Below are 72,089 nucleotides of genomic sequence, written 5' to 3'. Positions count from 1 at the left end.
ATTGACTCACATTGATTTCCTGTGTGTGGGACACCTCCAGCCCTTTCTGCTTTAGTTTATTTTTCAAGTCTGGTACTTTTTTTCTGGGATGGGCCTCTCACCTTGATCCTTTTACCTCTGCTTCCTATATAGCTGAGATTACAGGCGTATACCACCACTTCTAACCCTATAGTCATTTTTGAGTAATCCCTCATGCTTCCTATCCACATATGATCAGTCACTAAGATCTGTTGATTTCCCTCCTTTATTTCTCAATCGTTACCTTCTCTCCACCAGCTTTGCCTCTTAGTTTGGACTTGCGTCATTTCTTGACAATGTTATGGAAACACCCATTTACCTGACTTCTTTTCTCTGATTCTTACTCCTCCAAACTCTCCCTTAGCACCCAGTGCTTTTACTTCTGTCTCAATTGTCACACTACAATTATCAGTTCACTAACCTTTCTCTCTGTTAGGCTATGAGATATTTGAGAACAGGGACTAGATCTTTCACTCCTGTATCTCTAGTCCTAGAAGAGTACATACAGTAGGAGTTTAAGAAAAATAAACCGTTAAATGAGTTACCTCCTCCTATATATTACCTCGTACTCCAGGATCAGTCTTACAGCAGGGAATGAAAGTTACAAAATCCGTGTCTTCATGGACTTTAGACTCATATAAATGTATATACAAATGAACAGTTGACCTCAAAAACTCCCTTGCTTGAGTGGGTGCTGTGTGAAATGTTTAGGTTTTGTTCTAGCATGAAAATGCCATGGAAGATACACAAAGAAACCTGAAAGGCTGAGAAATCTTCAAATCCCCAAATTGAAGAATGAATTTACATTGGGTCAAGGGGATGTGGTAGCTTGTTGTAGTAATGGCCTCCAATTTGTTCATGGTTTCTTTGTACCCATGTCCCCAGGCAGTCCCCTCTTATATTGACTCTGAACTTAACACTATGACTTGCTCTGGCCAGTGATTTAGTAGTAAATGTGAGACAGTCAGTGGTGTGAAAAGTGCACAAACACTGGGGCTTACCCTCTTGCTGCACATAGGGTTGTGACTAAGGTCACCAAGTGAAGAAACTTGGGCCAGGGTAGTGGGAGACACAAGATTTGATCACCCTCATGGCTTCAGTTACTTTTGTGTTGCTGGTACCAAATACTTGACAGAAATAACTTAAAGGAGGAAGGAATTATTTTGGCTCATGGTTTCAGAGAGTTCAGTCCATGGCTACCCATGTTTTGGGGCTCAGTGTGAGGCAGAACATCATGGCAAGTGGGGATGTGCAGTGGAAAAGAATCTTTATCTCATTGTGAACAATAAGCAGAGAAAAAGGAACATAAGAAGGGTCCAGGGCAACATATAACCCCCAAGAGCATTCCCCATTGGCGTACTTCCATCAGCTAGGCCATTACTGACATACCCTGAGGTGTGTTTTACTAAACCCTTAGGCGTTTCTCAGTCCAATCAAGTTGACAAGGTAACCATCAACCATCATTGTTCACCCATTGTGAACTTCACTAGACACCAAAACACATCACTTTAAACTGTACATACCACTTCTGGCCCGGAAAGGCTCATGTCCATCTCATAATTCAAAATGTGTTTAGTCCAATATCAAGAGTCCCCATAGTCTTAACAGTTAAAACACTGTTCAAAAGTCTAAGCCCAAATTATCCTCTGAGAGTCAAGACAACTCTTAGCCGTGATATCCTGTAAAAATAAAAACGAAGTTATGTACTTCCACAATACAGTGGCACACAGCAAACATTCTGATTCCAAAGGGAGGAATAGATGCATAGAAAGGAGGAATAAGACCAAATCAAGACCAACACCCAGTAGAGCAAACATTAAATCTTGTAGCATATGACCAGCATCTGGGGCACATGGTGGTATGATTTGAGCTCCAACACTCTTTGAAAGTCCTGCCCCTATAGCCTTGACCTTTGCAGCCTGTATAGCCTCTCTGTAGGCTGGCTCCACTCATCTCCTGTAGTTTTCCTTGGCAGATGTTCCACTTTCCTGGCATCTCCAACATCTCAAAGTCTCCATTGCAACTTTGGTTTCACTCACATAGCTTCATGCATCACCCTCTCAGTGGCTCCCTGCAGAGAATCTGACCCTGCCACATATTGCCTGGCTTCCCAGACCTTCCTTGGAAATCTGCGTGGAAGCCTCCATAACCCCATAATTCTTGTATTCTGCATGCCTGCAAAACCAGCATCATGTGGATGTCACTAAGGTCTGCCACCAGTTCCAGCAATAGCTGGGACCTCCTGGACCATGGCTACAGCAGCCTTTGAGTGCCTAGGCAACTGAAAAATACTTCCCTACCAGCCCCAAGTGTGCAGGTTGCCCTGGGTATCTCTCCTCAAAGCAAAGTCAAATTAGTTAAAACCTTTATACCCTGGAGCCTTGTTATGGGTAGTGTCTGTCCAGTTCCCGAGATGTCCTTGAAGTATCTTTTGTCCTGTAAAAAGTGCTTGGCTTCTTTTTAATGGCATTACTCTCTTTAAGAACCATACACTCCTTGTCCACAACTTTCTACTTGCTCCTTTTCTAGCCAGAATGCACAATTTTAAAATCCTTCTGTTCTGCTTTTTGCTCCCAAGTCTCACTGTAAAATAAACCTGGCCAAAAGGAGCCAGCAATATCCATGACACAATTTGAATGCTGTGGTGACTTGAAATTTCTCCTGCCAAATTAATTAGTGCATTGTTTGTAAATTCAGCCTCAGGACACAGATAAAATGTAGACAAATTCTTTGTCAGAATGCATCAAGAATGGCCTCTAGTTCAGTCCTCGAAACTTTGTGAGCAGTCTTTACTGTCTATTTCTATCAGAATTCTGCTTTTTTAGCTTCCACCTAAATCACTCATTAAGCTGCGTTTACAGAATCCTAGCCTTTCTCTAGCCTGCTTCTCCAAACCTTTCCAAATTCTTCCTGCAAACCACTTACAAAGGCATAAGAGCAACTTTGTCAGGTTTCGTCATACACAGTAACAACCCCACTTCTCTGGTACCAATTTTCTGTGTTAGACTTTGTGTTGCTTAAACAAATATCTGAGAAAAACAATTTAAAGGAGGAAAGATTTATTTTGCCTCAGGGATCGGTCATGGTCACTTGGTTTGAAGTTTTTCAGGCTCATTGTGAGTCAGGATCTCATGGCAGGGGGTATGTGTGGTGGAGGAGCGTCTTCATTGGGTTTTACTTTCATTGCTTGCCTTCATTCCTGTCTGTTTTCCATGTCTGGATCTCTAGCCCTCTAGGTAATTCTAGGAGCTGCCCAATATCCTTTCAACAATTTTTTCCTACCAAATGAGGTAGTTACTTACAACTGAAGATGCCAGCTGATATACTCCATTATTACACTTTTGAAAGAGAAATTAGGGGTCAAGACTTGGCAAATCAGGCTGACTTATCACATTTGCTGTGATTCAGTTGCTGAAAAAAAGAATCCACTCTGGCTAGTCTTAGCAGGATAAGGAATTAATTGACTCATAAAATTATTGTGCGGGGTGGTTGAAGAAATAGATCTGGGTTGAGTTTTATGAAAACCCTCCCAATTATTTATTTATTTATTGTTGATTACTTCTTGTCAATGTCCTCTACTAGAATGCAAGCCTCCTGAAGGCAGCAACCTTTGCTTTATTCTCTTATATACTTCAAAATACTCAATAATACAGAAACAGTACAAAGTAATAATGTACAGAGGGAGAACTTTTGAATGAAAGAAGCCAGACATAAAGTCTTTTAGCTTATCCCTAAAGAGATCATAAGTTATGGGTGACTTTTCTGAGTTGGGAGATATTTTGTGTCATGTCAGGAAACTTGTAGGAATACAGCCAAATTGGAACTTGCTGTCCACTAAAGGGAGTTTTTTTTTTTTCCAAGAGGATGAATTAATACATCAATATTTAATGTGTACAATTTAGGCTATCTCCCATGAGGAGGGTGACATGGTTTGTATTGCTTGAAAAATTTTGATTTGGGGTTTCATAAGTAGAGTAAATTCTTGAATTATGGAGCTCGAGATAAGTCTGGGCTGATTTAAACATTTGGATCACTTTGGACCAAGTAAGTCTCAATAATAGCAACAAAGATTTGTCAATGATGAATTTCTTGCTTGTTTTGGGAAGAGTTGGACAGATTTGACGGGTAGGGAAACCAGAAAAAAAGGGCAGGAAATCTGGGCATAATAGGCAATCCCAATTTAAAAGCTTTGACCCCTAAATCACTAATTTAATTTTGATTTTTAAATTTTGGGATAGAGCATAAACTTATTCTTGGTATGCTCTAGCATCTATTGTAATTCTCATTATCAAGGTTTTTTTCAAGATGATATACAACTTTTCTTTTATTAGCATATCACAGCAGTAATCAGCCCTATGGGAACCAGGCTATATATAGTGTATAGTGCATGTTTTACATAAACACCACTGTCATTTTGGAAATACTGGTAAAACAATAGCAGCATTTTCAGGACCCTTGAAGATATCAGCAGAATGTCAAGTTCTTTGGTCTTTCTTTCCTTCTATTTGTTCTTCCTTCTCTTCTTCCCTTCCTTTCTTTTATTTTTGGTTCTATCCTTTTAAAAATATTTTCAAAAGCCATATGTATGTATATATAAAAAATATAATCAGTATATCTCAGCCAGTATATCTTAAAACCCAATTAAATTCATTCACAAAAAATTCCATTAAGAGAACATTAAAAAAAAATCTACTCTTAATTCAGTAGGAGCCAGGGGACTTGGAACAAGCCTGACACTTCTGTTTTTAATCACTAAATTTTATTGATAGACTTTACAACAATAAATTTTATTTAAATAACTACATTTACACCCCAATAATTTCCATGCTACTGTCAGTTTCTCCTCATGTCCAAATAAAAACAGAAACAGAATGCTTCCAGGCTGTCATCATTTTCACAAAGGAACATTGCTAAAACAAATGCCTTACCAGTTATAGAAATTAACCATGTAATGAATCCCACCCAAATTAGCAAGTTGTGTATTCACAATGTATCTTAGGCTAAAAATTGACTATTTTCATCCATTAGTAATACAAATGCAGAAAGAGATGAATTATTTTGTGTAGGCAAAATATCTCCCTGTGGTTGGATAGTTGGAATCTGCTGGCTAACCAATCCAGATCCATCAGTACCCTGGGTTTCATCAAGCAGGATGGTCTTCTCTTCCCAGAGACCTCACTACTTTGTTACATAAATAACAAAACAAAAATGTATGCAAACATCTTGATAAACAGAATTTCAGAGCAGATCAATTGTGTCCAACAAAGTTATTTTCAACTTGGAGATGGTTCTCTTCATTACACTATTTCACTACTTGGTTACAAATTTTCTGAGTTTGAGAGATTGAAAATTTTGAACTTTTTTTTTAAGCTGTTGGCTTTTTTTTTTTTTTTTTTTTTGATGGCACTGGGGATTGAACTCTACCACTTGAGCCACCCCCACTCCTTTCTTTTCTAGTTTTATTTTCAGATAAGATCTCACATCCCCCCCAACCCCACCCCTTGACTGGCCCCAAACTGCAATCCTCTCTACCTCCCAAGTACCTGGAGTGACAGGCATGCACCACCATGCCCAACCCTGTTAACAATCTGTGTAAGAACTTTTTCTCCCAAGAGAAATTCTAAAGCTAATTGACCAAAGAGACATTTAGGAGTTGTCAGTGTTCTAGAAAAATCCTTAACTGAAGAGTCGTCTACAATGAGTTTTAATTGGGATGATGTTCCCATCTGACCATGTATTTTCCATTTCCTCTCTCACTTTTATCTTATTAATTGCTTGGAACCCCCTTTTTTGCATATAGATGCACTCAGATGCACAGCAGCACTGTGCTTAGGATACTGGATGCATGAATGCTTCACATGAGCATCTGCTCTATGCAAGGCACTCTGTGAGATTCAGCAAAGAATGCATTTCTTAAGTTGTTTTTTAATTTTTAATAACTGGTATCTGATTTATCTGCTTTGGAAGCTGGCTATTTTCACATACTTGGTTTTATTCAATATACATTATACAAACTAGAGTGTGCACGAAATGAAACTTTATTTCTACACAACAAACTTAATTTCTGTATCAAGAAATTCTTCCTGGTGAAGAAAATTCAGAGTAAACCCTGCCAACTCAGGGCGATTTTCAGTTAATTCAAGGTTTTCCCTCTTTACCTTCTGCATGGCAATTCCAAGGGCTTAGAGAGATAGGGTCCGGCAGCAAAGAGGCCAGCACATTTGCTGAAATGGAGTCATTTGTCCACCTAGGTGGCTCCTGTGGTATCCTTGGCCCTGTATGGTCTTCAACAACATTCACCACCATGTTCTGTCTAGTGACACAACCATAGCTGGCCTGCCTTCTCTTACCAGGGCTGCTCTGGTCTGCACTGAGACATTTCAGTACTTAGTGGGGGCTTTTCTCCTGGGTTCCCCATGCAAGTATATCCACCCTCCTGCTCTAGCCTCTCACTGGGCTGGGGGGAAACTCTGGCATTACAGTTCTCCTGTGCCCTATGGCAGTGAGGTCATGTTCTTCTCTGCCTTTATCTTCCCAACTTAATCTCTTTTGCTTACCCTGGAAGCAAGCTCTGAGTGATAGGGTGAGCATTGGGATGCCCAGGACCACTCATTGGAGCCTAGTGATCTTCCTTGCTCCCCAACTCTTTTACTTCTCCCATTCTGACTCTCTGCTTTCTTCAATGTTAAGAAAAACTGGCCTTTTTTCTGATCACATAGCCTGCAAGTTATTCTTGTTTTAAACTAGGACCACAGCTTTAAAGCATTGGATTCTTTTACTCCCTGATTCCTTTAGGTAATGATGACCATGTAGTCTATTTGCAAGAAGAAAGGGTTGAAGGGCAAAGTATCAAAATGTTATACTGGCTATGCTGGGTTTTCTTAAGTCCCACCAAAGGTACTCATTACTTTTATATCTCCAATTTAGTTTCAACATTTTCCTTATATTCCTTCTGCTACAAGATCTGATTCCTGAAGATCTGAAGTTCTGTTTTTAGCTGGTTTATGAGCTTGCTATGTGTAAGGGCTGATGGTTACCAATTTCCTTCCTAAATAACATTCAATACATTGAACTAATCCTACTCTTCCTCCTTTCTCAAGTCCAGTAATCATTTCCAGAGAAAAGGGTTGCTACAAAGTTATAGTGGAAAGAGATAGTCACATATGCAATTCAATGAGCTAGCTTAAAATACTGACCAGCATAATTCTACTGACAGAGCTCAATCTTGTTTGGTTATGGCTACAGACAAGATAACGTGAAGATGATTCTTGTAGTATGTTTTTGTTGCTGTAACAAAAATACATTACACTAGCTAATTTATAAATAATAGAGATCTATGTCTCACAGTTCTGGAGGCTGGGAAATCCAAAATCAAGGTGTCAGCCAAATTTGGCAAGTTCTCATACTCTCTTTCATACATGTCTCCTCTTGCTGCATCCTCACATGGTGGAAAGGGTGAACCAAGCAAGGTCACTCCTTTAAAACTCTTTTATGAGGGCAATAATCCCATACATGAGTGTGGAACTCTCATGACTTACTTCTCAAAAGTCTCTTGCTCTTAATACTATCACATTAGGGATCAAATTGCAACTTCTGAATTTGGGGGGGTAAATACCATGGCAGCAACTGACTCATGAACAAGATGAAATTGTAGTACTCAGGAAGGAGGAGGGGCATGTGGAGAGTGGGTGAGATAGCAAGGAGATTGGAAGTGTGGATGAAGCTTTCTTGGTGCTGAGCTTTGCAATGTCCAGTAAATTTTGTGCAGTATTTTTACTTGACCTTGACTTTTCTTTGATCATCATGGATGCTAGCATTTGTCTGCTTAAGGATACAATGGCATATGAACATTCTCATAGAAAATCCTTTCTACTTAGATTTCATCCATTCACCAGCAACTTATTATTTGGTACCTAGATGGATATTCAGGTATAGTAAGGAAACAAGCATTCAATGGCACTTGTTAAAGAGAGTAAGGCAGACTTTATTCAAGGAGAGGCCATGGTACAGGAACCACTTCAATGAGGTCCTAAGAGTTAAGAAAAAGATCAGGCTTGACTTCAATGGGGCAAGCGGGATTCACAACCAATGAGTATGGGAGTCAGTGGGCAGAAAATTACTAAGAGGAAATATCAGGAATAAGAGGGTTTTTTTTTCCCCCCTAAACCAACTTGATAGAATTCTTTCAACATTGATTTCTTTTCTGGAAGTCCTGGGGTTTGAAATCAGGGCTTTGCACTTTGGTAGGCAGGCACTCTACCACTTGATGCTCCCAGCTTTTTTTGGTTTAATTTATTTTTCAGATAGGATCTTACACTTTTGCCTGGGGCAGCCTTGAAGCATAATCCTCCTACCTCCCCAATAGCTGAGATTATAGGCATGAACAACAAAACTCAGTTTAATTAACTGAACTTAAAAAATACTCTGCAAGCTAGTTCCAGTGCCTCATGCCTGTAATCCTAGCTACTTGGGAGGGTGAGGTTAGGAGTATCATGGTTCAAGGTCACCCAGGCAAATACTTTGAGAGACGCCCATCTCCAAAAATAATCAGAGCAAAATGGACTGGATGTGTAGCTCAAGCTTTGCAAGCACAAAGCCCTCAGTTCAAACTCTCAGAAGCAAAAAATACTTCTATTTATACCTTCAGACTACCACTGAGCCTCTACTTAGTCTGAGGGATTTCTAGACACTGAGAATTGTCTTATTACTCTAAGCTTTGAAGCTGCTGCTTAAATCCTGGTGATGGGTAGTTCTTAGTGGTGGTCTTCTTCCATCTTTCTTATGTGTCTGTGGGAAGAGTGTGGTTGTAGAGCTAGATTTTGGAAGTAGAAACCTTGGTTTGATCCTGTCTACCAGTTATTAATTCTTTGACCTCGGAGAGATCCCTGAACCCAAAAGCCTCTAAGTTTTAATTTTCTCACTATAAAGTGGGTTAATGAGAGCATCACCTCATGGACTATTGTAAACATTCACTGGGATAATACATGCAAAGTTCATTGCACATTGTAAATATCCACAAGTGTAAATTATAATTATTAATAAATGATTGTGATTCTGGAAGATGCAGGGCTGCCCTTTGGAAAAGTCTAATCTTGTGTTCTCTTGGCTGTTAATATTTTATTATTATTACATTCTTAAGTTATGAGGTGATTTAGGAGGGAGAAATGCAGCTTCTCTGTAGAGGAGCAAAAGCTTACAAATCTAGAGTTAAACAAATAGTTTAATTTTTTTTAACCTCTTCAATAACTGTCTCTTGTATGGGTAATGTAATTACCAGTGGAAAAATGAATAAAAACTCAAATGCAATAAATTACATTTTCATTGAATTCCTTTGCTTATATTCTAAGAGAATAGGACTTTGAATTTGGAAATACATTTTGTCACTTTATTTTTTAAGTGCTAAGACATGACATAGTATGTGTTTTAATGTATTCATTCATGTCTAGTTTCAACAAAACTGGGTGGGAATTAGTACCCCATAATTCATGGTCTAGGGTGTCTTATTACAATTATAAAATTTTATTATAAAATGTTTTTTAATATTTATATTGTTAATTAAATGATGATGAATCCTCATAAATTCAGAACAGAGAATTATGGTCCATTAGTCCCTGCTCAGACTTCTTACTAGCCAATCAGAATATTTGATTTCTCTTTCCTACACACACAGGAGTTTCATGGTAAAACTTGATAGCATTGCCATTAATTTTCTGTCTCTGAAAGAAGAATGCTCTTAAAGCAGTTTATCTACATTGATGTCAATACATAGTGGTCATTTTCTTTGGATAATTTTTGAAGCACCTCGTAATTATTAAAAAATTTTTTTGAATTTCAGTTTCTAAGGAGATTTCTAGACTGGAGAAGGTAACTATAAAAATAGCAGTCATATCATAATATAAGAATTTCTGGCTATAAGTAATTATTCTTATGTGGGTAGTGAGAGTAAGGAACTGAATTTTAAAATTTATTTACTTTCAATTAATTAATATTTAAATGTCAATAGCCACTTGGATTTTAAAAATTGAGTTCCTCCAGCACAGTAGGTACATTTTGTTAAAAAAAAAAAAATTAATGGGGGAATCCAAAATGGTGACTGGGACATAGACGCAGACAGCGTGAGCTCCGTGAATCAGGGACCTTGCTGAGATGCTGGAAACATGCTTGGCTGAGGTAAAGCACAAGGGAGAGCTAAAACTTTGGCACCCTGAACCCCTAGCCCATGGAAGGCTTCTCCACGCCATGATACACTGAAAGAACAGGCAGGCTGCCACCCCCATGCTGCTAGCCGCTAGCTCCAAACGTGCGTGGGAGACCTTCAGGAGACCAAACAGAATACTTTCCTGCTGGAGCCACACTTGGAAAAAAAAAAAAAAAACCAAAAAGATGAAACAAAACTCCAAAACCCTGAACCCCCCAGCCTGTAAAAAGCTTCTCCATGCCATGTTACACTGAGAAAACAGGAGGGCTCCAGCACTGACAGGCGCTGGCTCCAAACCTGCCTAGGAGATGCAGACAAACAGGACTGGATGCTAAAGAAGTAACACCAGAACTACTAAGACTAAAATTCTACTGTTCCTGAAATGGGAATTTTTTTTCTCTCTTTTTTTTCTTTAAGTGTTTGATTGTCTTATTCACTGTTTGATTGTCCACCATCTCTCCCTGTTGATTTCTTTGGTTCTCCATTTTTATTCTTTCTTTTTCTTTTTTCTCTTTCTTTCTTGGTTTTGTTAGTTTTACTATTGTAAGTAGCTAATACTAAATTACACATAGACCAGGGACAGAAACAGTACCAAGTGGAATGATGGGAAGACGAAAAAGGGATGGAAACCATTCTCCCCCCAAAAATAAATTAGTACAGGATTCAGAGGGAAATGAAGAAAATGGATACCCAGAACCAGACTACAACAAAACAAAGATAAGCGATACCAAGGAACCCAACAAAGCCCACAAGTACTATCTGAAAGAAGAAATCCTGCAAGTAATCAATGAGAACTTCATAGAGATGTTACTAGACATGGTCAACCAAATCATACAGGAGGCACTCAAGAAATTCCAAGACAACAAAAATAATATGATAAAACACAAAAACAAATAAGTGAACTCATAGGAGCCCTAAATAAAAACCAAACTGAAACTGAGAACACCATAAATAGAGAGATAAATGAATTAAGGATGAAAATTCACAATATTAAAGAGGAAGTGACCCATGATATGGAAAACCTCAGAAAAAAGAATGAAACAGAAATACAAAACAAAATGGAAGACCACGCCAGCAGACTAGAACAAGCAGAAGACAGAATCTCAGAACTTGAAGATGAAATGGAAATTAAAGGAAAAACTGAAGAATTATTAGTCAGACAACTCAAGACCTGTGAAAGGAATATGCAAGAACTCACTGACTCCATCAAAAGACCAAACCTGAGAATCATGGGCATTGAAGAAGGAGAAGAGGTGCAAGCAAAAAGAATTCATAATATATTCAACAAAATAGTAACAGAAAATTTCCCGAATCTAGAGAAAACTATGCCCGTTCAGGCACAGGAAGCCTCCAGGACACCAAACAGACTTGACCAAATTAGAACTACCCCACAACATATTATCACTAAAACAACAAGAACAGAGAATAGAGAAAGAACAGTGAAGTCTGTAAGAGAGAAAAAACAATACAAAGGTAAACCCAGCAAAATCACAGCAGATTTCTCAATGGAAACCTTAAAAGCAAGAAGAACATGGAGTGAGCTCTTCTGGGCACTGAATAAAAATAACTTCAACCCTATGGTACTCCAGCCATCAAAACTATCATTCAAAATAGATGGAGCAATAAAAGTCTTCCATGATAAGCAGAAACTAAAACAATATATGACAACCAAGCCACCACTACAAAAGATTTTTCTAAGGAATTCTGCACACAGAAAGTGAAAGCAAACAAAACCATGAAAGGGCAGGCAGTACCAAACCACAGGAGAAGAAAAGGCAAGAAAGTAGAGAGTAACATTGATTCAGCTGCAAACAATCAAACCCTTAAACAACAAAGACAACTAAATGACAGGAATCACCACATACCTATGAAAACTAACACTGAATGTTAACGGACTTAATTCCCCCATCAAAAGACACCATTTGGCAAACTGCATTAAAAAGGAAGATCCAACAATCTGCTGCCTGTAGGAGATCCACCTCATCAACAGAAACAAGCACTGGCTGAGGGTGAAAGGCTAGAAGATTTATCAAGCCAATGACCCCCAAAAACAGGCAGGGATAGCAATACTTACCTCAGACAAAATAGACTTCAAACTTACATTGGTAAAATGACATAAAGAAGGACACTCCATACTAATAAAAGGGGAAGTACACCAAAAAGAAGTAACACCCAACGTCAATGTACCCATTTTCATCAAACATACTCTGAAGGACCTAAAAGCATACATAGACTTCAACACAGTGGTAGTGGGAGACTTTAATACCACCCATCACCAATAGATAGGTCATCCAAACAAAAAAATCAATAAAGAAATTCTAGAACTAAATCACACCACAGATCAAATGGACCTAGCTGACGTCTACAGAATATTTAATCCAACTTTTGCACAATATACATTCTTCTCAGCAACTCACGGAACCTCCTCCAAAATAGGTCATATCTTGGGGCACAAAGCAAGCCTCAGCAAATATAAGAAAACAGAAATAATTCCATGCATTCTATCTGATCACAATGCATTAAAACTAGAAATCAACAACAAAAGCAACAGTAAAAAACAGGCAAACAATTGGAAGCTGAAGAACACATTGCTCAATGATCAATGGATCATTGATGAAATAAAAGAGGAAATTAAAAGGTTCCTGGAAGTTAACGAAAATGAAAACATGACCTGCCAGAACCTATGGGACACAGCAAAGGCATTCCTAAGGGAAAGTTTATAGCCATGAGTGCATATATTAAAATGTCAGAAAGATCTCAAATCAGTGACCTAATGCTACATCTCAAACTCCTAGAAAAACAAGAACAAGCAAATCCCAAAACAAGCAGGAGAGAAATAATAAAAATAAAGGCCAAAATCAATGAAATAGAAACAAACAAGCAAAAAAAAAAAAAAAACCATACAAACAATCAATGAAACAAAAAGCTGTTTCTTTGAAAAAATAAGTAAGATTGACAAACCCCTGGCAAACCTGAATAAAATGAGGAGAGAAAAAAGTCAAATCAGTAAAATAAGAAATGCAAAAGGGGAGATAACAACAAACACCACAGAAATCCAAGAAATCATCAGAAACTACTGTACAGATTATACTTTTTCCTCTAAGCACAAAAATAACACATTTCTTTGCAACACATTCAGGCATTATGTCTGAATTTGAAAATCTTGAAGAAATGGACAGATTTCTAGATACTTACAACCATCTAATACTGAACCAAAAGGATATTAATCACCTGAATAGATCCATAACACAAAATGAAATTGAAGCAGCAATAAAGAGTCTCCCCCCCAAAAAAAAAGTCCAGGACCTGATGGATTCTCTGCTGAATTCTATCAGACATTTAAAGAAATAATATCAATCCTCCTTAAACTGTTCCACAAAATAGAAAAGGAAGGAACACTGCCTAACTCATTTTATGAAGCCAATATTACTCTCATCTCAAAACCAGACAAAGACACCTCCAAAAAGGAAAACTATAGGCCAATTTCCTTAATGAACATCGATGCAAAAATCCTCAATAAAATAATGGCAAACCAAATCCAACAGCACATCAGAAAGATTACCTACCATAACCAAGTTGGCTTCATTCCAGGGATGCAGGGATGGTTCAACATACGCAAATCTATAAATGTAATACAGCACATTAATAGAAGCAAAGACAAAAACCACTCAATTATCTCAATAGTGTATAAAAAGCCTTCAACAAGATCCAACACCACTTCATGATAAAAGCTCTAAGAAAACTAGGAATAAAAGGAATGTACCTCAACATTGTAAAGGCTATATATGACAAACCTACAGCCAACATCATACTTAATGCTAAAAAACTGAAACCATTTCCCCTAAAATCAGGAATGAGACAAGGGTGCCCATCATCCCCACTCCTATTCAACATAGTACTGGAATTCCTAGCCAGAGCAATTAGGCAAGAAGAAGAAATAAGAAGAATATAAATAGGTAAAGAAACTGTCAAAATATCCCTATTTGCAGATGGTATGATCCTATACCTTAAAGACCCAAAAAACTCTACCCAAAAACTCTTAGACACCATAAACAGGTATAGTAAGGTGGCAGGATACAAAATCAACTTACAAAAATCATTAGCTTTTTATACACCAACAATGAACAAACTGAGAAGGAATATATGGAAACAATTCCATTTATAATAGCCTCAAAAAAAAAATCGAATACCTAGGAGTAAACTTAACAAAGGATGTGATTGACCTCTACAAGGAGAAGTACAAACCCCTGAAGAAAGAGATAGAGGAAGACTACAGAAGATGGAAAGATCTCCCGTGCTCATGGATTGGTAGAATCATAGTAATCATAGTAAAAATGGCTATACTACCAAAAGCAATCTACATGTTTAATGCAATTCCCATCAAAATCCCAATGACTTTTATCACAGAGATTGAAAAATCTATCCTAAAGTTCACAAGAGACTGTGAATAGCCAAGGCAATACTCAGCAAAAAGAGCAATGCTGGAGGTATCAGAGTACCCAATTTCAAACTATATTACAGAGCAATAGCAATAAAAACAGCATGGTAGTGACACAAAAACAGACATGAAGACCAGTGGAACAGAATAGAGGACCAGATATGAATCCATACAACTATACCCACCTTATTTTTGACAAAGGTGCCAAAAATATACAATGGAGAAAAGACAGCCTCTTTAACAAATGTTGCTGGGAAAAGTGGTTATCCATCTGCAAGAAACTGAAACTAGATCGATTTTTTTTTTAGATCAATGTTTATCACCCTGTACTAGTTTCAACTCAAAGTGAATCAATGACCTTAATATCACATCCAAAACTGAAGTTAGTACAGGAAGGAGCAGGAAACACTCTGGAAGTAATAGGTATAGGCAAAGACTTCCTCAGTAGAACCCCAGCAGCTCAGCAACTAAGAGAAAAAATGGACAAATGGGACTTCATAAAATTAAAAACCTTTGCACAACAAAAGAAATGATCTCTAAACTGAAGAGACCACCCACAGAGTGGGAGAAAATATTTGCCAGCTACACATCAGACAAAGGACTGATAACCAGAATATATAGGGAACTTAAAAAACTAAATTCTCCCAAAACTAATGAACCAATAAAGAAATGGGCAAGGGAACTAAACAGAACTTTCTCAAAAGAAGAAATTCAAATGGCTAAAAAACACATGAAAAAATGCTCACTATTTCTAGCCATAAAGGAAATGCAAATCAAAACCACACTAATATTCCACCTCACCCCTGTTAGAATAGCCATCATCAAAAACACCAACAACAACAGGTGTTGGCAAGGATGTGGGGAAAAAGGAATTTTCATACACTGCTGGTAGGAATGCAAGCTGGTGCAACCACTCTGGAAAACAATATGGAGGGTTCTTAAAAAACTAAACATAGATTTGCCATATGATCCAGCAATCCCACAGGTTACTCCAAAGGTGCCTTCACACCCATGTTTATTGCAGCACTATTCACAATAGCCAAGTTATGGAAACAACCAAGATACCCCACTACTGATGAATGGATCAAGAAAATGTGTTATTTATACACAATGGAATTTTACTCAGCCGTGAAGAAGAATGAAATCTTAACATTCACAGGTAAATGGATGGAACTGGAGGTTAGCGAGGCTCAGAAGACCAAAAATCGTATGTTCTCCCTCATAGCAGACTTTAGATCTAGGGCAAATACAGCAATGTTGTTGGACTTGGGTCACATGATAAGGGAAGAGCACATATGGGAGGTATGGGGACAAGTAAGAAACCCAAAACATGAAAGTATTTGATGTCCCCACTGCAGAGGAACTAATACAGAAACCTTAAAGTGACAGAGGTCAACACGAGAAGAGGATCAGGAACCAGTGAAAAGGTCAGGTAGAAATGAGTCAACTTGGGTTGTAACATATTTGTACATGGAAGCAATGCTAGGAATCTCTCTGTATAGCTATCCTTAACTCGACTAGCAAAAATGCTTTGTCTTTCTTATTATGCTTATGTCTTCTCTTCAACAAAATTAGAGATAAGGGCAGAACAGTTTCTGCCTGGAAGCAAGGGGGGTGGGGAAAGAGTGTGGGGTGGGGACAGGGGGGAGAATGAACAATGAACAAATGAATTAAAAAAATTAATGGGAAAGCCATTTGCCTGAGTCAGCTCTAGTGCCTTGGAATCCTGCATGGGAAAATTGAAACCCAACTCAGTGTAAACACTAATAGTATTGGAAAACAAAACTTGAGCATAAGCAATCAGAAACTGTAAAGTACCTCAGCTAGGGCTTTCCTTGAAATGATCCATATAAGGCTACTGCTCTACTTTCACAGGTCAAATATTTTCTTTGCCTTGCTTCTGTGTTCACCTTACAAAGGTTTTCTCCTCATACCCTGAATTGCTAGTATGCTGGCATAGTCTGTTTCATGTATTGCTATTTGCTTAAACAAATTAGGAATTTGAACTCAGGGCCTTGTGCTTGTGAGGCAGGCATTCTACCACTTGAGCCACTCTGCCGGCTCTTTTTGCATTGATTATTTTTGAGATAGGGTATTGCTTTATGCCTGAGCTAGCCTGGGCCAAGATTCTCCTATTTGTTCTTCTGCAGCTAGGAATGGCAGGCATGTACCACTGTGTCCAGCTATCGATTGAGATGGGGGGGGGGTCTCATGAACTTTTTGCCCAGGCTGGCCTGGAACCATGATCCTCTTGATTACCACCTTTCAAGTACTTAGGATTACAGGTTTGAGTCACAGTGCCTGGCCAAACTCTTTAATTTTTAATGTGCCTCAGTTTACCTTTTAATGATCAAGAGTCATGTACCTGGCTAGTGGCTGTTAGGCTGAGCACACAGATGTAGAACATTCTAGAATGTTCTATTAGATTGCAGAATGTTCTATTAGATAGTTCTCATATTTACATCAAGGGGGATGTTCAGAAAATGTAAGTCTGTCCTCTCTTTGTTTCATTTTATCCTATGTCTAGATGCTCTCTATTCTGGAGAAACGGGATTCAAAAGAATGGAGAGGGGAATGTTAACATAACATTTAGAAATGAACTTTTCATGCCCAGAAGTGTAGCCAAAGCATTGGAGAAGAAGTCAAGAAGATTTCTGTCACAGGAGGATTGTACCATCTTCCAGGGGCCTGATTTGCTGATTGTTGGAGGTGTGGATTTAGTGAAAGACTTCAAGAGCAGCTGTTTTAAAGAAGAGAAGTCCTGTTGAAAATAACAGCCAGAGGTGCAAACATTTTCATGTTTTTCTCCCTCCCCATACTTTTGCCTGGGATGAATACCCAGGAACTCAAACATCATCTTATTTATGTTTTTCTCTCTCAAAATTTAATGCTGTACATACATACAACATTCTTGTGAAATTCTGGGATTCTTGTGAAAATGTGGATTTTTTACTCAGTAGGTCTGTAGTGTGATCTGAGAAGCTCTCACAGGTCAAAGACCACACTCTGAGTCACAAGGCCCAAGAATGTCTAGAAAGCACTTGCAACTCAGACCTTCTGTATAAACAGTGTCCTAATTGCTAGGTTAAGCACAGAAGGTTGCACCTTTAGAGAAATCAATATGCCTTTAGCTTTAAACTCAGGCTAGGAAAATTTATCTGGGAGCTGAGGGTAGAAGAAGTTTGTTGTTTTTAGAGAAAAGAGGTTCATCACTTTGAATTCCAAGATGGATAGAAATATGTTTTGATGGTTTCACACAAAGGTATAGGATATTTAAAAAAATTGAGGAGCACTACCCAAAGAAAAGAACTCAATTGAGTTTTTTGCAAAAAATAAAAACACAGTTGCATGTTCTGTGTCAGTATTCTTGTGATCATTTTTGTAGCACCAAGCCTTTGAACAGAAAGCAGTTTCTATCTGATACTGTGATATAGAGCTACTTGAAGAAAGAATTGATTGTAGATAGAAACCAGCTATTGATCAGAGAGGGAATGGGAAACTAATACCTCTCAAATAGAGAAAAATTCAGAATTAGAAGGCAGAAGGTAGGGAAATTGCTGTTTGAAAAAAAGTGGGGGGAGTTTTCATGATATCTAGATGCACTGATGGACATTTGGCTTCTGATAAAGGTGGAGGGACTGGGAATACTAACAGAGGGTTCAGAGGAATGGGATATCTGTACTTTGGTTAAGTCTTCCAGACAGTGTGGTTGGCAGAGCAAGTGAAGTTGAACAGATTGCTGACTTGCGTGAAGTCTAAGGTATCATTGTGAGTAAATATTTGTCAGAAAGACTTAAGTGGATGCTAATAGTCCCTGCTCTGTTGTTTCTGCTCATATCTAGACTTGAGCCAAGACCACAGTGAGTAGAAACCTAATGTTCTGGGTGTCCCCACAAGGCTCACACTTTGCTTGCTTTGTATTAACATCACATTCTAACCAATGGAGCTAACTGACCAGCAGGGGTTTACTTGCTTTATTTAAATAGGCTCAATGTCTATGGGAAAATGAAAATCCTCTAGAGTTCCCATTCATTCATTCTTAGAGGAAGCTGAGCTACTCATTGATTTTATTTGTTATTTAATTATCAGTCCATCAGCTTTTGTCTACTTGGTGGCAATTACCTGAAATGGCAGGATTATCTCTGGGATACAGCAAAATGTTTGATGAGAATGTCATAAAAACAAAAACAAACAAAAAAGAAGTGAAAGTCTTTATATCTGAAAAGTAATAACAAGCCACTCAAAGACTAGAACACTGTAGTAAAGTAATTTATTATTAGGGTAGTGGTGTGGTTAACAGGATGAAAACTCCACAGGCATTTAGGAGATGTATTGCCAAGCACACAAGAAAATCAACTGGAGATCAAGAGGGTTGATAGAATATATAAAGGATGGCCTTAGATTGTCACAGATTCTGACTCTGTCTACCCTCCTATATTGCAGGGGACTACTTGCTTAGATGTTGCTATTTGGTTCTACATGGTGCCAAGGTAGCTATATCCTCTCAAGGGGAGGTAAGGGAGGGTCTGCAACTGCTACTAGGTCTCCACTTTCCCTTGTCATCCATCTTCTTCTTCTTCTTCTTTCTTCCTTAAGGAATTCTCACATTTTCTATCTTCTCATATCCTTCCTTCCTTCCTTCCTTCCTTCCTTCCTTCCTTCCTTCCTTCCTTCCTTCCTTCCTTCCTTCCTTTCTTCCTTCCTTCCTTCCTTCCATCTTTCTTTCCTTCATGCAAACACCAAACAACAAATTTGTAAGGTTTTGTTTTCACAGTGCTTTTTTGTTATTTTTAAATTTATTTTTACTTTAAAAATTCTAGCCGGGCATGGTGGTACATGCCTATAAATCCAGCTACTTGGGAGGCAAAGGCAAGAGGACTGCAAGCTTGAGGCCAGTTGCGGGCAAAGTTAGTGAGACCCTACCTCAAAATTAAAAATAAAACAAAAAAATAAGCATAGAAAGGCTGGGGAGATAGCTGAAGGGGTAGAGAACTTGCCTACCACGCTTCAGGCCCTGAGTTCAATTCCCAATTGATACTGTGGATCAAATACAATGCCTTGTGCATGCTAGGTCACTGAAGTACACCCTAACCCATCACAGCACTTTTTTTTGGCGGTACTGGGGTTTGAACTCAGGGCCTCATGCTTGCTAGGCAGGCACTCTACCATTCTAGTCACTCCACCAGTTTTATTTTGTGTTGAGTATTTTCAAGATAAAGTCTCTCAACTATTTGCCTGGGCTGACTTTGAATCTTGATCCTCCTGATCTCTGCCTTCTGCATAGCTATGATCATAGGTGTGAGACACCGGTGCCTGGCTCCATCACAGAACTTTTGATTTTGTTTTTTAAAACCACATATTGGACACTTAACTGTCTTCTAACAGGATACTTTAAATAGAATCTGGATGAATACTATCTTGTTTTGTCAGTTATTTACCATGTATCCTGACCCACGGCAAATCATGCTTCTGGGCCTCTGTTTTCTCATATGTAAAATAAGAAATTGGATCCAAATGATCTGGTTAGTCTTTCTAAGTTCTGACATACTGAGTTTCTTTTGTTCTTATATTGTCGGCTTTTTTGACAAGTGTTTTTTGTTGTTGTTTATCTCTTTCCACCCCTTCAACACTCTCAACCCAACTCCAGTTTTTCATTCCTATTCCCATCTTCTCTGTTGCCTTCCGATTTCCACTGTTTCCACAGTGGACATTTATCTATTTGTTCCTTATATTTTGATGAGCTACAATGAGGCTAAATTTCTCACTTCAGCATTTGGTGCCTTCCCATACATTCCCTACAATACCTTGGATAAAGTTGACATTGTGGAGTATTTATTGCATTGGAGCACTAGGAATTAGAGTTTTCCAAAGTCTTCTTTCAGCTCCAGCTCTGAAAATGGCCCACCTCAACAGCCCTGGCCCCTAGTATAAGGAGGAGAAAGACTTTTCTTGTTCTATTCTGGTAACTTGGTACCTCTAATTGGTGTTTCTGCCTCCAGTGTAGCTTGTGTTCAGTTACAGCCAATTTTTCTTATTCATGGCAGTTATACTCTACAATGTCTCTGCAAATACTGAATTAGCTGAACCATTGCTCTTAGGGGGAATGCATAGTTAGGTTCCTGCAAGCATCTGGTCAGCATTATCATCAACCGATCAACATTCATACTTGTTTTATGTGAGCTTTTGTTTAAAGCTGTCTTATTTAATATGTATTACATATATAGTTGAGTCATTGAATCTGTAGACAACAACAGTGTAACTGATTCCTGAATGATGCTTACCTAACCTATGAACTTTCTCTTCTGGGTAGAACCTTTAAGTGACTCCACATCACCACTAGGGTTAGTCCATACTCCTAACCATGCCTGTCTTCTGCCTTTCCACTGTCATCCCTTCCTTATGTTTTCTCATCATACTGAAGTGTTTTCAAGTTTTATTTACTTCAATATCCTCTCCAATCATTGGGCCTTTGCAGATCTTTTCTCTCTTCCCCCTCCTTTCCTAGCTTCCTCAATTGCATTTTCAAGTCTCAATTTCAAGCTTCTAAAAGATTTCTCTGACTTCATAGACTCCATATTCTGCCACAATGTTGCCTCAAATCATAACATTGCTATACATTTTAAAAACTGACCCCCTGACGCGACTAAACTTTGAGCAGGAACCTAGCCTACCTCTATTATTGTGTGCTCTACTATATAGTAGGCAATGGGTCTAACACATAGTACAGGCACTCAATACATATGTGCTGAATGATAGAAGGAATAATAATCCATTTGGGGGTCTGTCTCATAAAAAAAAAATCACTTGGGAAATAAGAAGACATTTTTATCCCTATATCTAACACATGTCTGATAAATATCTGTTGAGTGAAAACAACCTTAGTTCTAACATGTCAAATGGTATGTAATCTTAATTATGAACAAAATAGTGGTTGAATATATATATTTTTGAGCATCAAGATTCTTGTGAAAATTCTCTGCAAAATAAAAAACATTTTCAAAATAGAGTCAAACTATTTCCATAAAACAGATTGGAAATATTCCCAGTACTGTAGGTAATAAGCAAAAAAGTGCCAGACATTCCCCAGACTCCTGGGCAAGTGTTCACACACCTCAAGGGCAACCCTACCCTTCTTCAAAGCACACCCATTGAATTAGAATAATGTAGCAGTTAGAAGATGAAAACCATGCTTTATTAAAAAAAAAAAAAGAAGAAGGAAAAAAGAGGAGGTGAAAGGTAAAGCAAACTGACCTGTTCATTATAATTGCTTACTATTTCCCTATTGCGTTTTTAAAAACTTCAAGTTTCAAGGGGCAGCTTTTTAATTTGGTGTAATTTTCCAAGGCAGCATTGCAAATAAACATCACTCAGAGGACCCAGTTTCCTGCCAACTCTTGCTGATGCTGCCGAGGGCTCAGCAGTGTATGAGTTCAAATTTAACTTCAGACCATTTGTGAAAAAGAACTCAGGCAGAGTGGAGCTGCACCAGGGGCAAAAGTTGTTCTGTTTTCCCAGTGGGGTATTACTGCATGCACAGCAAGGGCCAAGAAATGAGAATACCTGCCATGGGTATTTGAGAAAGAAACTGATTACACACACTGAAATAGATGGGGCTAAGATTTCTCCCTGACTGTGAAACCTTTGCATTCTACAATAAGGAACTTAAGAGCAAGTGCTTGGAGGGGAACACAGAGAAGAACGATGAACTCCTGTACATCCTCCTAAATCAGTGCATTTTGTATGCAAGCCAAGAAGTTTCCCAGCTCATTGGGATAGTGTTGAGTTCAGGGCCAAGGGTGGTGCTGAGTCCCTGCTGTGTGGCTTGGCAGCTCTACTTGCTGGGTTACCACAGAGACTGCCTCTTTCAGAGGGACCTCATCTGGAAGGTTGTACAATCTTGGCTCTAGCCCTACTCATTTATTGGTCAGCTGGAGAAGGTGATGGAAAACCATGCCTTGGGAAAACACAGGTGGTTATATGAACCAGAAACCTTGAGTTTAACTCTCGATGGCCTGAGGTAGTGATTCTTGCAGAGGGGCCACTATGGAACAGTAATATCAGCACTACCCAGGAGAGTAAGAAATGTGTATTCTCAGCCCCAGGCTGACCCCAGACCAACTTAGTCAGAAGCTCAGGAGGTGGTGTTCAGCAATCTGTTTTAAGAAGCCCTTAAAGGGAATTCTGGGCATACCATGATTTGAGAACAATAATTAATAGCAATCATAAAATGGTAATAATTCAAAATCAATGTAGTACTCAGGTTGATAAAGGTTGGGAGAGATCAGATGGTCAGTTTTTTTGAGAAGGTTTGGTGATGTCAACATCGTCATTATCAGTTAATATTAGGGAAGTTTAATGTATTAACTATTGTCAAAAATTGATGCATCACCAATACTGACATCATCTCAGTGGCATAAAACAGTAGTCGGTTTTCTCTGGCATCTGCAAGATGCAGTCAATCTTAGTGGGACTCCCTCTGTGTCAGGGGACTGGTGAATCTAGTTTGAGCTTGTGTGGGGTGTCTTGGCTTTATTCCATATGTCTGGCATCCTTGTCCTGGGTCCCACAGCTAACTAAGGTGTATCATTCTCATGGCAATAGTCAGAGTGCATAAACAGAAACATGCAGACTGCTGAGGCCTTGGCTTGGAACCAACATATATGTCAGCTCCCTCTCACCTACTCTACAGACCAAGTCATACATCCAATCCCAAATGGGGAAATCAACTTGCCTCTGTAATAAGAGGAACTGTGGAATCACTGGGCAAAGGGTATGGCCCAGGAAATTGTGAAGGACAGGGTCTTTCATGCAATTAACCACTTTCAACAATGAACAAGCTCCTAAACTGGGCATGTTGGCTCATGCCTACAATCCTAGCTACTTGGGAGGCAGAGATAAAGGAGGACTGCAGTTTGAGGCTAACCTGGGCAAAAAAGTTTGCAAGACCCTATTTCAACCAATAAAAAACTGGGTGTAGTGGTACATGCTTGTCATCCTGGCTATGAAGGAGCATGGATTGCAGTCCATGTTGACCTGGCATTAAAGTGAGACTTTATTCAAAAAATAACTAAAGCTAAAAGGGGTGGAGTGTGTGTCTCAAGTGGCAGAGCACCTGTTTCACAGGTGCAAAGCCCTGAGTTCAAACCTCAGTACTGCCAAGAGGAAGAAGAAGAAGCTTCTCTGAGCTTATTAGCACCACATGTGCAATAAATCTCCCAAATTAATTTGATTTACAGAAGAAAAATTCCTTCATCTTTGCCCCTAAAAGACTACTAACTTTACTTCAGTTGAATCAACTGTGTGGTTTTAAATGAAGACAGCTTCAGTCAAATTAACCATGTAAATTATTAATGGCAGAGCAAAAGGGAAAGTAATATTTAAGCCCAATAATAAATCAATAGTATTTAAGGCACTTTATTTCTCAACTGTATATCAAACTGAGTCCTTCAGGACAAACCCATAGATGAGAGTTTCATCTGCATGATGGACTTTCATTCTTAGGTGAACTGGCATTTTATGTCTGCAGAGCCTGTGTGTTTGAAATGAAATTTCTGACCTCCTTCTAAAGCATTTCCTTGTGTTGTTAGCAAACTATACAATCTTATTTATTAATTTACTTTTTTGCTATTCACAGGTAATGGCAATGAAATGCTTTATTTTCATTGCTCCGAGTCTTAGCTGAAAGAAACCTTACATGATTTTGAAAACCCTTTTATTTTATTGGTAAAACTACATGGCCTAAAGTAGCTATCTAACTTATTTAAAGTCCCCCAGCTGGGTAGGGAATGCTACCCAGATCTGGGTTTCATTGCTCCTCTTACTTTTCATTGGGAACGGAAGAGTGTTTGTTTATTGTTTGATAAATCAAGTACAAAAATGGGGAGCAGGGTTTTATGGTCTATGGACATTCATAGAACTCAACTTGTGAATTGGAGGTAAATGTGCTTGTTTTGTGTTAAAGATATTTGGGTCAGAAGGAAGTTCTTTTCAAAATTAATAATTGCCATTAGGTGATCAGGAGAAAAACACCACTGGGCAATTGTTTTGTATCAGTTCCCATGGTCAGTAGTGAACTTCAGTACGGAGGTGGGATATGCTAGGCATAGAGTCAGAGATGGAGTTCAATGAGTTTTTCAACAACTAGAGTTGTTTGCTTGATTAGAAGTTTATTTTTTAAAATTAAATACCTAGGAATAAACCTAACAAAGGAGGTGAAAGACCTTTACAATGAAAACAATAAAGCACTGAAGGATAAATTGAAGGAGACACTAGAAGATGGAAAGACCTCCTATGTTCATGGGTCGGTAGAATTAATATTGTGAAAATGGCTACTGAAAAAAATCTATAAATTCAACATAATCTACAAAAAAATTCTGATATAATTTCTCACAGAATTAGAAAAAAATCAATTCTGAAATTCATATGGAAGCACAAAGACCCTAAATATCCAAAGCAATCCTGAGCAAAAGGAACATTGCTGGAGGAATCACAATAGCTGACTTCAAACTATAGTAGAGAGTCATAGTAACAAAAAATAGCATAGTACTGGCACAAAAACACATAAACCAATAGGGTAGAATAAAAGATCAAGAAGTAAGACCACACAGCTATAGTTTTCTGATTTTGACAAAGGTGCAAAAAACCCACGTTGGAGAAAAGACAGATTCTTCAACAAATGGTATTGGAAAAACTGGATATCCCCAAGTAGAACACTGAAATTAGACCCCTATCTCTCATCCTGAACAAAAATTAATTGAAAATAGATCAAAGATCTAAATGTAAGGTCTAAAACTTTGAAACTACTAGAAGAAAACATACGAAAAATCCTTGAAGATATAGGCATAGATAATGACTTTCTGAATAGGACTCCAATTGCTCAGGAAATAAGAGCAAGAATTGACAAATGGGATTGCATCAAATTAAAAAGCTTCTGCACAGCAAAGGAAACAACTACCAGAATCAAAAGGCAATCTATAGAATGGGAGAAAATCTTTGCCAGCTATTCATGAGATAAAGGATTGATAATATATAGAAGTTCAAAAATTAAACAGCAAGAGAACAAATAATACAACTAATAAATAAACAAAGGAATTGAACAGACAGTCCTCAGGAGAAGAAATTCAAGTGGCTAATAAGTACATGAAACAAAGTTCAACATCCTTAGCAATAGAGAAAATGCAAATCAAAACTACACTGAGCTTCCATCTCACTCCAGTCAAAATGGCCATCCTCGAGAAAAGAAACAACAAAATCCTGGTGAGGATGTGGGGGAAAAGGAACCATTGGACATTGTTGGTGGGAATGTAAATTAGTATAACCACTATGTCAATCAGTAGGGAGGCTCCTCAAAAACTAAAATTGTAACTATCATATGCTCCTGCTGTACCACTCTTGGGAATATATCTGAAGAAATGTAAGTCAGAATATGCTAGAGATATCTGCAGCACTATTCACAATTATCAAACTATGAAATCAGCTAGGTGTCTATCAACTGATGAATAGATAAAGAAAATGTGGCATAAATGGAGTATTATTCAGCCATAAAAAAAGAATGAAATTATTTCATTTGTGGGAAAATGGATGGACCTGGAAATCATCATGTTAAGTGAAATTAGCCAGACTGAGAAGGACAAATATAGCATATTCTGTCTCATATGTGGAATGACATGAGCATAAGATGGGGGGACTGTTTGGGGCTGGGAACCTGTGGGAGGGCAAAAGGAGAGAGTAAAGGGGGTGAATATTGTGGAAGGACTTCATACACGTGTATGAAAATAGAAATCTGTTAAATTGTTTTAAAAAGGGGGGGATAAGAAAGCATAATAAGAGGTAGATTTGATCAAAATACATTATATGAATTTTGGAAATGTCAGAACAAAACCCCTTTGTGCAATTAATGTATACTAATAAAAATTTATGTGAAATACAGTGAAACCCTATTGTGCTATTAATGTATGCTAGTAAAAATAATAAAACAAAACAAATTATGTGATAATAAAGAAGTTTATTTTTTAAAAAATCTCCAGGCTGCAATATGAGCAAGGAGGAGGGGTGTCAAGACTTTTCCAAAACTCACCCTCCAGTACTCTAAGGGCACCCTTCCAGACCCTGTGAAGTAGGTACTGTACTACCAGAAACTTTTGCCTAAAACTTGCTTGGAGTATATCTCTTACATTTCTTTTTTATGATGCTGAACCGGAGGATAAAAAGATAAAGGATTGCATAGCTTGGCACATGAATGCTTCCCCACTGCGTGCTGCTGTTATGGAGTGGAAGTAGCCGCCGCCAACCGCTGTTTTATTAATAATGAGGCATTCACATAAATTCCATGCAAAATTGATTTTTGACTGTCATATAAGAATCAAATACAAGGCTTTAAAAAGTAATTGAGAAATCTATTTGTAATTTACTTTGCCTATAAGAACCCGCAGTCCTGCCATAAACAATTTTACAGTATTTTCCCCCCTGTTAAACAGCTATTTTTTACACATCTGTTTGGCCCCTTATATGACATGCATTCAGGAGGCATAATGAATTCAGGTTTGAAACAACATGTGGCCACAATCTCCTCCAGTCCCATCTTCAAGGGGATCTCTTGCAAGTTGTGATAGCATTTTCATCACAGTACAGGTGAAGTATGTTAATGGCTAATTACCTAACACTGGATATTGACTGATGGATTATAAATGTGCTTCTGGCAATAGGACAGCATGATGAAATAGCTGAGCATGCTGAAGGAAGGGAGGAAAAAATGTGGGGAAGGAGGGATGAAGGGAGCTAGGGAAGAAAGAAGGAGAAAAGGAAGGAAGGCCAGAAGGAGAGGAGAAAAGGAAAGGAGGGAGGGATGAAGAAAGAAAGGAAAGAAGGAAGGAAGGAAGAAAGGAAGGAGGGAAGAGAAACAACAACAACAACCCAACCCAAACCAACAACCAATGCAATCTTTTTCACTTGTCTTTAAGTACCTTCAATCTTTTTCACTTGTCTTTAAGTACCTTCAGGGCTATAGTCAAGTGAAAACATCTCTGTCTCCTGTTCCAAAGTTTCTCTGAGAACCTATTTAATAATAAGTAGTTTTGTACTTGTTAAAGTCAGCCAAAATTATTTAAAGCGCAATTGATTTATTTCTAGTTCTTCCTGAGATGGGAATTAGAGGGACAAACAATTTTAAAGATGACAAATAGCTAGTAAAAAGAAGACAATGCTGTATATATTTTGGCTTAATTTCTGTATTACCCATCCCCCCACCCCTATTTTTTTGGTCCTGGCAATTGAACCAGGCCTGTGTATGGTAAATATATACCCTGACACTGAGCGACATCCCCAGCACTCTCTTTCTTTAAGATTATTTTACAGAAGGAAACACTTCTGTTCTTATTCTAGTTACTTTTGTAAAAAAAAATCCACAGTTTTATTGAGGTATATTTTACATAAGATAAAATTCTAAGTGAACAGTTTAATGAATTTGGTAATTTTATATACTTGTGTGATCATTTTCATAACCAAATTCGAGCATTTCCTTCACCCTACAAAGTTCTCTTGTAAACTCCTTGCAGTCAGTATCTCCAACTCCTGGTCACAGGCAAACGCTGATCTTTTTTGCTGCTAATGGTCTTGTCTTTCTAGAATTTCATATAAGTGGAATTATAGTATGTAGTCCTTTGTGTTAAACTTTTTTCACTCAGCATGTTTTTGAGATTCAACTATGTTTTGACTGTATTACTATTTTATTCATTTCATGGTATGCATACATCACAACTTTTTACCCATTCACTAGGGAATGGACATTTGGCTAATTTATGAATTTTGACTATTGTGAATAATGTTGTTAGGAAAATTCTTGAAGAAGTTTTATATCGACAAATAATTTTTATTCCTCTTTGGTAAATACCTATTGGTAAGAGCACTAGGTTGTATGGCTTGTGTGGTTTTACTTCATAGAAAGTTATACTTTCACACAGGTAATGCATGTTCCAGTTGTCCCACCTCCTCATCAGTACTTGGCCACATATGTCTCAAATAGCCCATTTTGGTTTTCTTTGGCATTTTCCTCATTATTTATGATACTGAACATCTTTCCATGTGCTCATTACCATTTGTGTATCTTCTTTTATGAAGTGTCTTTTCCCTATTTTTATTGGGCTCTTTGCTTCTTATAGACTTGTAAGATTTTTTCTTTTTTTGGTGGAACTAGGGTGTGAATTTAGGTCTTCATGCTTGTATGACAAATGCTCTAGCTCTTGAGCCACACCCATTTTGCTCTGGTTACTTTGGAGATGGGGATCTCTCTAACTATTTCCTAGGGCTCCTCTTGAACTGTGATCCTCCAGATCTCAGCATCCCAGGCAGCTAGGATTACAAATGTGAACCCTTGGTACCTGGCTGTAAGAATCTTTTATATACTCCAGATGTAGGCCTTTTTTAGATGTATGTTTTGCACATATGTTATTACAGTATTTAGTTTGCCTTTTAGCATTTTAATTGTTTAAAGAATAAAAGATTCTAATTTTGAACAATCCACTTAAAATTTTTTTTAATGAGTTGTGCGTTTTGTGTCCAGTGTGAGAATGCTTTCCCTAAGTGGTGTCCTAAACATTTTCTTCTGGAAACATGGTAGTATTAGCTGTCTTACATTTGGTTCCAGGGTCTATTTTGAATCAATTTTTGTATATGTTGTAGGGCAAGGGTAAAGATTAAATTCCCCCTTTATAGCTATTCAGTTATTCTGACACCATTTTGCTGATTTTTCCTGTTTAATTAACTTGGCATCTTGGTCAAAAATCAATTGACCATAGTTTGATTTCTGGACTCTATTCTGTTCACTGATCTGTTAGTCTGTATTATAATACCTCACTGCTTTGATCATATTAGCTTTCTCATAAGACTTAGAATCAGATAAATCTTTCAGTGTAATTTTTTTCAAAAATCATTTTGTCAATTCTAAATCTTTTTGTGCATGTGTGTGTGTGTGGTGCTGGGGATCAAAACTGGGGCTCGGTGCATGCTAGTTACCTATCCCCAGCCCCTGGCTAATATAGGTCCTTTGCATTTCCATATAAATTTTAGCATCTACCTGTCAATTTCTTCAAAGAAGCCTGCTGGGATTTTGACAGGGATTGCACTAAATTCTACCTTGATAAAATGCCCAATCTACTCAATGGGCTGTCATGGTGACTATATAAGAAATCACATGGGAAAGGTGCTTGTCAGCTATGAAGTGCTATCTTTGGGGTGGTTGTAAAATGATGCATCTTAAACCTCTGTTCCCTTGTTCCATTTCCTCCTGCCACCAGAGCCCCAGGAAACTACGGTCCCATCTAAATTCCCTGACTTGAGTAGAATTGGGGTGGGGGTGGAAATGACTGCAAACACAAACAAAAAAACCTAGAATCATAGGTTCCTGGAGTTGGATAGAACCCTAGTAGTCATTCATTTAATTAAATATTTTATGTGTGGAGAAAACCAACATCGATCCTAGGACTTCAGGAAAGAGAAAACTGGACTTCCCATTGGCATTTTGCCCAAATATCAAGAGATGCACATATTTTGCAGTTTATAGTTCAAGGAATATAGGCTAAAAGACATTGAAGGTTGTCTTTTAGCATACATAAAAAGAATTGAAGGTCAAAAGATTCTAAAAAGAATTGAAACATTTTTGGTTTCTAGTAAATAAACAGAAAGCACACAAGAAATGATTCCACAGAAAGGTAAAAAGAAATACGGACTGTACTTAATTTTAAAGGGTTTTTTAAAAAATTATTTGAGATAAACAATGATTAGGTTTTTATTTCATGGCAGTGAAATAAAAAGTAAAAAATTCTTGGATAGACTAGAAGCTAAATTTCACTGATTTGTTTTTTGATTACTTGTCATTTTACTTATTTACTCATTCACATACCATTTTGTTAGTAACTACTAAATTGCTATGCTCAGAAGTCTAGAGTATAATCAATGAATAGCTAAACATGATGTGGTTTATCCATATAGTGGAATATTATTCAGTCATAAAGAGAATGAAGAGCTAATATATGCTACAACACAAATGAACTGTGAAACATGGTACACGAACGACACAAGATATGCAAGGCCATATAGTGTATGATCTGATTTCTAGGAAATGTCCAGAATAGGGAAATTCATAGAAACAAAGTAGATTAGTGATTGCCAGGGACTTGGGGGAGAGGGTGTAAGGAGTGGCTGCTAATGATATGGACTTTCTTTTGGGGTGAAGAAAATGTTCAGAAATTATTTAGGGGTGATGGCTGCTCGACCTTGCAAATATATTAAACACCAGAACTGTATGCTTTCGAAGGGTGAAGATTGTAGTAATAATATTGTATTTCAAAAACAAGAAGAAGAAATCTAGTTGATTGTGTTTTTTAAAAACCTATTACAACAAAATTCTGTCAGACATGAAGTTAGGGATAGATTTTCATTTTCTGTCCTCTACAGTGTGGACCATAAACAGCGGTGGCGTAATTGAAAGGAATCCTGGCCTTAGTAGTAGCATCATTTCAGGCAAGTTACTGCACATCTCAGCCTTCATGGTCAAACCTGTAAAATGGGTATAGGAAAGCCTGCTTTACCTTTGTCACAGGGTAGGTAAATGTGAAATCTTAGCAAGAGCACACATTTAGTAAACTCTCATTAAGCACCAGGCACCTGTGCTGGCATTTTACATGTACTACTGCATTTTATTTATGAAGTATTAGTATACCAATTTTAAAGATAAGGAAAATGACATAATTTGTAATTTTCTATACAAATGGCACACATAAATATATTATTTTATTTCATAAAATCATTAAAATACTTATTTTTTCAGTTTACTAAAGTGATACATGTCCACTGAAGAAATCAGAAGAACATAAAAAGCTCTAAGGAAGACAATTAAAACCAACTCATAAGCCCAAAGAAAACACTTAGTAATGTATGTATATAAATATTCAGTTCTACATCTATATGTATGTATATCAAACTATAATACAATATCGTATTCTGCTTTTCAATACTGTTTTAATAACTGGGTGTGGATGTACCCTCTTAGGTTGTATGCTCAGGCCAATAATTGACTGGCTAATGAAAAATTCAGTTTAAATCAGGTGAGGCAAGAGGTTGTTGTCATCTACTGCATAGTTCTCTTCGTCTTAGCTGAAATGTCCATGGTTTTGTTCAGATGTATGGAGCACCTTGTTCAGTGAAGGGGATCATTCTCTCCAGCCCAGGAGGATGGAATTGGACTGACCCAAACCCCAAGGTTGGGATGTCCATGTTATTCTAAGCCAGTCACAAGGATTCCATTCTTCTTTACCAGCAAGTAGTTTGAGATTTGTATGTGACCCGCTTCTGTCAGTGAGACATGAAGAAAAGTCTGTTATGGGCTTTTGGAAAAGATTTTCCTTCTGCTACAAAACCTTCTCCTGTTCAACCCAGCTGGACCTTCCTGTCCTTGGCATCCTGGAGCTGAGGCGGCCACCATCATTCAAACAGGAGGAAAGCAGAGGCCATCTCAGTTTAGAGCCCTGACATAATGCAGCTCTGAATTTACCAACCCTGGACCCCAGAGCTTCAGACTCTTGTAGAATAAGGAAGGCTTAAGTACCTCTAGCCCAAAGCTAGTGGGAAATAGTCAAATAAATGTAATTATTTTAAAAATGTAATGTTTCAAATTCTTTTTTAGACTAAAAACATAGATCCATTCATTCACCATTGCTTCTTAATCTTGCTGTGTTATTTGGTGCACAAAAATATTTATGACTACTTTCCCTTCATTGTGAATAATACCTTTTATCAATAGGAAATTACATGTTTGGTTTGTTGACTGCTTTTTGCCTAATCTGCTGGCTCATGAGCTTTTTTTTTTTGTATATTTATCAGACACATATTTACCCATTTATATACTTTTTTAATTTTCCAGGTCACTTAGTTTTTACAGAATTTCTTTTTAAGCCACACAGAACTTAATTTTGTTTTTGAAGCCAATTTGAAAATATTGGCTCTTAAATGGGCTGGTTTAACTCATTTACAGTTTTTCTCATAATTTATGTTTAATCTTCTCTTTTACATTTTGCTATTTCTTATCTTTTGCTTATTTGCTCTATAAAGTATGCCTTTATCTATCTTTAAAATTGACTTTTATTTCTCTAAGGGAATCTTGGAAGGTAATCCTATGATTTTAAATTTCTGTTGGCTGCCTTTAAATTGCTTTTAAAGCCATTCTTTAATATTCCTCACATTTTCAAAACCAAGAATCAAACCATAACCTTAAAAGCCCTGTACACCTTCCCAACTTTGCTAATGTAAACTATATTTAAAACATGCACTATTATTTCTATATAACATTTACAAATTTTATAGATAGTTTTGACACTAGGTTTTTGTTCTTTTGTTTGTTTGTTTGTTTTATTATTCATATGTGCATACAAGGCTTGGGTCATTTCTCCCCCCTGCTAGGTTTTTGTTCTTAACAAATTTTTCAACAATCCTTTAGTATAATAAAAAGGCATAACTTCTTTCACTGCTTATTACTAATCCTTCAAAAGCGTAATACCTCCATTCTGAGGTTATTTTAAATCATCTCCCAGTCAGTAGGAGTGTGTCTATTTACCAAAATGTGTTTGTTTTTCTTCTTGTTCTTCTTCACAAAAGAGCTCTACCTAGACCTGATGTCCCCAGCAGATCTACTGTCTACCCAGTGCCAGTTCAATTCCCTTTGTAGAGCTATGTCTGGAGGGCCAGTAAGTGTTGGCCAGTATCAGCTCTTGTCTTGCTTCATGTCATCCCTGCTGACATGTGAGCTGGAATATCTAGTGTGTGTGCTTGTCAGGGAATTTTGTTCTCTTTTCTCTTATCCTGCGCTTTCTTCAGAGGAACCCCTTCCTGACTGCAGTGAGCTAGCCCTAAAGCCTGCCCCTCATCCCTGCTTGCTGGTCAGTTCTTTTCTAGGTAGACACCCTCACTGCTTCTGTGAAAAAAAAAGCTGCTGCTGAGGGATTGGATGTAGAAGGAAAATAACACTCCAACTTAGAAAACAGCACCCGCATAGTAGAAGAATGGCTGTCTGATTTAATGAGCCAGGTGGCAGGCAGTGGGGATGGAATAATAGGCCTTTCTCACTTCAGACAGGTGGGCTTTTCCTAGGTTTGCTGGCTAGCACAGGTGGGCCACTAATTGCCTTTAAAAATCCAATCAGTGGTAAGGTGACTGTCAATTTTAATTTTTGGTGGCAATATGTATGTTTGCTCGTGTGTGTGTGTGTGTGTGTGTCTGTGTGTCTGTGTGTCTGTGTGTGTTGGAAAAGACTATATCAGAGCTGTTAGGCAGATGCTATTTTAAAGTGGAATTCCTTGGGGAGTTTTCATGTTAAAAATTAATTAGCAGGTTGCTTTCAGCTACCAACTTATGTGGCACATGTGAGTGAAAAGCCAGAAGAAGATGCCCCATGGAACAAAGAAAGGAGGCAATAGGAATTGCTCTTTGCCACCTGCCTAATTCCCTCTCCTCTTCCTCTGTCCCTTGGCACTGCAGGACTTCTCTTTCTTGTCACTCCTTGCTTCTTCTTTTTCCCAGGCCTGGATTTCTGGATTTAAGCTTTATCTTATATTCACTCTCATGTCCATTCTACGTAGGTATCATGTTCTTTTTTTTTTTTTTTCTGCTGCTTACTGGCAGCTCCAGTTTTACTCATCAGTTCTCTCTAGACCATGATGATCAGGCCGTGGATCCCTGCAGAAAAGATCCTTCCTGGAGTCGTGTGTTTCTCTGTCCTCCCACCTTTTATTCCTGCTTAGAAGGCAGTCACAGGTAACAGAGGAATGGCTGCACACTTCCCAGCAGCTCACAGAACCTGCCACTCAGGTCCTTTGTGTTCACGGGCACAAGAATTAGAACTGAACATCCTGCCTGTCTCACAGGACTGATTTGTCTCTGTGATTCCAGCCTGGTGGCTCAGCCTAACCTCCCACTCTGCATGAGGCTGAGAGAGGAAACCAAGGAACAGTTTCTGCTTGTGGCCTGTAAAGTCAAGATGGGTAACCCAGCAACATGGATGTCAAATGTTTTTGTCTTATTGATTAAATTCACAAATTACTGTTGCCAAGAAAATGGAGCAAATATGTAAAAAGACTTTTAAAACAAAAAAAATTCAAATCCTGTAAGTGAAGGCACAGGCCACCATTAAAATTCTCTTCATGATCTTGATGGTAAGGAACTAAGTTAGTGTTATATATTTCACAGATGTTAAGGGTTTAATGTACTGGGGCCTGTAGATAAATCCCATATTTAATCTCTCTTCTTTTACATTTCCGTATTTTTTTACAGCTGTTGCCAGCATGAATATCATCCTCTATAAAGTGAAGCAATTTCAAGAAATATCATAAAGGTGGTATACTTCACCATACTTTACCTTTTTATTGGATTGTTTTGTTCTACCAGGTAAAAATGCACTTGAACCTTTTCTGTTTTCATTGGAGTGATGAGTGCAAGCATATCAAAATATCAAATAATTTTTCCAAATTATCTTTTGCTTTTCATTATCTTAAAATAGGAGACAGAGTATTAAATTCTATGTATTTTAACCATGTTATTTCTTGAATAATACTTTTTCTTTTTTTAAAAAAGTGCCATTAATAGAAACATTGTAAACTATGCTTACATAGCAGCAAATATACAAACCTTCATAAATACTAAAGCAAATTGTCTAAATAACATCAAAAAGCTAGATTATGTCCTTCATTTTTATGTGTCCTGGTACCTTGCACATAGACATGTTAATTATTTTGTGGCTGTATGAATGAATCTGATACTTGATACTAGATTGCATGAGTCTAAAAGATAAGAGTGGTCATATTTATGGCTTACAGGTAGAAGAGTGAGTTTAACTAAAAGGAGTCAAGAAATCAAGTTATGTAATTTATTCTCTAATGTAGTTAGCTTTCCATGAAAGTGATAGTCTTACTTCAGAATGAACAGGTGCCACGTATGTGCTTGTACCCCTTGACCTTTGAGCCCAGGCTGAAGAAAGCTCTCTAGGGGAGATACCCTGGGAGATCTTTGGGATGCATGGTGCTTTCTCACTCTATGATTCCCTTTTGCTTGTGGGTATCACCAATTATTCTGATATAGTTGATTGACTGTTTTAAAACTACGTCTTGTTCTAATCAAAACAATGGGATGGCTAGTAGACATTTTAGATGTTGATTCATCTGCTCTGGTGGTATAGAAATACCCTTCTAAAGTTAACACCATAACACCTGGACCAAGATCCTAGGCAGTCAAGGTGCTATGATCATCTGAATATAAAGCAGTTGTTGGAAATTCTGAGGAGCTGGAATACACCATTTTCCTTTTCTCAGGAAGGAAAATGCTCTCTCTTAATCTATAGAAGGTTTCCATTTCCACCATTTCACAGCTTGAAATGGAAAGATAACTGAAGAATGCATTTTGAGGGTCTAGAACTTAACAGGATAAGCAGCAAATTACAATGGATGTACTTTTGACAATGGAGACAGACACTTTTGCTTAAGCAAATGCAGTTTTAGAAGTCTTCACCTGCACTCTTCTATGGTAGATGGGCTGGGGGTCAATAAACCCCTTTAATAGGTCCTGTCTCTCTAGCATCATTAGGGGCAAACATTAGGCAACATGCTGTCCAACTCCAAGCTCCTCACCAAGTACTGCTCCTCTATGAAGCAAGGAAAGGAGATGTACAGCAAACTTACTCTTGTTTCACAAAGTTAACTTCTGATGGGAAGGGGAAAGAGAGGACATGAAAGTAGAGGTTGCTTTTGCTAAGCTTCTGTCGGAGCCCTTTCCTTAAATGATGCAAATGCAAACAGGAGCAATTTTCAACCTTTGGACTAAAGTTCTATCGACAAACATCCATTGCCAGCCTCATGCTTTCCTCCTCTGTAGAAAAAGCCAAGAATGCTTTAGGGTTGGCAGGGGCAGGAAATCTAAGCTATACCTTGCCCCTTTTATGCCTGAGACCACAGCAAAATCTAATAGGTCCAAGGTTGCCAGTCAGGGAATGTCATGCCTCAGAGGAGAACCCAGTGCTTGAAGTTTGGAGTTCATGGTAAGGAGTGTCTTTTCAGATGTCTTTTGACTGTTTTAACGTCTAACAATAGGACATTGTAATTATTAAGTTTTGAAGCATGGGCTTGGCCTGAGGATCCCTGGCCTGGTGAGTGATAATGGTGAGAACCTGGGGAGGTGGGGGGACATATTGGTTCTGAGCATGCCTATGCAGTATTCTACTTTTAGAGAACTTTCCATTCATGTTTGCTGAGTGTTTTTTTTTTAAAGCTGAATTAATGCTTTGTTTCTTTAAAAGACTTAATTTTTTTCCAGAGCAGTTTTAGATTTACAGCATTGAGCAGAAGGACAGGGATTTACCTATATCCCATTTCCCCACACATGCATAACCCCCACCCATTATCAACACCCGTCACTAGAGTGGTCTGTTTCTATCAGTGAACTGCTTCAACATCATACTCAGTGTCTACAATTTACATAAGGGTTTGCTCTTAATGTTGAACATTCTATGGGATTAGATAAATGTATGATGTCATGTATTTGCTATTATAGTATTTTCACTGCCCTAATAATTCATTCATCGAAAACTTACTCACTGGGAACCAAAAAGATAATTGCTAATTTGGAAGACAGTTAGGTTTTTAGGTGGCTTCTTAGAAAACTAAACACACTCTTGCTACCCAATACGGTAATCATATTGTATTGTACTTTCAACTCAAAGGAGTTGAAAACTTATGTCCATACAAAAACCTGTGCATGGATGTTTGCTGAGACTTTAATGTAAATGACTTTATGGGATATGGATATCTTCTGCCCTGGCTCTTAGTTCCCTATTCTCTGTCCTCTACTCACTGACAGCTTAGAACCTCAGTCCCATAAAAAAAAAAATGCAGGCACTGATTTCAGCTATTTACTTGCCCCTACCAGGTTCCAGGCAGCGACACAAAGTTGATTGTCTTAAGGGTGTCACGTAGAGGAACAAAAGCAGGAGTGCCATTTTGTTAATGTCAGATATAAATATCTTTATGAACCTTATATGTCTGGATTCATTAGCCATTTAATGAATTTGATGCACAGATGTTCAGGAAATTAGTAGCAACTGACTTCATTGGAAAATTATAGTGAGCTTGGTACCATCCAAGATATCAAAAACATGCTGTTCCTACACTCTGCCAAGAAACTAGGTATAGTAATGGTCTCTGTGTTATATATAAGCTCACTATTAACACACAATAAATGTTAATTGTATAATAATAAAAAATATTAAGCATGACTTTCCCCAGTGGAGATTAACTTGTGGATGTAAAGGGATGTCCTCTGTGTTCAGAATATATCTTTCCTTTGGATTTACTGATTCACCTGATGGAAAGTAAGAGTTGAGAAAGACAAAATTGCCGCCTTGTGGTAAGATAATTAATTTTGAGGCACATGAACTGAATTTGGCTTGAAGAATTTTTCATGAGAACAACTATCAAATGTTTCAGTTCACTCATCTTAGGGGACAGAGGAAGTGTAAGTGATATAAGTGGTTGAGGAGAAAAGACAGAATCAAGCTAGACAGAGCAATGAAGCTGAGACGGTAGGGATGTCCACACTTAGCCTAGCACCATTTGCCAGGATATTAGTCCTGTTTGTTGCTAACTTTGTCACATTATATATATTTGAAACAAATGATATGAAGGAGAAGAAAAGATCAAATAATTTTATGATACTTGGAAATGTTCTTCCTTGGCAGGAGTATGTTGTTAAATGTTTAAAAACTTATGTTCATACTTTCTCTCTCAAAAAGAAAGGGGAAGGAAGGAAGGAAGGAAGAAAGGAAGGAAGGAAGCAAGCAAGGAGAGAAGGGAAAACAAAGCTCCAGTTTGTAGCATTTGCCAATTCCCATGGTGTAAATGTTCCAAACATGGCCAATTTCAAGCTGCTAACATATAAACTTCCTGAAAATTTAACAGTTATCTCTTGCAAGCTGATACAAGCTGCCTCAGAAAACTGGCTTTCAGTGGATAGCAATTATGGCGATAGACATGGGCAATGATTTAAAAAGCTCTGAAAGGTAATATCAGATCCTCAGTTACCTGAGAGACAAAAAAGATAAAGTATTATCATAAGGTTGAGAGGAGGATAAAACGGGCAATAATTATAAGGTGCTCAACAAGTTTCTTGGCATATGAGTGCTCAAAATAGTAATTGCTATTAATATTATTATATCCTGAGATTAAATGTGTTGGTTCCTAAATCTATGCAGGAATATTATAACTATCAGAGAATGTAAAATATTATAGGTATTAACTGTCTCTGTCTTATGTGAAATTCATACCTTAATATTGACCAGATATTCATTATCGTAGGCTTATACGGATAGGTTAGAAAGTGTCTTGGAAAGAAAAGACCTGGGCTTGACTCCTGGGAAGAAAGGAACAGTCTGCATCATATTATTTTGAAGATGATGTCTTTGGTGAACAGAATGCTGTGGTTTCCCTCTTTCTTGGTAAGGTATTCACAGCTTTTATCTTTATTTTATTTTTTTAAATTCATTTATTCACATGTGCATACATTATTTAGCTTTTATCTTTAAAAGCAGTCTTTTAAAATAAGGTGGCCAGAAATAATAATGACAGGTGAAAACTGTCTGAATGTCCTGCTTTACACAGGCTGAAAGGACTCAAGATTCCATGGTTAGCACAGAGAAGAGCTAAGCATCTGGGGGGACCACTACGCACATCCTTCCCATACAGCACATCCCTCCTCATCCGACAGAGAACAGCTTGACAAAGGCGAGTTCAAGGTAAACAGGCCTTCTTTCCCAAGGGAGCGATAGAAATCTGGTTCTATTTCCCTATGTCTCCCTCTCTTAGCCACTTAAAATGATAATCAACTTACCTTCCACACATTCTCTGAATCTCTGCGTTGTGTTGAAATCATTTGAACTACAATTGATGAAGAACACATGTGTAACTTCCTATTTCACATGTAACTTTGTGAAATAGGAAGTCTAGGTAAGGCGATGAAAATTTAAGTGTCTTAATTAAACATACCTTAATCTTGCTATATACCATTAAGCATCCCAAATAATTCCTTGGCTTTTCACTCCCTGCCATTATCTGGAAAAGCCTATTTGCTGTCACCAAATTCTAACATAAACTGCTGAGGGCACTATATTTCCCATTGCTGTTTTCTATTGTATCACTAATTCTAATTTGATTCAGATTCAGGGAGCTCTTTCTCTTCATAGCATGAAAGCATTTTGGCAGCCATTAGCTCTGTGGGCAGGGATCACGAACACTTGCACACACAAAGAAACTATCTTCCTTATATCTTCACATGGCTGACGGAAGTAAGACAACTCCACAAACCATGCATTTTAAAGAACATTTGCAGGGTGAATATATTACAAATATGGCTAGGAAGTGAGCTGCAGTATATCTTCAAAAGTGACTGATTTAAACCCAAACTTAATGTATTTTGGAGGCCAGCAATAATTTGACTTGCTGAGTGGATGGAATTTATGGGTATAATGCAGTGCAAATAAAAACATCCTCTTTCAGTAATAAAGGTGTATGCTATGTCCATGCTGGGAAATACAGCTTTCCTTACCTCTGACTTCTGGAGAGAGCCTGTGGGAATAGCTAAGCCAGACCCAGTGCCTTTCTTTGTGGCCTTATGGAAATATCAAGTTTTATTCTTGTATTAAAGGGATTTTTTTAGTGCCATCCCTGGATCTGTGCTTTTGTGTTTGAGAACCAAATAAATATGAGAAACTCAGCAATGTACCCTGAGCCATAAGTCATTTTCCTAATAAGGTAATCCAGATCTGAGTGAAGGAAAAGCAGAGAACAGGATGAGGGGTTGGGATATAGAACATTCCCATCTACCCCTCACAGATAAGGACCAATGGGAAGACTAAGGTTTCCATCTATACGTACACACTGTACTATGCATGCATACCATATAATATGTGCACACTGCACCATGCATACTCTAATGTACTCTGCACACACACTATACTATGCTTATGTAAAAAACTATGTGTACTACAATGTACTAGAAGTCACTGTCAAGTGACTTCTGAATTTAGGGATTACTGTGAGAGGAAGAAACCACTCACATTACATGTATGATCAAAGGTTTATGATGTGCTGAATTTGAGGGTGGAATACAGGAAGCAATGAATTTCCATGGACTTATTGTCATGAAATGAAATGAAGCTGCATGCTGCCTCCTCTGCATCCTTGGCATTTGAGAGAAGCCTATAAGATCTTGTTCTTACCCCCTTCCCATCAATTCCCCTACCACATACATACAGGGAAAGAGCACCTCAATCTTCACCTACCTGGTCCAGCTCTTCCTGTTCTCCACTGAGTCAGGTCTGAGAAGCTGGAGCATAGATAGGCACTGAACTAGGCTATCTCTGCTACCTGAGCCTCTGTTTTTCCACTAACAAAGGATGATGCTACAGGATGGGGCTCTGCCTTCCTGTCTGTCTGAATAATGATGCAATGGGATGCCATTGTTAGAGGCCAGGGACAGCCTTAGTACACAAAAATGTACAGTTTACATGTCTGCAACTAAGGCAGAAAAAATGAAATGGTGTACTCTTGAGGACTTTGTATTTCCTGAGATACTTTCAGCAAGGCATATTTCTGGCCCCAATCCAATGACTTCATCTCCCTGAGAAAAATCATAAAGATATTTCGAGTCAATATTTGTTTCAGAAGTCTGGAACAAATAAATGTTGGGATATATATGTATCCTCCTCCTCTTACATCACAGGTTAAGATCAGTTATGGCAACCTCCCTAACAGGGACAACTATGGAATGGGAAGAGAGGTCGGAAACAGATGTAGGACACATGTGAAATTATGATCTATTGAAGAGCCACAAAATATTCAATGCTCTTTGGGAACTTCACAATTACTTTAGATTTCTATTGAAATGTCTTTGCTTAAGGAACTTTACTGTCAAATGTGTAATATTCCTTTATTAATTAGTAAGTCAGCCAAAATTTATAGTATTTCCTGTTCCATTCACTGTAGAATTTTGTGCCACATCTCAGTGAACAGTTTTCCTAAAGCAAGCTACAGCTGTTACAATGTACAGAGGTTCTGGAGAGCTGGGAAAATGGATCCAACTTGGCTCTGCCAGTGGTGATACTTGTGACTTTTTCCCAACTGTCTGGCTAGGGAAGTCTGTGATCTAAGGTGTATACTGTCATCCCTTTGGGTCTATGACCCATGCTTATAACCTAAACTGTTCTGAGGTCTAGAGGACCAAACAGGGAAGTGGGAGTCCATACTGCTACAAAGTCAAAGAAATCTGATGTGGTGATACAGTTGAAATCTCCTGCCCTAGGTCACGATTATTTCCTACTTTTTTCCTTCCTTCACTTCCCAAAACCTTCGGTAATCTAAACCAGGCGATTCTTCCTCTTTACAGATCTTTCAAGCCTTGTCTAGAATGAGATTTGATTTTGGGGGACTCTCAATATGGCCAAGAATTGAATAATATGTAGACCAGCAGAGCTGCAAGACCTGGAGAGGATGCAGTAACTACCCATCTTGTCATGGGGCCATCCCACTTTTCATATTGAACTAAATCTTGGCATATTAGCATGATTTCTCCTAAGGTCTAGAGAGAGATATGCCCCACTTAAGATTTCTAGATGACCTTTGCTAGCTAACACTTCCCCTAGCTGACAGATAACCTCCCTCTGTGTTTTCTTCTAGTGCTAGGATTTTGTTAGGAAGCTATGGTTGGAGTGTTTCTTATAGGCTTCCTTAGAGTGTGCTTGGCAGAGGGTTGAATGAAAGTATAAGAACAAAAACTATGGCCATCAGAAGTCCTTGGTTTCCATTCTGTTCTAACTTGTACCACTAACTAATGTAACTGCTTGATATCCTTACTTGTAAAATGGGAATGAAGGTAATACCTCCTCTACTAACTTCATTGAGACAGGCTCTTGGAGGTAACTTTTGGCACTTTATCATCCCAAGATTATACCCACATAGTAAATAATATCACAGTCAGGATTTTGTAGTTCTGTGAAGTTTTTTGTCTTCTCTGTAAAGTAATAAAAGGTCTCATTTATTGAGTCCCCACAAGTGCCAAGTGCCCCTGTCTGTCATTCGTTACTAATCATCACAAAAGATCTTCAGGATGGGGATTATTAACCTGAGTGTACAAGCTCAGAGGGCCAAGTACAAAGTCAGTTTTTACCCAGGATGGGGTGAGGCAGGAGCCGTCAGAAACATGGGATGCTAAGACCTGTGGTACGCTAAGACAGCACCTGGAATGGAGTCACTGAAGCTGTCCCTCTCTGTATCTGTTTGTTTAAAGAAGTTCTGCTGTAATTCTAATTCTGCTCTATTCTAAGAGACTCAAAAACTCAAAATACTGCCATGTCTGAGATTCAGGCAGACTATGAAAAAATGTATCAAGAAGATGTCCTTTCAAATTAAGTAACTGTCTACATTTTCAAAGCATGTTCACATAGGATGCTCCGCTGAATCTTCACAAGCCGCTGGATGGGAGGGTGGGCTTTAATAATGCTCTTGATGAATGAGGAGACTCTGAAAGGCTGCAATTTGTCAGAGGTCAGGTGACCAGTGAGAAGCAGAGGAAGGACTTGTTCAGAATTCCTTCGCTGTGTCACACTGCTTCATTCACTGAAAAAAAGGGGCAGGGGAAGGAAGGAGAGGTTAGGAGCATAAAAGAATGAGGATAATTACACAGGTGTCATGTCCTGATTGGAAAATCAGTTATTCAATAGCATGAGTTTATTGCTTATTTTTACAGGTTATATATTGAGAGCAACAAATCTAAAATGTTAAAAACCACCAAACTAGAAGTACTTTAGAGAGACAAATCTGAGGAGTGGGAGAAGCTGAATCAGGCTAGCCCACCTTGCAACACAGGATTGAATGGTAAGAGTTAGCAGGCAGTGGAAGAAGTAGTTTCAACCATCCCATACTATTTCAAAAATCAGTATTTTTGTAAGGCTCCCTTTATTATCCTGAAATGAAATTTTAATATAGACACATACTGGGTGTGGTAACTCACACCTGTAATTCCCAGTTACTTGGGAGTCAGAGATTGGGAGGATCATGGTTCAAGGACAACCAGGGCAAAAATGTAGTGAGACCCCATCTCAACTGATAAGCTGGGCATGATGGTGCACATCTGTGGTTCCAGCTACACAGGAAGCATAGGTAGAAGGGTCACAGTCTGAAGCACCAGGCAAAAATGTGAGAACCTACCTGAAAAATAACTAAAGCAAAAAAGTGCTGGGGGTATGGCTTAAGTGATAGAGTACCTGCTTAGCAAGTGCAAGACCCTGCATTCAAACCCTAGTATCACCAAAAAAGAGCTTTAATTTGAGCATAAGAGGACATAAAATGAAAATATTTATAAATAAATAACTTATAATAATTTCAATATGGAAAGACTTGAGCACAACCACAGCAGCTGTAATGAAGTCATCAGGTGCTTAGACATGTATGCAGAGTGTTCACAAATCAGGACCTAGGAATTCATACCAGCTAAGTGTGGTGTAGAGTGACTCAATGACCACAGGTGACCCTGCCACATTCAAAATGATGAACATCCAAAAGCAAAATGATGTGTCTCTTAGTCAAGTTCCAAACAAAACAAAGTTCATTCCTCCTTTCATTCTCAGAGTAGATGCATTTCTAGAAAATTCAGTGTTTATAAGAATAAATATTCATGTAAAATGGAGGTAGCTCTAGGCAAAGTTGATTTCAAGTAGGTTTTTTTTTTTTTAACTCACAGGAATGTCCAGTGGGATATTGAAAAGTTCAGTATGTGGGATGATTCTTGGTCGAGTAGGGCTGCCTTATGAGTTACAGGGTATCTGGCACCCTGGGTGCCTGTCAACTACATGTCAATACTGCTGTTCTTACCAGTCATGGTGACAATCCAAAACACTGTCCTTTCAAATTTCTAAAATGCTCCTGCTTACTTTCCTGTTGAGAGCCATTCTCACAGGCTCAGGTATGCTTTGAAACCAGGTGCTCAGGTCCTTCTGTTGCCCAATTGGCAGGAGCACCATAAGCTGAACTTATAAGACGTTTTACACAAAATTCAAAACCTTCTGACTCAGAGCCTTTGAAACCATCACTAGATGGAGTTCACATGCTATAGTGGAGAAAGCACTGTGTAGGAATCTTATGATCTAGCTCTTAACCTCTGTTACTGACTACATTTCACACAGAGCGGTTGCATACTTGGAAGGCCCAAATGAGACTTAATTATGATGGAGCATGTCACATCATTGACTTCTCTTCTCTCTGTTGGCTCACCTAATAGCATGAACAAATTTTTTCCTTGAAAATTAGCACAGAGAGTGTCAGTGATTGAGTTCCATCTGTATGTAGGCATGTCCAGATAGTTGAAATAATCCAGTGATTCTAAATGAAAAGGTGAGCAGAGCCCCTGAGTGATGGGCTAAAGAAATTGAACATGAACATGTGGACTTGGTACCAGGTCCATAGGATGAAGACAGCCAGAAATTCCAGAAGGAGAGTAACACCTGTTAACTGAACCCTGGAAATGGGCATATACCCTGAGAATAAAAAGGCAAAGGAAAAGAACTATTTCACTAAATTCTGAAATATTTTTTGGTTTACACAACCCAGGTACAGCTTAGAAGGGAAAAACACTGCCCTTCTGGCACTGTTTTTTAATAGTACAGGTGAGAAGCCTGAATTGATCTTTAAGTTCCCTTGTGGGTTCTGATATTCTGTGAGCTCTAAGAATATTAGTGTTAAAAACAGTATGAAAACTCTGTCTTGGGTGTGGGGATTAATGTCAGGATTAGAGGAAGTAGAAGAGTGGCTGAGTAACACAACAGTACCAGCTAGGGAGTTATCACTAAACCTGTCTCAGGTGTCTAATTTCTTTAACTCCTGCTTCAAATTGCATTTATTTCTTATGCTTAATAGACAAATGTAATTAACAAGTATTTAGTAGATATTTATATTGATGTTTATAAAGAGATTTTGAAGCAGATAAAAAGATTAAAGTAATTTTATTAGATGTCTTAGTTATTCTTGCCTACTGAGGTGCTTTAATTTGTTACACTTGGTAGCATCCTTTAGGCGGTACCACTAGTACTGCAGGCCTAGTGCTGAGGAGACACCAACTAATTTCCAGGGTCCACATCTTACAAATTCAACAGAACTCAAGTTCTGGAACCTCATTGCCCGCATTTGACCATGGACCCTTTCTAGGAAAGCCAGTGCCTGGGATGGTCCTCAGCACGATGGCTGCTTATGGCATCCTTTCATGTGTCTCTGTTTCCATCATAAAAGGAATTCCCCTATTCTGATCTCTAACAGCTGCTATGGCTGCAAGAACGACTTTAGGAAGAAAGGTTGGGCAAGGAGATCAAATTCCAAGGATGAGGAGTATCTATATTCTGTCCAGAAATATAAATGAAGCCCACTTCTAGGTAGATTTCTTCATGGTTCCCAATTTTGGCTGCATTTTGGAAGTAATTAAAGTGCTTTTAAAAAACTACCAATGCCTGGGTCCCACCTCTGGAGAAGCTTGACTAATAAGTCTTGGGTGGGATCAGGGTTCAAGGAGTTTGAGAAGCTCCCCAGTGAATTCTCACTTGCAGCTAAGGCTGAAAAGCACTGCTGGATCATTCCAAGAGCAACTGCTGTATCAGTAGCTTACTATTTCTGCCTCCCCAGCCCCAGTCACCATGAGCCACACACATCATTTTCTTGCTTTTAGTCTGGAGTGTTCTACACAGTGCCAAATGCTTCTTCACACGCTTGAATGCATGGAGATCCAAAGTGTCCTAATACATATTTTCTGAAAAAACAAGGTATAAAGGCAAAATACAAAAATCACAGGAAAATACCTGAACCAATGACCATATAGGGCCTTATTATGGTGAACCCTTAAATGAACCCCCCTATGAGTAGTACATTCTGTTTCTACAAGGATGGTTCAAGACATTTAACTTTTCTTTCTCTTCTCTATAGAGCAGTGGATTCCAGACTTGCAAACAAACAACACACGATTCTAAAAGATGAAAAATGATTGGCATGAAACATGGGACTTTATGCTAATGAGGGTGAGTTAGGAACTCAGAAATAGTTTAGAGTGAGTACTTTCAACTCACCTTAAAAGGGGGTTGCCTCTCTTCTGAAAAGAGAAGCTCCCCAGTGAATTCTCACTTGCAGCTAAGGCTGAGAAGCACTGCTGGATCATTCCAAGAGCAACTGCTCTTAGGACACTTAATAGTCCTAAACCAAAGACTAAAATGAAGCCCAGGACCAGTTTATTATTAAATTAGTTTATTACTTAAATGACTAAAAGAAAACACTTATGTGGTACCATTTTTTTCTTGAAAGGTTAGATAACATCTGTTGTTCTCAGAAGAATCTCTGTCTTGGTCAATACCATAAGAAAGTAGAAAAAGGGTAGGCACTGAATGTCTATATGTAATAAACACGCTACATGTAACCTTTCATCTCTCTGACTTCATGTTGGAATGGAAGCTGAAAACTATAAAATGGACTCAAAGACTTACAGGTTCTATGACTGAATTTTGTTTTCTGAAGACCTTCTAGAACTACCCTTATTCCCCCTGCCACACTCATGAATGGACTGAGAAACATTTAAAACTCACTGACATCCATGCTACATTTTTGCAAATGGGGAATAGTCTTGCTACATCAATTTTGAACAGAAGTATTGCATAAAAACACCAAACCTGACAAAATCCCACCATAAATGTCCATTACTTCAACAGATGACTGTAGGATGGTGAAGATTGTATCAGAGGTCACAGAACAACAACCACTAAAGCCCACCTGGTTCTCCTGAAACCAAAATTGGAAGAAAGGCCACTCCAAATCTTATCAAATTTAAATATTATTGCAAACATCTTATAGCCTTAGAATTGCAAGTCCATTGGTGGGGGTGGCACTGAGGGTGGATACAAGTTTGGCTGTTTGGTCCAATGATGAGTACAAATTCTGGGCCATAATGATGATGTGTGTATGGCTTGATAAATGAAGTTAGTGAAGCCCCCGTCTTGTGGCACCTGAGAAACTTTCTCCTCCCTTTGGTTATGTTGAGTTTTATGGCTCTCATGTGGCTTTGACTCTGGATTCCTCCAGGTTGTGGACTTGTAAATTTATATTATATGCAAGTCAGTTTCCTTCTTGAAAAGTCACAAAGAACATTTCTCAAGTGTTTAATTGCTTTAAATTAAGACTCAGTGGGATTTAATAGCTATTCCTCTGTGAACTCCGCAGTCACCTATTGAAGAAATGTAGATTCATGGTGGGATTTTGCCAACATGAATTCTATCTCTCTCACTTTTATTTATTTATTTTTTTGGCATTACTGGAGTTTGAACTCAGGGCCTTGAGCTCATTAGGTAAGTGCTCTACCAGCTGAGCCATGCTCCCATCCCCTTTTGCTTTAACTTATTTTTCAGATAGGGTTCCATGCTTTTGCCTGGGGCCAACCTTGACCACAATCCTCCTTCCCAAGTAGCTGGGAATATAGACATGAACCACCATGCTCAGCATGGTTTTTTTTTTTTTTTCAGCTTTGTTTTTGAGATGGAGTCTCACTCAATATTTTGCCCAGATTGTCCTGAAACAGTGGTCCTTCCATCTCTGCCTCCTGTGTAACTGGGATTACAAATATGAGCCATTACAAGTGGCTCTTGGTCCTTTCTCCTGCCTTGGCTCTACTTATGATGAGCAACATGACTTCAGTTCAGGGACTTTTGATAGCCCCAGTGGTGGTAAAGCAGGGGTGTATTCCAGGCCCTTTCCCACATAATATGCTTTTTAATAATTTAATTTCGCCTTTGGATTAGCTAAATCTATCATAGTCTTTCTCCCTCTTAACTTTTTTTCTTTCCTTTCTTTTTTTATTAGCATATATTAATAGTACAAGGGGTTTTCATTCTGATAGTTCCATAGATGTGTACAGTGTACTTTGAAAAAGATTGCTTCCTCTATTATATTCCCTTAATCCCTTCTCCCTATTCTCCCTTTTAAAACAATATTTGGTGGTGTTCATTATGTTGTCTTACTCATCATAGTCCTTCTCCTTTTTAACTTCTTTTTTTTTTAAATATGGATGACCTGGTTTGGATAAACTAGGAGTGGCCCAAGCCAGAAAATTTTGAGATCCATAGACTAAAATAAGCTTTAGCATTTTGGTGAAAAGCTCTTCCACATTCACTTCTAGAGCTATGTGTGTGTATGTATATTTATATACATGTATGCATATAGATGCAGTTAGATGGTACAGACAAAGCTTTGAGAACAAGCTTTGCACATGAGTGGTCCACAAAAATCCTTCCTCCAGGAAGGTATATTAATCCAAGTTAGATACATGTAAGTGGTTTACTATTCGTTCTGTGCATTTTTATGGCTCATCGATACCAAGATGTGAACAGACAGCAATATTTCAGGAAAGGCTTTTGGTTCTCCTGCAAAATTATGTTTATTAAATTATATTGGTGTGTGGTCATGAACTTAGTTGAAAAGTCTTATGGTTCTAGCCCTATGGAACACAAAGGTGTTTACAGGTAGGGTGTTGAATAGGATATTGTTTAGCATACCACTGAGGGCTGGTGTTAAGGATCTGGGGAGAATTCTCTGGTCTCAATACTAGGAGTCATCGTGTGCCTTCCACACCTATTTTTTCTCTTGCTTTGTTTTAATGTCCCAGACACCATATCACATGACTATTGTTTCCTTGCTTTTTCACTGGCTCTGAGGAAGCTCAGAATCAAACTATCACTATCTACTCCTAGGATGCACAGCCCTCTTCTGGCATATGGTATGTCTACTTACTTTGTTCTTAGCTCTGGTCTTCTTTTCCTATTTCTACTTTCCACCTGTCATCATAATTTGCTCCATTTTGTATTTTTTGTCACATGTTTTAAATCTTTTTTTTAACAATGAAGTAGGTTATAAATATATAAGCAAGCAAAATGGCAGGAAAATATGGTAAAAAGATACAAAGGGGAAACATTGAGTGTGGGACCAGGGACCACCTCTTTCCAGAACTCTCTGTTCCACATGACTAAGGACTCTTAGCACCCATTAGAACATAAGTTCTATGAGGACTGAGATCTTCACCTGTGTGCCATTGTTCAGAATGATAACTACCAATAAATATTTTCTTTGTGAAAAAGGAAAATTTATCTCCTCACACAGTCTTTATTACTAGAAAAACTGACCTAAAGTTTTAACTGACTAAAAAAAAGTATAATGTGATCTAGACTTATTTTAATATGATTTTAGACTTTACCTGGACTGATTTTTTTATTGAATTTATTTTTGAGCTATTGAGATAGTATTTTAAAAATCAATAGCTAAGCTAGAAGAATATCCTTTTTCTTTATATGAGGAAGAGCTTTCAAGCAGGTGGGTGAATTTGTTATTACCTGACAAGAATCATTCCCCAAGCCATAATTTTCCAATTATGGTAATAAAAAAGTTAATGCTCTTATTCATGTATTGAAACAGATTTCATTCATAGATGTCTTCCCTTATTTGGCATAAAGCCATGTTATTCAAGTGCTTTCTGAAGTTTTATAACTTTAGCTGCAAAAAATTAATTTTCATTGTCACAAAAATTGCTGTGCTGTGGTCGGTATCACTGTGGTGAGCTGGTTGGCTCTGCTTCAAATTCTGTTTTGTAATGAAAAGGGGAAGAAAATAAATAAATTTCTAGAATTGGTTAAAATTATTGACAAATTAATCTAACAGTTGAGATAATTGTCATGTGTTTTCATTCAGATGAGTGATAAAGGTGTAAATTGTGAGTTTTTTCAAATATGACATATATATGTAAGAGTAACATTTATTTTCTGAAAGACACCAGACAGGCCACATTACTTTTGTGCACCCTTGTTCCCTCATTTATAAAAGGAGACAGTTAGGCAAGATCATGAAGACTGCTCCTAAAGACAATTGAAAAAAATCATCCTACCTAGAATGAAGGCTTGTAGAGCTGTTCTGCTCAGCATTTTTTTTTTTTCACTATTCCTTCAACTGAGGTTGGAGAATCCAGTCTTCAACAGAGACAGGAGACTGGGCCCCTATTTCTCATAGAATTTAGACCTCTGTTATTCTTTACTTTTGTATCTTCACTGATTTGGAGAGAACCATCCCATCAACTGGGCCAATAAGATCATTAATGGAAAACAGTGTTGTGTGCCAGTCGATCTTTACTCCTTGATCAATAGTTATTTACTTCTGAGGGGTCACAGCTTGGTTAATATAGCTGAATAATTTTATTGATAGATAACATAACAATGAAAAATAAAGTTTAAAATAGAAGATGAAAGAATATAGCACTTTCTCCGGGCATGAATATTATTATTTGAAAACTGTAATAGCTGCTGGAATGTTGAAAGGGCAGACAACAAAAGCATTGAATAATTGTCCTAGGACTATAATCAGACTTCCATTATTGACCTCTGTTAATATTCTACTGTAACTGTCTGCTAAATTGGTTCCTTGGGGCTTGAAATATACAGTGATGTTATGAGTTCCTATCGTAAATTGCCACACAGTAAAGTAGCAAGTCTTTGAAATAGTGTTGGCCCTAGTTTGATCAATACTCAATTCAAAGCAGTGCAATAGGCAACTGTTTCCATAGAAACATTGATGTCACAGAGGTTGAACAGCGGCTGTTACAACAAATCATTTCCTCTGAGCAGTTGTAATTGACTATATGTACAGTTCGCTGTCACTTGAGACCATTTACATCAAGCAAGTAACAGAGCCACATTAGTTATTCCAGGAGTAAGAGGGTTAGCTCTTCCTTTTGTGACCTTACAAATACCTAGGAGGATATTGCCATAGAAACCAGCAGTACAACAGATGAACATTAAGGTAACTACCTGAATGCAGTAGCCTTCTTTTGGAAGCTGAAAGAAAATTTTAATAAAGTTTACCTAGTTGTTATGTTAACATAGGTCCTTTGTATACCACAATAATGACTTGGTTCCTCTCTCACACACATTACCAATAACAGAGACTTTGCAATTCCATTTGCACTTCATTTCCTGTTCCTCACCTTTAATTTTCCCTGGGCATCTGGCTGCTGAGGCAGTGCATATGCACATTTGGTAAAATCTTATTTGCTGAATAGAATTTGGCCCTGGAGAAGCACTGAAGTCTGAAAGTGAGATTATGAGAGAAAGGAACCTTTGACAAAAAGGCAAATTTCACTTTGCCTAAGTAATTTCTAGCTTTTAAGGACATGAAAGAAAACAGAAACAAATGCAATCTCCTTTGTTGTATTCCCTCAGGCTAAAACTACCTAGAACTGAGTTTCATAGTCTAGAATTCCTGTTATTTCACTGCCTAACCATAGTTTTCCTGAGTTGGCTGTGGCCAATGCACATTTTGGATATTCCATATACTTCCAGGAAATAAAGAGGTTTTAGTATTCTTTGGTAGATTAACACACAGAAAATTATATCAATATGTTATCAAACTCCATGCCAAGTCAAAGACCAGAGGCTAATGGGTGGATTTCTAGAGCTGTGTGAGTTAAATCTACCCAGACAAAATATCTAGTTTGCTGAAAATCTTGACAGCAATCTTGAGCTTTAAGCAGCAAGTGAAATAACCATGAGTGAATAGCTGAAATGAAATTGGCTTGTGTTTTTGCCATTTGCAATGATCTCAGGGATTGAATGGGTGACTGGGCGTGTCAGGGTCTAAATAGAGGCTAAGCTTTATGTGCAAGTAGTCAGAGAAGAGCATACAGTGCCTCTCCTGGCTGTAACTGCAGGTATGATTAGCAACACTGTCATCTTGGCGTCTCTGGGAGAGAAAAAAATATATGTGGTCAACAATGAAGAGAGGGAGTAAACAACAACAACAACAAAAAACCCTTATAGGAGGTATTTACTTGCAAAGGATTTTCCAATATAGACCCATGATGATCAGCCTATAGATTTTTGACCAGACTGCCCTATTCCTCAAGGTGAATCCTCAAAGGTAATAAAATTGAATTGCAATCAGTATTCTTTGATACTAGCCTGCCACCGACTGTTATTCACCTTGAACTAGAGAGCAACTATTTATAAGATAGTTTAGAGACACAAATCCTGTAAATTACTCTGTTTGGCCTTAAAAGAATGTTTGACTTGAAGCAAAGAAATGGTTGCAAATCTTACAGGAATAATTTATAAGACAACATAGTGAACAGCAATCTTCTGGTTGCAATGGGTAAAGAGAAGAGGTTTGAAAGGAAAAGTGAATCCCCCACTCCCTAGCCCATGCCTGAGATCAGTGAACTCTTCCAGGGTCCTACATATAGGAAATTTGGTCATGGCACCTGGAAGTCCTGAGAGACAAGGGAAACAGCTGCCCTTTGCACATATGCCCTTTCCTGGAGCAGTTCTTTTTTCAGAGCTGGCCATCTTTCCTCTGACAGCATGGCTGGGCAGGTGGAGGAGAATGAGTCAGACATGACTGGGTACCCAGAAGGCTCTGTCAATCAGCAGTCAGCAAACAGCCAACCTTTCATAAAGACATCCTAGTTTGTGTGTGTGTGTGTGTGTGCGTGTGCAAGTGAGCAAGAGAGAGAGAGAGAAAGAGAGAGAGAGAGAACAGAAGGTACTGTTAGATATTGCAATCCACATCACATACAAAAACATTTAAATCAGTCTTGATAAATGCAAAGTTTCATCGATTAATATAGGATATTATATTAGAGCAACTCACCTTAATTTTATTAGGAATCTTAAAAAGTCTAGCAGAGAAATAATATAATATTGCAAAACAGGATAACAAAGGAAAGGAAGAAATTAGTTACAAGTTTGGCATCTGCACTTGTTGGTTTCGTATCTGTGCTTCATTTGATTCATGTGAAAATGAGGGCTGTCTTCTCCCACATTTCTCAGATTAAGCCTTAAGTGATAGATTTACACAGTGAAATTGTTGAAGGGTACAGATATTTCAATAGGATCCCAGTACCCAAGGTAAAGACTTTATTCTTATTAATTATTTTCATTTTTGAGCCTAGGGGAATACAAGAAAGCATCCCAAACCCATTGCTTCTTTTCTTTTCCATTTTGCATCTCAATAATTTAGGTACAGTTATACAAAGGAAAGGAGTATTTCAAAAACATTTTGTCAGACCACATGAGTCTAGTTTCTTCATAAATGATTTAATTTTTGATTTCTGAAACTCAAAGAAGAACCAAGTTTATCTATAATATTTCCAAAATAAATTTGCTGTTAAGACTCTCTATAACCAAAGATTATTCCATTTGAACTTGATTAACTAACTCTCACAAAGTAATATCTACTTCATAGGGTTGTTGTCAAGATTAAATGGAACAGAGCTTCTTAAAATATAGAATTTTTTGTTAAGTAAAGCATATGGGTAAGTATATATGTGTATGAGTAAGTATATGAGCATAAGTAAGTATTTCTTCATGGTGATGGATGTTTTGTGTCAGGCCTGTTATCCAAAGCATCAGTTTTTTGTTTTTTGTTTTTGTTTGTTTGCATGGCTGGAAAGATATGGGAGTAGAGTTGAATCTGTATAGATTTCATATTTCTTTGTTGACTAAATCTCTAAAATTTTTCTTTTTTGACAGTTTCCCTGTGTTTTAGAGCAGTGAGCAGATGAAAAAAATCTGGCTCAAGAGTGCCCAGGGCTGGGTGTCTGCTGGGCATATGTTGTCATTGTTGTTACCAACAGGCATAGTTGTACTTTTCAGAGAGTGTGGAGGGCCTGTACTGTCTTTTTTGTTGTTTTGGTGGTGGTGAGGCAAGAAGGACTATTTCCTAGACAGCACTGACTTAATTTTTCAGTTTGGCAACTTCAAGATCTGTAGTTCCTTGGGATTAGTTTTAGCCAGTTAGTCTCTGGTCTCCTGTTGCTCTTAAGGCCTGCCTTTCTCTGGCATATACTGACTGCCCCTGGCAGCAGTGTTAACCCTGTCATGTGTGCCTACTTGAAAATGAATAAAACCATACTTCAGTGTCTCCCAATTGCTGGCCCCTCTATTCACTGCCACTCTCAGCATACTTCATCTCTTTTCTGCCTCTTACACTGTAGCCCATCCCCCATTCTTAAGAGCTCTCTCCACCTAGGCTTTACTGATGTTTCCCTTGGTTCTTCCTCTTCCTGTCTGACACTCCTCCTTTCCCTCTGCCATCACTTAGATCGTCCCTTCCATAGATATCAGTCTTTGGCTCCATTTTCACTCTGTGCTCTTTCCTTGAGGGGATCACATCCAGTCCCATAGCTTCAATTTCCAGACAATCACTCCCTGTTCTATATCCCATTCCATCAGTCTCCTTGTGTGTTGGATTCTGAGACATTTGAATAAAGCCAGCAAAAAATGTAATCAAAGGTAGAAGGCCACTGTGAGGGGTTTCATCATGGCTTTTTATTTGGAGGAATGTAGATCTCATGCAGGAGAGGGTGCTAGAATGGAGTGGTAGAGCTTCTAAGGTATGATTGGAGCCAGTGGCAACTTAGAATTTGTTAAGTTGTTAGCAGTTATCATTATAAAGTACTATTAGTGTAGTACTACCTAGTACTCTAGTAATGCGTATAAAGTTCAAATATCCTTTAAAGTAGTAACATTTAAAATTATTTACAAATGATCCCTTAAAGAGGATGATATTGCCACTTCCCATGAATAGGTAATTACCTGGATAGCCAGCAGATATATGATACAAATGCTTAGCATCATTAATCATCAGGACTATGCAAATTAAAGCCACGACAAGGTGGGTATCACCTCACACCTGTTAGAATGGTTATTATCAAAAAGCTGAAAGATTGAAAGATAGCAAGTATTGGTGAGGATGTGAAGAAAATGGAACCCTGGTACACTATTGGTGAGGTTATACATAATGTACAGCCATTATGGAAAACAGTATAAAAGTTCTTCAAAAAATTAAAAATGGAACTCACATGTTATCTAGCCATCTCATTCCTAGGTATACATCCAAAGAAATGAAAAAAGCATTTCAGAGACAAATCTGTACTCCTGTGTTTTTTGAAGCCCTATTCCCAACTGCAGAAATATGGAAACAACTTAAGTGTCCATCATTGGATGAATAGGTAAAGAATGTGGTATGCTATGTTTACACTATGGAATATTTTTTAGCCTTAAAAAAGGAGGGAACTCTAATATGTGACAACATGGATGAGCCTGGAGGACATCAGGTCAAGTGAAATAAGCCAGACATAGAAAGACAAATACTTCATGATCTCACTTACATGTGGAATTTAGAAAAGTCCAATTCATAAAATCAGAGATTAGAATGGTTATTACCAGGGACTCTGGATGAGAGAAGTGTGTGGTTTGGGTAGTTTTTGGTCAAAGGAGACATTTCAGTTATTTGGGTGGACTAAGTTCAAGAGACCTATTGTACAACATGGTGGTTATAGTTAGTAACAATGTATTTGTATGCTTGAAAATTGTTAAAATGTCTGAAGAATGTAAGCTGTTGATACCTGGACAGTGCAGAAGGTAGCACCAGAGAAGGAGTCAGAGAGGGTAAAGGGCAACTTTCCGGACATCCATCCCTGACACCATGACATCATCCTCTCTCACCAACATGCCACATCTTCCTCCTGACCTGCAGCCCCCACTAGGTTTTCAGTGCCTCGCCCAGACAGCTGACTTCAGGCCACCTTCCTGTGATGTCACTGGATCTCCAGTCACAGGCCATTGTTTCCTGCAGGAAGACTGGTGATTCTCTGAACACGGTGATATTATCCTGATAAAAATGTACAGTTCCCAACCCAGTTTTCCAGTTCCCTTTATACTATTTGTAAACCTGCCACGGCACATACCAGATTCTCAGGAGAGAGAATATGATTGTCCATTTTGGGCCAGTGTCCTTCCTTTGTTGAAGGGAGAGGCTGTAGTACAAACACAGCTGAGAGCTCGACCTGGAAGATGAGGCAGGCAGCTCCCAGATCAGTATGGTCATTGGGAATAGTGCACATATTTCAAAGACCTTGTCTACATTTGAGCAAATTCAAATATGGATAATATCATTCCTTTGTTCTTCATCAATTCCACTGGTAGACAATGCTTTATTAATTATGTGTCTTACATCATTTCATCTAGTAGTGGCAGTGGATAATGTTTAAAATATTTCCAAGAGAGCAGACACATGAACCTAATGTTAACACCATTTGACTTTGGGCAGGTCACCAGTATTCATAATTAGTCTGATACTAAGACATCTTGAGGGCAAGGACTTGAGTTCAACACCAATTGTTCAGTCTGTGGTTCCTTGTCAGTCAGCCAGGGACAGGCAGTGCCTGCATGTGACGACGTAAAAGGGCAAGGTAAATGATTTGTTTAGAGGTTGAGTTCAGAATTTTGCTGAAGTCTCCAGTTAGTGGAAGATAATATAGGATTTGCTGGGTGGTGGAGGGGATGTAGGGATTCTTACTTTTGATTTGTTATGCGGAAATAAATTTATAGTATAGATTCCACTTTTGTTTTGTGTAGGGATGTTTTTGAAGCATAGCTTGCAGTCCTGATCATATAACAATGTATTCCATATAAAGCTAACTGGAATTGAAGAATGACCTGACAATTTGATTTAGGGCTAAAAAATTTTTATGGCTTGGCCATAAGAATGAGATGTTCTTTCCTTCCCCAAGACTTGTATGCAGCATCTTTTGGAAATAGCCAGGTAATCTTCCTGGGGCAAAATGAACCTTCTCGGGTCCTATGTCATCTTTGCGATCCTGCCATAAAAAAAGAAGAAACACGGCAATGGAAATGCATGATTTCAGCTGAAGCAAGTTTTGGTTTTGGATACTTAGGTTAATGAAAAGAACACTGCAGGAAGGGGTACAAAAGGGATCCATTTCTCCTGAAGTTTGCTGAGTTAGTTCAGAGCAAGTTCTGTCATTTTTAATGCAATGGGGTGGCTTAGGGGTGACCTTGATCTCCAAAGTTTCAATTGTTGGATTGGCTATGATCTTTATGCAGAAGAATGGGGCCTAATTTTCCCTACTGGCACTAAAATAATATTTGAAGATACTTGTGAATAATTTATATGTGATAGCAGTATTCTAATATTTTGCATGTATTGATTCAGTCTCAGAACAACCTTACATGGTAGGCATTATTTTAATTCCCCTCTTTCCATGAAGAAACACAGAGAAGTCAATAGCTTCAGGTTGGACTGGTGACAAGGGTTGGGACCAGTATTCAGATTCCAAGTCTGACTTCAGAGCTGAAGTGCTTCACCATGTTCAGCTTCTAGGAACCAGGGCTCTGGAAAGTTGATTAACCTTTATGTCCAATGCCTTTGTTTTTAAAAGGCTGTAACAGCACTTCCTGCCTCCCTAGCTCAGAGAAGTGTTCTGAGATTCATGGCAGCGTGTGTCCATTCTAGTCTCTGTGCATCTCCCCCTTTATGTACCAAGCTCCCTTTGAAGTCAATAAAAGGCCTATGTGTGTGTGAAGGGAAGCAGGGCTCTTGGCGGGTGAGGGGATGTGTAGATATTGTGAAAACACACATAAATCACTTTTATATTCTTGGAAAATGATCTATATAAACATCAAGTAGCGTGAAATGCTTTGTATTGTGTGTTTGCAGATAACATTCCCCCATATGTGAGATTCTCATTTGGAAGTCACAAGCCATGGAGAGGACCCTTAGGGAATCATTTTAGATTTCTAGTGCTTGCTCCTCATCAGGTAACCCAGAAACTTCTCAAGGCAGAAACAAGTTCTAATTCATCTTTATTTAAGGTCTCCTTATCCCCACCTTCCCACTTCTCTCTTGGATCTGCTTTGGCACTTGGTACATGGTAGGTGCTCAGTAAAGCCTTGCTGAGTGAGGGGAAGCTGGGAGAATTGGATTTGCATAATGATTACTCAGTTAACTTCATTGCTAGTGGAGGCTACCAGGAAGAGCAAAATCTTTTCTGGGAGAATTTTGACAAGAGGATTTTAGAACACTATAAAGGAATGGGAGTATGAAGAATTGAGACTAGAAGTTAAGATGTGCTTTTTGACTGAGAGGACTGTGAAAGCCTGGACATTGTCTTGCAGAGGCAAGGCCACTATATTTCTTTACTAATTTGAGCTAGACTAGTTCTACCCGGAAGTAGGGGGACTGAGAGTGGAAGAAGCGAGTAGTTCCTCTTTTGAGCTCAGATTTCATGGCACACGCATGCAGCAAGGATGCAACCACCTTGGGTGGAGTGCAGAAGAGCTTAATTGGCATACTGTTAAGATGGATCTGACAGATATGGCCTGTGCCACAGGAAATTGCCACTACTAAAAAGCTGTTAGTACAGTTAAACTTTCTTAGATAGTATCCCTGAAGGGTTCCCACAGCCTGATGTTAAACTATCCAACATGTCCCCCTGTTGAAATAGTAACTGAATTAGGATGCTTTCTGACTGTTGTTGCCTTATATTCACTTTAAAATTTATGGAATGAAGGAATGTAAGGATCCACTCAGAGACCAGTGAGTACTTTCTCCAACCCAGTAATAGTTTATCGTTGGCATTCATCATTCCTAAAACTAAGTTGGGGCCTTAGTTTCCTTATTTTTTCTCAGGGAGACAGAATAACCATGGCAATTTCAACGCTGAATGGCAGAGAAGATGATTGACTTTCATTTTCATTTTCCAATCAATTCACTAGTAAATCAATATATTTTGTACCTGTTCTATGAAAGCCATCATACTACAATTAAATTCAGCATTAAAATAACAATAGTAATTTAAGGGAAGTGTGTGCTTCAGGAATAGGCATAGGTTAATTTTAGAAAACATATTAGTAGAATAAAGAAAAATATCAGTTTTCTCATAAGGCCAAAAGGCATTTGATAAAAATCAATATTCGATCTTAACAAAATGTCTTAAAGTAGGATTATAATGATGCTTTTCTTTAAATAAAAAAGTATCTGAAAACAACAGCTAGAGAAATTAACATAAAAAGAAGAAACAGAGCAAAGATATCTACTTTTACTGTTATTTAATATTTTTTGGCCATCCCAGCCAATGCAATCAGGCAAGGAAAGGAAATAAGAGCTCTAAATATGGGAGGTAAAGTAAAAACATTTGTTCTTGAAGACAGGAATAAAACAAAAGACTATTAAAATCAATAAGAGAACCAGAAAAACAGGTGGCTAGAAGCATATAATCAAAATAGAGCAACATTTTTAAATTGACATTTTTGTATGTTTAACCAAAAGTTTCTGGTGGAATGAGAAATTCCATTAATAACAGAAACAAAATAGAATATTTGTAGAGATAAACCATAAGAAATGTACAAAATGTAACTGCAAGAAATAAGAGAACTTGAACAAATGAAGATATAATTGAAGGCATATAAACACAGACACAAAATACCATGCTACTGGATGGAAGGATTCAAAATTGTGAGGAGGTAAAAATTTAATGCAAATGCAATCAAAGTTCTAATGGGACTTTTTTTTTGAAACCTGAACAAAGTGACTATGTTATTCATTTGAAATAATAATACAAGAAAAAAAAACTCAGAAGAAAATGTAAAGGCTAAAGGGAAGGATGCTCTAAGAGAGATAAAGATGTATTTTAAAAACTCACTAATTAGAACAGTGTGATACTGGTCATAAAAAAATAGAGATAAATCAATGGACCAGAATATTGTGTAGAACAGATCCAAGTATTCAACAGAATTTAGTATATCATAAAGGCAAAGTAAAAGGATGGTTCATTCAAATAAAAGTTGACAGTAGGCTATCACTCAGGAGGGAAGTTTAGATCATTACCTCATATCTTACATGGAAAGACATTTCAGATAAATTAAAGATTTTGATGTGAGAAGATAATTTGCAAGTGCTGAAAGAAAATAGGAATATTTTAATAATCTTCTAATAGGATGAGACCTTCTGAAAATAACACCAAAGGACTAAGTCACAAGTTTTGATAGATATAACTACATAAAAATTTTAAACTTTAGAGTTCAGGTTAAAAAACCTCCAACTAAGTAAGATTATCAGGCTCCATGAATGTATCTGTACCATCCAAACCTGATGGTAAAATTTTTAGGAAAATTTCAAACTGGTTGTTAAACAACATCATGATTAAAAATTAAATTATATGAACTTTTAATGAATTAAATTATATTAACAACAAAGGTAATAAATCCAAAACAACTTATCTCTTCCTAATTGTTTTACTACACCTTTTGCACTATCTGTACACTCACCCTCCAAAATCTAACAAGTAACCTATTCCCTCAGAACCCACACCTGCTAGGGGACGCCATGTGTGTGCATTCTGTAAAGTCTAGCCTTGGGGCCAGGGCAAGGACAGAGAGCTCCCACCTCCTTACTTTAGGATCCTGTCACATCTGAGAGGCTGATTAGTTCTCAACCTGCTTTTCTGTCCCCAGTGAAGTCATAAATCCAGTCATGAAATAAAGCCCTGGCGCAAAGACCAGGGCCTAGATGAAGCCTTATGTTGCCTATGCTCAGCAGAGGGGACATTGATGATTCCTCCTGTCTATGTTTTCTTCACAAATAAAAGTCTATATACAAGGAAGCATTCTAAGCTTCTCTCTTAACACTACCAAATGACCATCTGAGTCAGGTTATGGTACAGATGAGGCATAAAAAATACATTGTTCAAGTTGCTTTTGGATTTCCATAATCCTCTCTGCTGGCAACTTGAACAATGTATTTTTTATGCCTAATCTGTAGGTGTTGGTTTGGGGCAGAAATGTTTTAAAAGCATCTGCTAAGTGAAGTGTTTTATCCAGCTATTGAAAGAGTTAAAGAACTGAATATGTGGATGTGTGTTTGGAGAGGGTCATTAAAGGTGGAGAAATTCTAATTTTCTGGACATTTCGGGGTCCTTGCAATTTTGGCAAGCCTGTTCCAGGCTGATGTACTTAAACCAGCTTTCCTGAACCACTGTAGCAAGGCAGGATTTGGGCCTCTCCTTCTGACTTTGAAAACAGATATTGCTCCAGGCCAGAGATGTCAGTGTATATAGTTAACTGTTATGGATCTTACAATAAAAATTTGTTGAAGGTCATTAAACACTCATCTCTCTATGTTTATTACTTTAGTCTTTTATTTGTTGGTAGACATGGATCGTTTGATGTCAATTACCACCACACTTGGCATTTTATGCAGTAAAGGTCCTTATGGTTCTTGATGGGTAAATAAACAAGCTAGTGAAAAGCTACAAAGACAGTGGTTCTTGCATTGCTGTTCACTTAGCAGCCTGAAGCAAGAAGAGAAGGGCCTCTGCAGCTGTGTCACATGTGAGTGATGCCTTGGTCCTGATCACTTGTGAGTGATCCATAGTCCTGACCTGCCTCTCTCTGCACCACACTCCTCCCAAATTCTGCAGTGACCTTGGCTGTGCTTGCTGAATTGAGGCTGGTTATTTCCTTTTTTTTTTTTTTTCCTTTTTCTTTTATTATTCATATGTGCATACAAGGCTTGGTTCATTTCTCCCCCCTGCCCCCACCCCCTCCCTTACCACCCACTCCACCCCCTCCCTCTCCCCCCCCAATACCCAGCAGAAACTATTTTGCCCTTATTTCTAATTTTGTTGTAGAGAGAGTATAAGCAATAATAGGAAGGAACAAGGGGTTTTGCTGGTTGAGATAAGGATAGCTATACAGGGCATTGACTCACATTGATTTCCTGTGCATGTGTGTTACCTTCTAGGTTAATTCTTTTTGATCTAACCTTTCCTCTAGTTCCTGGTCCCCTTTTCCTATTGGCCTCAGTTGCTTTTAAGGTATCTGCTTTAGTTTCTCTGCGTTAAGGGCAACAAATGCTAGCTAATTTTTTAGGTGTCTTACCTATCCTCACCCCTCCCTTGTGTGCTCTCACTTTTTTTAAGCTCATCATAAAGCACTTATGTATGTGGAGTGTAGCTTTCTTTAGTACTAACAAAGAGAAATTTACCCTCTCCTTCAGAGTTACAATTATTTCTTATTTTGGGGGTGAGGCTAGGCGTTTTTCATGATAGGTTATTTAATTTAGAGTCAGTCTTCTTGAGCCAAGCCCATTTGAGGATATATTTTCTTAGCATCTCCCTAACTATGCACATGATTAGATGTTTTCTCCTCTTATCACAATAGTCAGTAAGCCCAAACTAATTTTCTAGTTACTCTCTTAGAGTGTATGTCCTGGGTCTTTGTGCTGAATGTTCTGCCTATATGATATGACACCCTCATTACAACCCTATGGGTTAGATACCAATGTAATCTCCATTTTACTGATGAGGAAACTGAGTTAACCATCTGTCCAAGGTCACACAACTTAGTAGAAGCACAACTGGGATTCCAAATCAAATTGATCAAAGCTACCATAAATACCCTTGACTTGTTTTTTGGATAGCCCAAACTGTGTGATTTGCATACTCAATGCATCAACTGCTCTGAAAACAATATTAAAATGAGCATAATATTCAGATACCTTCCAAATTACGTGGTTAACACTAAGAGGATATCTACCATAATTTATTCCTAATTTAATGTTTTATAGAATACTACAGAATCTTTCTCTGTTATAGCATCATCATTATGAAACAGTAATTATCCTTGTCCTGTGCAATAAAAGGCTGCCAGTAACAGAAATTTTTGTTTTAAAAAATCCAGAAAAACTCTAGCAAACATTGCAAATGACAAAGAGATACTTTAGTTTTCATTTAATGTTGCGATGCTGAAAAAGGAAAGGATGAGTTGTTCCTGAATTCCAGTTGAATAACTTTAAAAGAAAATGTAACGAGCTTAACGTTGAGGAATAGGGTAGCCAGCTCACATTAAAACAATCATTATTTGGGGGGGGGAGGGAGGGGGCGGAGTGGGTGGTAAGGGAGGGGGTGGGGGCAGGGGGGAGAAATGAACCAAGCCTTGTATGCACATATGAATAATAAAAGAAAAATGAAAAAAAAATCACAAAGAAACTAAAAGGATAATCAAAACAGAAAAAAAAATCATTCATTTTCTCTATTTTTAAACTCCATTTGAAGGTGTTATTTGTTCTTTGTATACTTGGTCATGTGATGGTCCTAACATAATACAGCAAATCATTAATATTTGTTTTAAAAAGAAAAATAGACCAGGAACCAATCATAGTTATTTATCCTTTAGATTTATTAAATAAAAGCTAATAATAATCTAGGTTCTCAAATACATAGACAATTTGGAATAACACCTAATAGTTAAAATAAAAAGATTCTCTTAAAAGGCAAAATGTTTCTCACTAAAGAAACCCTTTATCTGAGCCTGTGATAAAGCCTAAGAATTTTAGGTTTCTGCCCAGGAACATTCAAGTATGTGTTTGGTGACTTCCTCTTGAAAATTAATTGCAGCTTGCAGAAAGTCAAATGGTGAACCGAGCCATGCATGTGCCGTGGTCTTCAGGCTGGGATGTCTCCCCTGAAGTATGGTGTCTTCTCCTGTCACTGTGCCCTCACTGCCCTTCCCTTTACACTCACATCACTTAAAGTAGATTGAATTCAGAGACTTATAAGTGCTGACGAAAATTATTGCCTTTTATTTATAGGCACATTTGGCATATTTATTAGAACTGACCATTTCATGAAAATATTTCTCATCTAACATTAGGTAAGAAATGTTATTTGTCAACAGGTAATGAATTAATTATTATATTTAAATTCCTTTTGTGCGTTTAGGTATAATAACATGTGTAATACTTTTCCATTCAAAGCATGTAAATCTTAAGTGAAATATTCTAATACTTAAGAAAATTCTCTTAACCTTTTTATGTACATAAAAAGCTCACATTCATATAAATAATTCTTTTCTTTCCCCAAATAGGAAAGGAGGATCCACTATAACATGTGCTATATAGTTCCCTCCACTTAGTCTATGACTGACTGAAGGCAGAGCTTTTTAACAACGCTGTATAACTGATATTATAAAAATCATTCTAATACTAAGCCAAGAAATGATTTAAAATTTCAACTGCTATATAAAAAGACATATCTCTGTCCTCATCTGAAATCTATCACTTATTTTTATCATAAATTGGACAAATTACCTTTTATATCTAACTTTCTAAGGTTCCTGGGAAACCCTACTTCTGCTTGTTGTTCTTAGCAAACTGGACCTATGTTCAGAAGATTCTGGTTCCATTTCTGACTTTCCACCTCAGAGTTACATGACCTTGGTAAGTCACTCAATCATTTCAGGTTGAGTTTCCTCTTCTAGAAGAAGTTATTATATGGGCCAAACCAGTTGCAAAAGTGTTTTGTTTTGCAGAATATTTATTTATTTATTGGTGGTACTGGGGTTTTTTAATAGAGGGCCTGTGTTTGCTAGGCAACTTTCCTACCACTTCAGCTATGCCCCCGGCCTTTTTATTTTAGTTAATTGATAAGCTCTTGTTTTTTTTGCCCAGAGTTGATCTTGGATTTGTTTTGCAGGATATTTATTTATTTATTGGTGGTACTGGGGTTTTTTAATAGAGGGCCTGTGCTTGCTAGGCAACTTTCCTACCACTTCAGCTATACCCCCAGCCTTTTTATTTTAGTTAATTTTCAGATAAGCTCTTGTTTTTTTTGCCCAGAGTTGATCTTGGACTGTGATTCTTCTATCCTCTTGTATAGCTGGGATTACAGAGATGAATCATCATGCCCAGTTTATTGAGATAGGACCTCACTAACTTTTTTCCGTGACAGGCCTCAAGCCACAATCTTCTTGATCTCTGCCTCCTGTGTAAAGGACATTTAAATGCAGGTAATTAACCCAATTTACCTAAATATATTATCCTTTAGGAATACTTTGGATGAGCAGGTTCTTTGCCTTTTTTTCTTTTTGTTATGAAGATTTTATAGAGAACAGTACTGTTAGAGACATTTTATAAAAAGAATAATCAAGTTCCAGGTAAATACATCTTTGTTTAAATTAAATGCAACAAAAGAAATTGGAAAGACCTGTGGAGATGCGATAGCTTTTGACCTGGATTGGGCCTCAAAGGACTAACCTTGTCCTTAATTTTTTATACAAACAGTAAAAGTAATACCTCAGTGGTCCAGAATGCTCAGTTTTCATTTGTGAGACTCAACCAGTAAGAGGTAAGAAAATGAAGAATCTGTAGGCATTTAGTGGAGGTTAAGAATATGGGTTACAGAGTCGGTTAAAGCTGGCTTTAAATCCATGTTTTGCAATGTGTTAGGTGCAGATCTCAGGTAAATTGTTTTAAGGCAAGATACCCCATGTTCCTTGCTTGTAAAAAGGGCCCGGCATAACAGAAATGTCAAAAGGATTATTTGAGATAATTTTAGCTAAGTGCTGAGCAGAATCCTGATAGATGGAAGTGCTCACACTATACACACTGGCCATTTTTAGTCTTCATTCTTAAGGATCCATAGATATAAGAGGATGGAGCTGACATTTTATAAATATAGCAAATGGAAGCTCCCACAAGTGGGCAGTCACAAGTCCCTATAGTTCTCACTGGAGAAAGGGCCATGGAACAGAGCCTTGTGATAGTTTAGTCCAGATGTCATGCTATGGACAGCATAAGTCCTGTGTATGTGGTGAATTCCACGTGACACAATTATTTCTGAACACTGAGCCACCCTTGTAACTGAAGCGTTCAAGGGATCTTTAACAGTATGAAAGTGCCTGCTTTTTGTAAGCTGATCTATTGAAAAATGAATTTTAGGATGGGTTGTCATAAACACAAAGATGAAACAATTGCAAATGTTCATTAGAACTTATGCTTGCTCATTGAGTTGTAAATTCTAGAATTCAAGGGAGCATGGATGAGGCATCTGCATCCTATACAAAGTCCCCTCAGTATTATATGAATTTATTTATGTATATAGGTTACAAACAGCAAATATGTTATCTTTAGTCACCAAAGAAGCTCTTTGTGCTAAGTATTACTAATTATTTTTGCAGATAAGAAAACTGAGGTGCAGAGAGGTGGAGTGATTTATCAAAGTTTAAATACATGGAAAGGAGAAGAGCCAGAATTTGAACCCAACTGTATCTGAATAAAAAAAAAAAATCCCTATTCATGCTACCATAGAATCCCCACAATAAAAGAATCCATCCAACTCAGCTGATGTAGAAAGGGTAGAATACACAGGCTGTTGATATGGCAAAGAGTCTCATAACAGAGAGCTACATTGTATGTCAAAGTTACATCCCAGGAAATCCAATGTACAGCCAAAAGACATACAAAAGGCACTTCTTTCTTTAGGCATATCTAGATTCTACAACACCAGCACCCACCACTTACAATCTATTAGCATTGCCCTATGATATTTTAAATGATACTTTCAAAGTATTGTGGAATAAGAAAGAAAGAAAATTTTGCTTACCTTAAAAATGTCAGTTCTGATATAGATGATGAATTTTGTACCAGGTAGAATGATATGTAAACCTCTCTTACAAACAGAGTAAATTAGGCAGAAGGAGTGAATTAAAGACTTTCCTACCTTCATACTCACCTCCACCATCTCCACATCTGCATCTAGGCACTGACATATAGGGGAGTGTTTCTCCTCTTTATCTTTCTTCAGGGCAATAAAGAATGAGGTGTCCACTGGAGTCACTGTGTGTAATTTATTGTGGAACGTCAAATGTTACTACTGCTTACAATATTTGCTGTGTGACATGTTATTCACATTGATGCAAAATTTCATGGGATAAAGCAAAAGCAAAAGTATGAAATATATAATGTACACTTACCTCGTTTCTTTGAACACTTGCTGAAGAATCACCCTCTCTCCCCGTTTTTCCCAACACTGCAGCAGCCAAAGCAACTAATAATACTACTCACATTTGTTGAGCATGTCATAATGCTTCTTCTCTCCCTTGCTTTCCTTAAACTCTAGTCATTAAATTTATTGCATTCCCACTTTACAGATGGAGAGACTGAGGCTTGGGAATTATCTGTTGTGTAGTAAATTCTGGTTCCCATTAAGATGAATTAAACACATGCCACCCTGTCTTTCCCACTGAGTGAAGTTATAAAAGCTAAGGAGAATGGATGGAACAGTTATTTGATGACTCTGAAGTACATAGTGGTAAGTGCATTGGGAAAGAAAACTAGAATTTGAAGTGTGACTACACAGCCATTGCTTTACCCTCTAGCTCGAACTCAATGTAGACCTAAATCTAGAGATGGGTGTGGTGGTGCAGAGAATGTCAGGAAAAATCCTCTCCTTCTGTATTTAAGACCAGGAGTGGGAGCTCCTAATGCTCAGAGGGAGTGGAAGGATCACCCATTTTTCTTTTTAAAACAATCTTTTCTCCATTCTCTTGCACCCTGGTCCTCCAGCAATTCTGTGGTAGTAGGGTGAGTATGACAGCCAAAACTTTCAGAGATGTAAATTTTCCTCTGATCTATAAAGCATTATCCTAAGAGAATTTGCCTAAGAGGGAAAATTGCTGTTACTGTGCTATAGACTGGAGTAACGAAAAGCCCAACTTTCTGGCTGGAAAACAGAATTATTTTCTCAGGAGCTCCCACTACCAAGAACTACTTGAAAGATCATGTAGGAAAATGAACTTTGGAAGATAACACCTATAAAATAGTTCATAAACTGCTGCAGGCTCACTGTGAGTTGTGCAGACTTGGTTGTAGTCCCAATCAGTGTATAAAGTACTTGGAGAAATGAAGTAGCACACAGCCTAGGTTCCAGACTAGCCACTAGGTGGTGTGCATAGGGGATGGATCAGAATAGCATTGAAAGGGCTTCAAAAACTGAAGACATCAAAACTACAGTTCACAGAAAATGACTTGAAATTGTAGCCTGAATTTAATCTAATTGATTTGCCTGGTAAATAATAATAAACATTCATCAGAAGATTGAAGAAATCCCAGAGTTTAATAATGTAATATTAAAAATGTTCAGGTGAAATTTAAACTTATTTAGCATTCAAAGAACCAAAAAAAACCAAAAACAAAAATAGCCTCTGCTCACCTGTGAAAAGCAATTGACAGATGCCAACTCAAAGATGACTCTGATGGGTTAATAATCTGACAAAGGCAAAGCAGCTAGTACAAAAGTCCTCCAAAAAGTGACCACAAACACTCTTGAAATGAATGGTAATATAGAAAGTCGTAAGAAAGAAATAGAAGGTATAAAGAAGCATCATGAGGACATTGTAGAACTGGAAAATACAATAACTGAGATAAAAACTCACTGGATGGGCTGAATATCTGACTGGAGATGACAGGATTAAAGATGTGTGAACTTGGGCTTGTGAAGTGGCTCAAGTAGTAGAGCACCTGCCTTTCAAGTGTGAGGCCCTAAATTCAAGCCCCAGTACTGCCAAAAAACCAACCAAACAAAAAAGAGTGAACTGAAAGGTAGGGCAATAGAAACTATCCATGCCTATGAACAGGGAAACACAGGAATGAAACAAAAATGAACAGAGGACTTCCAGTTTTATCTCCAGCATGTAACACCAATTCTGTTCTCATAACATGAAAAAGTTGGATAAATGAAGATAAAGAAACCTTTTGTTTTTCTTACTGTTAATTGATCTAGAAGAAAACTTTAAATAAATAGTAATAATGCAGTGGATGATTAAAGTATGTGGGTAAGTAAAACAAATAACAGAGATGAGTGGGTGGGAAGAATACAGAATTATAAGATACCTGCACTGTACATTAAGTGCTATAGGGTTACTTGAAGGTACACTTAGACTGGTTAAAATTTTTCATTATAAACTCTGTATAACCAACTAATTGTTTAAAAAGTGTGACTGCTATGCTGAGAGGAGGTAAAATGAAGTCATAAAATGTTCAATTAAAATCAGATAAAGGGAAAAATGAATAAATAACAAATGCAAATAAATAAAAAGTTTAAAATAGCTGATATTAATATAACTATATCAAGAATAACTTTAAAACAGAGAGTCAGATTTAGTGGTGTAATCCCAGCACTCAGGAGGCTAAGGCAAGAGGATCACAAGTTTAAGGCCAGCCTGGGCTAACTAGCAAACCCTGTCTCAAAAAAAATAAAAACAGGAAAATTAAAATGAACAGAGTCAGGGTCCTGTAAGACAATACAAAAGGTTTAGCCTTTGTGTTGCCAGAGTCTCAGGTGAAGAGGAGAAAAAGTGTGTTACTAAAAATAACTGAAAGCATAATAGCTAGAAACTTCTTAAATTTGGCAATAGATAAAAACTTACAGATTCAGTAAGACCAGAAATTCCCAAACAGGATAAATCCAAATAAATCAGTGCCCACTCACATCATCATCAGGTGACTAGAAATTGAAGACACGTTCATGTTCCCTGCAGCATTAACAATAGTAGCTGAGGTATAGAATCAGCTTAAGTGCCTATCAACAGATGAGTGTATGAAGGAAACATGGTACATACGTAATGGAATATTTTTAACTTGAAAATGAAGGAAATTGTCATTTGTGACTGCATGGATGAACCTGAAAGACATTAGGCTAAGTGAAATATGCCTTACACAGGAGGACAAATACATATGATGTCAGTTATAGAATCTAAAGAAGTCAAATTCATAGCAACAGGGAATAGAATGGTGGTTACCAGGGGTGATAGTTTGGGAAGAATAGGACAAACTGGCCAAAGGATATGAAATGTAAATTATACAGTCTCAAAAACATAAACAAACAAAAATCTATAGTGATGGAGAGAAAAACATTAATGATCGGCAGGGTAAATTAAGAGTCGGGGGACAGGAAGTTTTTAGAATAATAGAATGATTGTATTCTGATTGTGGTGGCAGTTATATAAATCTATATGTGTATGAAAATTTGTAGGACTGTATACTAAAAGGTCAATTTTATTGTATAATAAGAAGTAATTCTTTGTTTAAAAGTATCTACAATGACATTTGTCTAACTCTAAAATTCACATTTTTAGCTACTAAATACTTAATGCAGCCTTAGAAATCTTCAAATGAGTGGTAGATATAGAAGAATACACATATTTATTATAAGGATTGAATGAATGAGACAATGAAATGTGAGCCACAAAAAAGTGGAAACTGTCTAATACGGCTTACTGTAGTTAGATCAGAAGTCCATGGAAAAAGGCTATACTTCATCTGCATGTTTTGTAAGGCAGGGAATGTAAGTTTTTCCCTGGTCTCTTTGAGCACTGTAGCAAATTAATCAAATACAAAGAAGGGGCCATGGGAACTGTAACTTGTACCCATTGGGTCAGAAGTATAGGTGACACACTACTATTTGGTGGTGGAGTGGAATGTGAGATTGAGCCCTCCACCTGTGAGATCTGACACTGCCTGCAGGTAGGTAGTGTCAAGACTGAATTGAACTGGAGATCACCCAGTGGTTGTCCTCTGGAGAACTGCTTGGTCAGTGGAGGAAACACCCCCAACACACACATCTTGGTAACCAGCGGTGAAGCATTCTGGATTGTGTTGACTATATAAAAAACAAAAACCAAACTATCCCTGACACCTTCTGAGACACCCCCCCAGGCTGGAGGCTGTCTGCATGTGCCCTGAGGTGGCCCTTATTATAATGCAATGCAACTGTTTGTCCTTTCATGTGCCTACTTTATTAGACTAACAGGGGGTGGGGAGGTCTGGAGCCCATATTTCATCCCCTGCCTCTAGCTCCTAACACATAGAAGGAACTCTTCACGAAATGAAAATAAAGCCACTCCAAATCTGTTTTGAAAGTAGACAAAGCATACATGAACACATAAATACAAATAAGAGGCTGTTCTATCACTGCTTTATATGAGCAATAATGATTTTTTTAGAGTAACCATAAATACTAGTATGACAAAACAACAGTTTCCTCCTGAGTAGAAGAGAATGGAAAAGTTGCTCACTTTGTGATAAATGAAGCTTGGAAAACCAAGGAAAGGAGAAGGAGGTGGCAGCAATGTAAGGAGCAGGAATCTCCAGGGTCCCTCTGTCTCTCAGTTAGCAGAATGACACGCTGCCGTCAGGATTTCAAATGGACTGTTCTTTCTCTGGGTTTTAAGAAGCTTTCACTGTAATCCAGTTCTCCAAATGTGGAGGTAGGAGGCTCACTGACCAAGGCTGGCCAGGGCAAAATTGTATGACAAAATTTAAGTGATACTGCTACATCGTTTTATTGTTTTGAGGTTGAAATAAGGTATCTAGCACAAAACTAGGTGTAATTATGGTAATAATACATTTGGCAAGAGCTTGAGGATAAATTCATCATGAATAAATCTTGGTTAACTAACTGGCTACATGTACATGTATTGAACTGAACCCTGGAGAGTTCTGTTTGTGTGTTCTATGAAACGCACGAGGATGCATTTCAAACCTTGTAAAGTTACCTCACAAATAGAGGCAGCAGTTAGTCAAGATAGAACAGCTAAAGAAAACACGAAGAATAAACAAGGCACACTCGCTTAGAGTGTCTTACCATCTTGCACTTAAA

The 72,089-nt window shown here is 37.9% G+C and overlaps 1 long non-coding RNA gene across 2 annotated transcripts; it reads left to right on the top strand.

Annotated features, from left to right (window-relative positions):
* Positions 1 to 34,074: 34,074 nt before the first annotated feature.
* LOC141422595 (uncharacterized) lies at positions 34,075 to 67,879 on the top strand. 2 transcript variants are annotated; one of them, XR_012447274.1, is made up of 7 exons: positions 34,075 to 34,852; positions 34,971 to 35,084; positions 39,038 to 39,177; positions 39,341 to 39,474; positions 64,764 to 64,870; positions 65,382 to 65,439; positions 67,582 to 67,879. It is a non-coding gene; the product is annotated as an uncharacterized lncRNA (long non-coding RNA). The 2 variants fall into 2 exon arrangements; XR_012447273.1 differs by having other exon boundaries at positions 34,075 to 35,084.
* The last annotated feature ends 4,210 nt before the right edge of the window (positions 67,880 to 72,089 follow it).

Source organism: Castor canadensis, chromosome 4 (assembly GCF_047511655.1).
Source record: "Castor canadensis chromosome 4, mCasCan1.hap1v2, whole genome shotgun sequence".
In the NCBI taxonomy this organism is placed as follows: Eukaryota; Metazoa; Chordata; class Mammalia; order Rodentia; family Castoridae; genus Castor; species Castor canadensis.
Note: the sequence above shows the minus strand (reverse complement) of the source record. Positions and strands in the feature narration are given on the sequence as shown.